This window comes from Lepus europaeus, chromosome 1 (assembly GCF_033115175.1).
Source record: "Lepus europaeus isolate LE1 chromosome 1, mLepTim1.pri, whole genome shotgun sequence".
Taxonomy (NCBI): domain Eukaryota; kingdom Metazoa; phylum Chordata; class Mammalia; order Lagomorpha; family Leporidae; genus Lepus; species Lepus europaeus.
Window position 1 is genome coordinate 49,027,691 of NC_084827.1, and position 72,089 is coordinate 49,099,779.

A 72,089-nucleotide genomic window follows, 5' to 3' on the forward strand; every position below is an offset into this window, starting at 1 on the left:
TCCTTAACATTGGAATAACTCATGTTCCAAAGTAGCAGCAGAAGTAGAATGAGTAAGAATCCAGCATTTGTTGTATCTATTTCTGTAACACATCTCCCACATTGTATGTACAAGTTAAAGTTCCAAGACTGTGGTTAATTGTAAGCTAGTCAAGACGGCAGCACACCCACATTCCCAGGCTTAAAATATCACATCTTTCGTAACTACTTCTTCCCTCCTTACAGAATTCACATGCACTTGCAATCACATCAAAGATCTTTCTCTAGCCAGAGTTTGCTTATATCTGCTCACAAAAGATTTGCTTGTTTTCTATGCACCAGAATTAGTTTTCTGCCATAAATAACTAAATCTGTCACAGGTGATAGACTTAAATGAGAAAGAGCAAGAGAAATGACCAGCTGCCTCCTATAAAAACTAGATTTGTTTCTCCAGGTTAAAACAAAAGTAAAACCAAGGGTAACTCAGATGTACTTCTTTTTTACAGAAACTCTGAAGCTTCAAGCTAGTAAGTTATGAGAACGAATTTTACCTTGCAGATGTTAGAGGCACATATGCACAGCCCAGAAATAAATCTGCACATACACAGTCAACTGACCTCAATAAGGGTGCAAAGAATACACAATCGGGCAAAGGCAGTCTCTTCAACAAATGGTGTTGGAAAATCTCAATATCCATCTACAGAAGGCTGAAATTGGAAAGTTACTTCATACTCGAAAACCAGCTCAAAATTAATTGAACACTTACAGTTAAGATCTAAAGGACACAGAGGGAAAACTGCATGACATTGGTCTTAGTGATGGCTTCATGTATGCCAAAATCCAATGAAACAAAAACAAACAATTGGGACATTAGACTGAAAATCTTCTGCACAGCAAAGAAAATAGTAGAGTTACCAAGCAATCTAAGAAATAGGAGAAAATATTTTCAAACTATATATCTGACATGGGATTAATCTCCAAAAAAATAAGGAACTCCTACAACTCAAAAGCAAAAAAAAAAAAAAAAAAAAGCTAATTATCAGTTGAAAAATGGGTTAACAATTGAGCAGACTTTTCTCCAAAGAAGATACACATGTGGATGATAGGAATATTAAAAAAAAATGCTTAATGTTCCTAGTCATCAGAGAAATGCAAATCAAAAGCACAAGAAAGTGTCTCCTCATACTTGTCAGAATGGTATTACAAAAACAAATGTTGAGGAAGATGTGGAGAAATTGAAACTCTTACACACTGTTGGTGGGAACCCAAATCCTGCAACCATTGTTGACAAAAGAGTGCAGATTCCTGAAAAAAAAACTAAAATAGAACTACCATACGGTCCAGAAACATCACTTCTAGATATTTACCCAGAAGGACCAAAATCAACATTTCAGGGATGGCGCTGTGGCACAGTGCGTTAAGCCAACACCTGTTAACACCACATAGACAAGAGTTCAAGTCCTGGCTGCTCCACTTCCCATCCAGCTCCCTGCTAATGTGCCTGAGACCACAGAAGAGGATGGCCCATGTGCTTGGATACCTGTCACCCATGTGGGAGATCCAGATGAAACTTCTGGTCCCCTGGCTTTAGCATAGCCCAGCCCCAGCTATTGTGGCCATCTGGGGAGTGAACAGATGGAAGATATGTCTCAGTCCCTCTCTCTCTGTAACTCTGCCTCTCCAATAAATAAAACAGAAATCTTTAAAAAAAAAAAATCAGAACCTCAAAGTGACAATAACATCCCTGTGCTTACTGCAGCACTAATTCAAAATGGCCACATTGTGGAAACAACCTCAGTGTCCCATGACAGGTGGAAGGGTAAGGAAAATGTGATGCATAGAGTGGAATATTATTGTGCTTTAAAAAAAAAAAAAGGAAGGAAATAGTGCAATTCAATACTATTTGGACAAACTTGAGGACATTATACTAAATGAAATTAGCCAGGTACGAGAAGAAAAACACTGAAGATTCCAGATAGAAGTGGTATCAACAACAGTCAGATTCATAGAACTGGAGTGGAATGGTGATTTCCAGGGGATGGAGGAAGGGAGAAATGGGAGTTACTGATCAATTGGCATGCACTTTCCATTAAATAAGGTAAGTTCAGGAGATCTGCTGTATGACATGGTCCTACAGTCCACAGGGGTGGGGTCTCAAGTTGGGTGTCCTTAGTTCAACATGATTGTTTTGCATTGTGTTGCACTGTGTTGTGGTTTTGGTTAATGTGAAAAGGCTGTTTTAAGAAGGCAAAAGGACATTAGTGTGAACAGATCCTCTTCTGGGATCCAGATATGTTCCAGGGCCAAGGGCAGCTTACTTTCAATTTCCGACCCAAATCTACCATGAGGAGCAGCTTCCCATGCCCAGCTGAAGGCACTGGGGCCAATGAAATGGAAGGAGACCAAGAAAAATCAGTTGTGGCTGCCAGCACACTAGGGTTATCCCAGCAGATCCTGCATTTGGTAGGGAAAGGAGCCACTGGGAATGCAACAGCCTTCTCCACGGGCAGCAAAGACTGTTCCACATATATAACACAGGGCCAAGATCTATGAACTATAAAGCTGTGGTTATTACTGGGATGTGAGTGGATGGGCCCCATGGGCCTCTGGATGATTGACAGCCTAACTTATCGTGAGGGTGGGATGCTTAATGATGCTACATGGAAAGTACCATGGCAACCACATTTGTCCAAAATAGGGAAAATACATTAAGTTTGAGTTTTATTTTATTTATTTAAAGATTTATTTATTTATTTTAAAGGCAAAGTTAGAGAGAGAGGGAGAATCTTCCATCTGCTGCTTCACTCCCCAAATGGCCACAACAGTCAGGGCTGGGCCAGGCCAAAGCCAGGAGTCTGGAACTCCATCCAGATCTCCCACAGGTGGCAGGTGCCCAAGCACTTGGGCCATTCTCCCCTGCTTTACAAGGAGTATTCACAGGGAGATAGACTGGAAGTGTAGCAGCCGGGACTGTAATTGGCACTCATATGGCATGCCAGTGTCAGAGGTGGTAACCCCACCTGCTGCACCACAATGCTGGCCCCCAGCTCAGATTTTAAAGTAGTAATTCTTTTTGCTGAACATATTAATTTCTTTCTTTAAAAATGTATGTCCCATAACTAAGAGTGCAAAACAGTGATGCCAGCTGAGAGACACAGCCACCAAAGAATTAAGAAGCAATACCCAGACCAGGAGACAACATTGCTGCATACAACTCTTTTCAAGTAAAGCAGGGAGCTGGTATTTGGCCAGCTATATTAAAGAAAAGGAAAATCTCTGACTGACATCACCCAACTCTTACTACTTAAAGTCTATTCTTGAAAAACTGCATGCGTTAAGAATAAGCCAACTCAATGGCTTGTAACAAGGGGTCGGAATCTAGAACGTATCCCAGCAAAACAGGCCACAGTGGAGCAGGTAGGACCCAGAGGAGAGTCTAGGCTGGATGAGACTTAGCCTCATTCACTAAAAGCTATCCCACTCCCTGATGAGGAGCAACTGATAACTGATGAAAGTCTACCATACACACACAGTATTTGTGGCAAATAGTTTGGGACACTATATCATTCCAACGACTGAACTGTCATCCCATAAAACTCCTAGCTTAGTACTGAAAAGTCTCATGTAGTGACAGCTGGAGCAAAAGGAAGATGTCACGTGAATTTTCTAATCAGTGTTCTGTTCCTAGAGTGAACCACAACAGGCATCTGAATCTGGTACATAGCCCCCTCTGAATGAGGCTCCTTTGTATCTCATGTTAAGATGTTAAGCACTCATAGAAAGACAATGAAACAAAACTCTCAAATCACATTTTGATTTAACAGTTATTAAGCTATGTGCAGATGCTGAACACTATGAATAATGAACAAATCTTGTTCCAAATGCAAGGTGAGCCCATAAGCAAAAAGATGCCATGTGATGAGAAAGGGGCCATGAGAGACACTCACAACAAGGTGTGGGTGTGAAGAGTTTGTGATTGGGGCTAGTGCTGTGGTGCAGTGGGTTAGCACTGGTTCGGGTCCTGGCTGCTCAACTTCCAATCCAGCTCCCTTGCTAATATGCCTAGGAAAGCTGCAGAAGATGACCCAAGTCCTTGGACCCCTGCCACTCATATGGGAAACCCAGATGGAGTTACGGTTTCCCGGCTTTGGCCTGGCCCGGCCTAGCCCTAACTATTGTAGCCATCTGGATAGTAAATCAGCAGATGAAAGATCTCTCTAACTCTGCTTTTCAAATAAAAAATAAAATACATCTGCTTTTTTTTTTTAAGTGAGGCTTACCAAAAAAGAAGTTTGTGGTCAACGATTAGGGAAAACTCCAAGCAGGTGTGTGAGGGCTCCAGAAATAATACAAATATTAAATTTTCTGCTCTGCAGTGCTCTCAGGCAGGAGACAGCTTCCCGATGTTTTGTCCCTTACTGATTCTCTGGAATGAAAACTCTGCAGTTTTAGCTATAAGATATTTGTTGAGAGTCAGTGCACGAAGTGGTCTAAATGTCAGGAATTAAATGTACTATCTATAACGGAAAATATCAGAAGTCCAGACTGCCTGTCGTGGTAGGTTTAGCTCATTTTCAGTCCAGACAAACAAGCTCACCAATTCTGACTAAGGAATCCCCGGTCAGCGGCACACACAGCTGCGCACCGCCTCCTGGTTGACCTTGTGCTACGTGAGAATGGCGATGACACTTTCCAACTCAGTGCATGACATAAAAGATGCTCGGTACCTGACTGCTGCATCAATCAATGACCCTGTACCTAGAGCACCACTCTCTGCAAAATCACACAAAGTTTGAAGCCCTTTAAGGGAGGATTCGTCACACAACTTCTATTAATCAAAATGTGAGAGATTTAATTGAAAGACCTAAGGACAATGTTTGCACATTCATCACTGTGCAATCTGTGAGTTAAAACTACTCACCATTTGCTTGAATTAAAGAGTTATAGTTTTGAAGATTCTCACTGTCACCACTTTTCCCTATTCTTTTTTTTTTTTTTTTTTTTTTGACAGGCAGAGTGGACAGTGAGAGAGAGAGAGACAGAGAGAAAGGTCTTCCTTTGCCGTTGGTTCACGCTCCAATGGCCGCCGCGGCTGGCACGCTGCAGCCGGCGCACCGTGTTGATCCGATGGCAGGAGCCAGGTGCTTCTCCTGGTCTCCCATGGGGTGCAGGGCCCAAGCACTTGGGCCATCCTCCATCTGCACTCCCTGGCCACAGCAGAGAGCTGGACTGGAAGAGGGGCAACCGGGACAGAATCCGGTGCCCCGACCGGGACTAGAACCCGGTGTGCCGGCGCCGCAAGGCGGAGGATTAGCCTGTTGAGCCACGGCGCCGGCCCACTTTTCCCTATTCTAACATAAGCACAGGGCCCAGCATTGTGACGTAGTGGGTTAAGCCAATGCCTGTGACTGCTGACTTCACCTATGCCCACCAGTTTGAGTCCTGGCTGCTCCACTCCTAATCCAGCTCCCTGCTAATGTGCCTGTGAAAGCAGCAGAAGACGGCATGAACATTTGGGCCCCTGCTACCCACATAGGAGATTCAAACGGAGTTCCAGGATCCTGACATTTGGCGGGGGGGGGGGGGGGGGGGTATGAACCAGCAAATCTCTCTCTCTCTCTCTCTCTGTCTCTCCCTCTCTGTAACTCTGCCATTCAAACAGACAAACAAATCTTTAGAAAATAACATTTAATATAAACACAGAAAAATTAAGCACAAAAGACAATTGATGGAACAGTTTTAAAACTCTCTTGGGACACATTTTAAACTTACCAAATTATAGCTTATCTTGAGTTCTATGTTGCTCTGATAGACAATCAAAATAAGAATGATGAAATTAGTTAACCCCAGAAATGTCATTATACTTGTTAGATCCGTTATCCCACTGTCCTCCAGACATTATTCCTACTGCATTTGATACATAAAATATGTGACGTTTAAAGAATGTCATCCATCCAATCTCTTGTGAGGAAACAAGGTGAACTGACATGTCTAAAAAGCAAAAGGAATAATAAGAGAAATACACCCAAAAGCTTCAGATAACTTGCTAACAAAATCCAGAAACATTTAGACACGACTTTATGAGAGATGGATGGTCAGATTTTAATGTTAAACTGCCGTTGCCGCAAACACTCCAGGAACTCACAATTAACCAGAGGTTGACATCTGTTGGTGTTTGGTTGCCTCTGAACCATGCCTTGCTCCTGAGCACACCACAGATTCCTTTCCAGGCATTCTGCTCTACTTTGGACATAGTCAAGTGGGGTTCTGACCCCAGTTTCCTGGCCTCTTCCAGACAAGAGGCAGCTTGATTCAGCTTGATCAACCAATCAGCTGCTGGGGATTGCAGTCCTGAGCAGTCCCTGAAACCCTGGCCCCAGAGAACACCTGTTGTCCTGATTCCTGCTCTCTCGAAACAACCTGGCTGAGGTCTGGTCCCATAGTTATCCTGTAAGTTCTGAGCTCACCTGCACATCTTCCAGGAATCTGCTTTTCCTTTATGTTGGTCCAGGCTGAATTTGTCATGCGCAGGGGGGAATGCGGGTTGGTGTTGTCTGAGAGGCGTGTAGGTAGGGTGCTGCTGTTGGAGATAGGGGATGTCTGTTCTCCTGTTCCCTAAAACCTCTGGCAGCCTGAATCTACCAGTGAGCATGCAGAAACCATGCTGCGGAATGCATGCCTGATTCTTTGCTCTTTCCCAGTGAAGGCCAAATTAAAGATGAATGTTAGACAAGACCAATGTTGGGACACTGGTGAGAAGACCATCCTAATTTCTTTCAGTACGTTGTCATAAACAGCAGCTAAAGTCAACAGGTATATAAAAGCGATTCCTTCCAAAGTAGCAAGGCTGGAGAACCACACTAGTGAAAGCTGGCGGACTGTGATGCCAGCACTCTCAGTGGCACTGAAAACAGTGCTAGAATAGGACTGTCAGAAAGTGAATGGAACACACACACTGTAAACGGATCTGCATACTGCGTTCTCTAAACAGAAACTTGAACGTCAGGCTCTTTGTAGTCAGGACAAAACTGAAAGCCACTTAATAAGCAACCCAGATCCCACAAAGCAGCAGCACTTTCACACTCGGGAGCCCAGTTTACAGTCTTGTGGACTGGAAGATGTACGGGAAGAATAATTAAAGGATGTCAGGGATGACCGCCATGGGGACTAACTACAAATATCCTCAATGCCTCAATGGCCAACACTGACTTTCCTTTGGGAAGTTATTATCTCGAGAGTAAAGAAGGCCAGGCAGGAATGGGAAAGATCAAATTCAGAAAATGGAGGTGACGTTTTAGAAAGTAAAGCAAGCCCAGGGTCTCGCAACGTTATTACGGTCTCATCCCTCCTCCCAGAGATGCGGTAAGTTAACAAGGCCCTAGGAGTGTGTTAGAATTCTGCCGCTCTCAGTCCACCCAGAGCAATGTGCCATCCTTCTCCATTATCAAGCTCGCAGCAACAGTGTTATTATATACTTATGTAATAAATACGTAGCCAGACATGTTAAATACAACTCCCAATCTCTAAAGATAACTTCAAATAATCAAAAAGACTTATCTACATAGTGCAAAAGTTACATCTACAGACTTTTCATTTCTTATACTCCTGTTTTAAGGATACATACACCAGTACAACCACTGTGGGAAAGAATTCACCATTCCACTGTTACCCTTGTGCATAGAGACAGGTACGAGAATTTTCACAGCCACCTCTCTCATATCACACAAAATATAAAAACAGCCCAAAGAGATACATAATTATGACATATGCACAAAATGGAATACTGTTAGCATTGAGAAAACCACCCTGAACAGATCCCACAAACATAATACTAAGTAAAAAATTATTATGACTAACGATAAGGTTCAAAAATACATTGAGTTCAAGTATGTTTTAGGAGGAATTACCTATAGGAGGAAGGAAAGGGGTTATGATCAGCAGATAAAACACAGCAAAATAGTACTTCCTTTGCTGGCCATATGTGGCAGTAAAATGTTTATTTATTTTCACTTTGCTTGAAAGGCAGAGAGTCGGAGAGACAGCAGTTGTGGCAGGGCACGTGAAGTCGCCACTTGCCACACCAGTACTCCACATCTACTGCTAGTTCTAGTCCCTGCTGCCATGTTTCTCATCCAGCGCCCTGCTAGTGTACCTGGGAAGTCAGCACATGATAGCCTGAGTGCTTGTGCCCCAGCTACCCATGTGGGAGACCTGGATGGAGTTCCTGGCTCCTGGCTTTGGCCTGGCCCAGCACTGGCTGTTGCAGCCATTTGGGGAACAAACAAGCTGATGGATGGAAATTGTCTGTCCCTCTCTCCCTCTCTCTGTTGTTCTGCCTCACAAATAAATTCTTTTTTGTTGGGGGGGGGGATAGGAAGGGAGAGAAAAAGGAAGGGAGGGAGGAAGAGAGAGAAACTTTCATCTCCTGGTTTACTCCCCAAATGCCTGTAACTGCTAGAGTTGGGCCAGGTTGAAGCCAGGAGCCCAGAACCCAATCCAGGTCTCCCCTAAGAGTGGCAGGGACCCAGGTACTTCAGCCATCACCCACTGCCTCCCAGAACGTGCACTAGCAGGAAGCTGGATTGGAAGCAGAGGAGCTGGGACTCAAACCAGGCACTCTGATACAGAATAAGGGTATCGAAAGTGACATCTTAATTGCTATGCCAAATGCCTGCCCCAGTTTTTTATTCTTTTTACCTTCTATTAATTTTTTTAAGATTTATTTATTTATTTGAAAGGCAGAGTTACAGAGAGGCAGAGCATAGAGAGTGAGAGAGAGAGAGATCTTCCATCCACTGGTTCACTCCCCAGCCAGAGCTGTGCCGATCCAAAGCCAGGAGCCAGGAGCTCCTTCCAGGCCTCCCACATGGGTGCAGGGACCCAAGGACTTGGGCCACCTTCTACTGATATCCCAGGCCACATCAGAGAGCTGGATCAGAAGTGGAGCAGCTGGGACTCAAACCAGTGTCCATATGGGATTCCGGCACTACAGACAGGTGCTTTAACCCACTGAGCCACAGTGTCAGCCCCTCCATTTATATTATACTGTTTATTGTTTTAAAAAAATAGCTAACATTTTGTTGCTTAATTATAACAATAACTATGAGTAATATCCTATTTTATACCCACTCTGTACATGGGGAATTTAGACACAGAAAAATTAAATAACTTGCCCAAAGTTCCAAGCTAGCAAATGGCATGTGTGACCAGGTGCAGGCAATTTGTATCCAGAACAAATGCTCCTGAGAAAGCAGTTATACTCCCTCTGTTGTTGTATGTAAATAATATTTTCCACTTTAAAATTTTCAAAAGCATTTAAAAAGAGAAAAATGTTTAGCATTAATACTTCAAAGGCCATTAAAACTATTTTGCCACTGGATATGTGTGCGCAAGGGATCTTCAATATATTCATAAAAAATGTGTATTATGAAAAAAACTGCATTGCAAAACTTTTTTTTTGCACAAAATCAGCTTATCTTTTCATTCCATCTCATGTGAACTTTTTGAAGTACCTGTGTGTATGTGTCTGTGTAAACATCAAAAGTTAACAATCATTTTGCCTGTGTTATTTTTATTCCCTTTACATTTTTCTTCATTTTCCAAATTGTTTGCAGTGAACATGTATTACCTTTATACTCAGGGGAGAAAATAAGACTATTTAAAAATACTCTTGGGGGCCAGCACTGTGGCACAGTGGGTTAAATCCCCAGCCTGCGGCACTGGCATCCCATATGGGTACTGGTTCAAGTCCCGGCTGCTCCACTTCTGATCCAGCTCTCTTCTAATGCACCTGGGAAAGCAGTGGAAGATGGCCCAAGTGCTTGGGCTCCTGCACCCACGTGGGCTCAGCTCTGGCTGAGCTGGTTGAGGTCATTTGGGGAGTGAATCAGCGGATGGAAGACCTCTCTCTCTCTCTACCTCTCTCTGTAACTCTGTATTTCAAATAAATAAAATAAATCATTAAAAAATAAAAATACTCTTGCCCTTAGCTTTCTTCTTTTAGTAGCATAGCCTACAGCACATTGCAAATTGCATAGGAAGTCTAATTACACCTTGTCTGGAAGATAAAAAGACAACCATGATTGTTACTGCTCTCCAAAAAGGGGCCTTCTTTTGTATCCAAAGGCAAACAGTGTTTCAAGTCCAGGAGGCTGGTAGACTTGCTCAGGCTAACCTTCACAATGACCTTGATGGATTTATGTGGCTTAGGGGAAGCCTCACCCTTGCACAAGGTTGCAAGGTACCTGGGGCTCCCCCGTCTCCAGCCACCATGCCCAATAAGGACAGGCTCAGAGCAGATATGGCACAACTATCAAGAGACCGGACTCACAATGCAAACAGATGAGCTGTGTGACTGACTGGCCAGCTTGGAAAAGCCGTCCTTCAGTGCGAATGTGCGGCTCCAGCTCAGACAGGCTGTGAAGGGGTGCATGGCAACCGCTAACTGCGCACCACAGGGCTCCTTCAGAGCGGCATCTGTTTAGCCTTTCAGGCGAAAAGGAAGGAACACATTTCTGGGGGTGGGGAGACTCTTCAGAGGCAGATAATAGAGTCTGGTAAAGTCCAGAAAAAGGAACTAAAAGGAAAGCCCATAGAGATTCTGGGCCAGTCCTGGCATGCCAGTCCCCCCAGCAGGCAGCCTCAGGTTTAAGCAAAGGCAGGAGAGGCAGACTGCGCTCTGAGCAGCCCAGGTTTGCTGGCATTTTTTTTTTTTTTTTTTGACAGGCAGAGTTAGACAGTGAGAGAGAGACAGAGAGAAAGGTCTTCCTTCCACTGGTTCACCCCCCAAATGGCCGTACAACTGTTTGAACAAACCAGAAGGAAAACCGATTGATTCTATAAAGGTAACTGCCCACTGCTAATTTCTTTTTCTTTAGATTCATTTATTTATTTGAAAGGCAGAGTTACAAAGAGAGAGAGAGACAGACAGAGAGACAGAGAGAAAGGTCTTCCATCCACTGGTTCACTCGGCAAATAGCCACAACAGTTGGAGCTGGGCCAGGCTGAAGCCAGGAGCTTCTTCTGGGTCTCTCGTGTAGGTGAAAGGGTCCAGGCACTTGGCCTGCTTCCCACTGCTTTCCCAGGTGCATCATCAGGGAGCTGGATGGGAAGTGGGCCAGCTGGGACTCAAACTGGCGTCCAAAAAGGATGCCGGTAACTTAGGCAGCAGCTTTACTTGCTATACCACAGCGCTGCCCCCACTCCACACACACACTGCTAATTTCCATGGAACAATCTGAAGACCACGCTGCAACATCCATTTTATAATATTTCCCATCACCTGCTCCCATACCTTCATGTCCTGGCTTACGAACTGGAGCACATAACACTCTCTCCAAGCTTTGGTTCACAATTGTGATGTGCCACTTACCGCACTGTACTCTTGAGAAGTTTGAGTGAGACTGTGGATGTAGCACCTAGCACAGTGTCCCTGCACATGTCCTGGAAATGTTCCTTGCACTCCCATCCCATCCGCTCACCTACTGAGCTGCAAGCCACCACACACACACACACCACTACACACTTAGGCTGTCCCTTTTCAGAAGGTGGGAGCCGAGTAAAACAGCCTTCAAAAGTCACTGTTGGCCGGCTCAGGACTTCCAAAATCAAGATTAAAAATGCAGGGCTGTGTTGCAGCGTTGCTCAAGTCACTGCCAGCAATACAGACACACCATATGGATGCCGGTTCGAGTCCTGACTGCTCCACTTCCAATCCCAGCTCCCTGCTAATGCCCTGGGAAAAGCAGCGGAGGATGGTCCAAGTGTTTGGGCCCCTGCCACCCTCATGGAAGACCCAGATGAAGCTCTGTCTCCTGGCTTCAGCATGGTCCAGCCCTGGCTATTGCAGCTGTTTGGGGAATGAAGATCTCTGTCTCTGTCTCTCTTTCTCCTTCTCTCTCTGTAACTGACTTTCAAATAAATAAATTCTTTAAAAACATTAACACTGAGATATATTAAAAGGAGAATTGAGAGTTGTTTTTCACTTCAGATTTCATTTAAAAATAACGAAGTACCAAAGAGTAGCTAGAAAGGGACCTGCTAGTGAATATTCATGAAGATCACTAGCCAGAAATAAAGACAAAAGCTGCCTCTTCTTGTCACATTAAAGTGAAAACAAACATGATGCAGAGGAGGCAACATGGGAGCTAAAATGAATCCTCATCTCACTGAGGAAACCAAGGCATCAGAAGCTTGCTAGAACACAGAGCAGGGACCGGTGACACAGAACCCCCAGCAATGCAATCAATGAACACGACCCAGGGACAGAGTTCCATCTGGAACATCCAAGGAGGTCATTTGGCTCCTGGTGAATAGTTGTAGCTCTCAGCTTTCTAAGCCAAAGAAGATTGGGAAAGTCAAGTAAAAATTAAGAACAAGAGCTTTAAAAAAATTTTTGTCCCTAATGAAGCCCAGTCTTATGGTTCAGCAGCAGCTGTGGTTTATGTCAGAGACAACCATACATCATCCTTGGGCCAGTAACTTGGTTAAAATATTAAGAAGCTCTGAATTTGTTCATTGTTCTGTGTTGGCTCTGGATGCTTGGGTTTTGCTCAGAATTTCACTGGAGTACAAATGGGACAACTGCATTTCTTATTCTGAAAAGTGAACGTTACTCTGTTATACCACTGAAAATCAGGGCCTGGAAGGCTTGTAATTGAAGTCTAGATTGAAGAACAAGTGAAAAAAAGAAAAAGAAAAAATTGTTGAACAACCAAGCTGGTTTGAGGGGCAGGGAAGCTTTGATTTCCATAGGAGTGTTCAGTTTCAAAAATGGACCAGAGCATGTGTAATCTTTTACAAATCTTCAGATAACTAAAAAAAAAAAAAAATTATCTGATCTGTTAAAGACTCCTTCAAAGGAAAAGAGATTAAACAGAGCAGACTGGAAAGCAGTGATGGGAATAAAAATGGAATACCCTTCTCACGTTTTGTACCTTTGTGACTGAAACTGTCCCTTGGATCACAGCACTTTTCCAAATACGTAGGAATCCCGAGGCTTCTTGTTAAAATACAGGTTCGGACTCAGCAGGTCCAGAACGGGCCCAGAGATCTTGCATTTCTGACCAGTTCCGGGTGATGGCCACACTGCTGGCCTACGGACCACCCTTTTGGTTCCGTGGGTGTAGGACACTAAAACAGCAGCTTGGAGATCTGAGTGTGTGTGTGCAGCGTCAGTTCATCACACTAGGATTCAGAGAAAGGTCCCCTGAGTTCACTTTTCTCACGTGACAGGTACTAACTTGCCCCAGTTATCTCATGGGTCACTGTGAAACTCCAACATGCCAAGGCACTTGGTGAACTGCGAGGAACAAAGATTAGCAGTAGTGTCACCATCATTAAAAAGAACACAAGAAATAAAGTCTTGCTGAAGGACCCAAAGCAAGAGACAGAACTAGACTCAAAACTTACATCATCTGCTTTTAATCAGATGCTTTGCACACCAATGTATGGCTACTCAATGTTAATGTGACAAACAGACCAATTTTATTTCCATTTATGTTGATGAAATTTATTTCCACAAAACATCTCCTTCCTGTCTCAAGGGATTTATTACATCGAACACTTTTATTTGAGGATGAGTCAAGCCCTTGTACTTTCTTATGGGATGCAGGTCTCTGTGACTGTGTTAGTCTTGTCTGATGTCTCAGGGGGTGGTCACAACACTTGGTGCACCCACTACCACCCCCTTGTCAGCCGGGCAAGTGGGATGTAGACTAACACAAATATCCAACCACATGACGAGAATTTCAGTGACAGGGCACAAAAATACAGGCTAGAATTATCATGGAAGGCTTCGTGGAGAACTGTGTGTTTTGAAGGATGCTCAAAAGCAAGAGAATGGTTTAGGCAGCTTAGAAGGGCAAGACCAATGCAGAGCAAAATCTCCTAGTTCAAGGGTAGACATTTAGCATAGGAGCTAAGACATCTCATGGGATGCCTGCATCCCCCACTGGAATGCCTGGGTTCTAGTTTAGGCTCTGCTCCCAATTTCAGCCTCCTGCTGGGAGGTAACATGTGATGACTCAAGTACTTGGTCCCAGGCACCCATGTGGGAGACCTGGATTGTGTTCTGGTTCCTGGCTTGAGCTTGGTCCAGCCTTGGCTGTTGTGAGCATTTAGATGGAAGATCCCTCTATGCCTGTCTCATGCTGTTTGTATCTCCCTCTCTCTCTTTCTTGCTGTTTGTGTGAGTTTGTGTGCCTTTCAAATACATAAAACTAAATAAAGTTTTTTTTTATTTTTTTGACAGGCAGAGTGGATAGTGAGAGAGAGAGACAGAGAGAAAGGTCTTCCTTTTTGCCGTTGGTTCACCCTCCAATGGCCGCTGCGGACGGTGCATCTCGCTGATCCGAAGCCAGGAGCCAGGTGCTTCTCCTGGTCTCCCATGCAGGTGCAGGGCCCAAGCACTTGGACCATCCTCCACTGCCTTCCCGGGCCACAGCAGAGAGCTGGCCTGGAAGAGGGGCAACCGGGATAGAATACGGCGCCCTGACCGGGACTAGAACCCGGTGTGCCGGCGCAGCAAGGCGGAGGATTAGCCTGTTAAGCCACGGCGCCGGCCATAAATAAAGTTTTAAAAGCTCTCATAGTGGGAACTCAAACTAGTGCTCTGTGAACACTGGACAGTGTTGGGCACTGTATGTGCTACTCAGATCAACATGACCGTGTATGTTAGAACACTGAGACCCCGTCACTGGACTGGACACTAGCTCAGTAATTAGGAGGGAGTCCCAGAAAACCAGGGTAAGGTTTTGTAAATTACTCCTCATGAGAGAGGCAGAGCTACCTGAAGAATTTCAGCACGAGATTAATGGAAAGAATCAAAGTAGGTATTTGACTAGAATGCACTGGGGAGAATATTGAAGCAATGGGACTACAATTTTTCTTGAGATTTAGTTATTTATTTGAAAGGCAGAGAGGGAGACAGAGACAGAGAGAATCTTCCATCTGCTGGTTCACTCCCCCAAATGGCTACAACAGTCAAGGCTAGCCCAGGCTGAAGCAGAAACCTGGAACTCCCACACTGAGGGCAGGGAGCCAAGCACTTGCTTTCCCAGGCACACAAGCAGGGAGCTGGATCAGAAGTGGAGTAGCCAGGACTCAAACCAGCACTCCAAAATGAGATACCAGTGTCCCAAGCAGCAGCTTAACCCACTGCATCACAATGCCAGCCCCAGTAAGAACATCTTTAGGGGCCAACACTAAGGTTAGGCCTCCACCTACAGTGCAGGCATCCCATATGGGTGCTAGTTCGAGTCCCAGCTGCTCCACTTCCAATCCAGCTCCCTACCAATGTGCCTGGGATAGCAGTAGAAGATGGTCCAAGTGCTTGGGCCCCTGCAGCTGCATGAGAGACCCAGAAGAAGCTCCCGGCTCCTGGCTTTGGATCGGCGCAGCTCTGGCAGTTGCAGCCATTTGAGAGTGAACCAGAGGATGGCAGATCTGTCTGTAACTCTTGTCTTTCAAATAAATAAATACATATTTAAAAAAAATCTTAAAAACTTGTTTTTCTAGCAGTGGGCACATTTAATCAGTGAAGTCTTAAATAGAAGTTCTCCCTGTCTACTTACACAGAGAAGGGGGTATAGAGACACAGATATAGAGACACAGGGAGAGATGGAGACAGGGGGAGAGGGAGCGAGGAAAAGCAAAGCAGAGCTGCTTTAGGCCAGGGTGTGATGGGCTCCCAGGCTGAACGTCTGCAGGGTGAATCCTCAAGTCTACCGAGTTTCTTTCAGAGAAGGTCACTGTCACAGGATAGGCATCTGTCACAGGATACAGGAAACAGAAATGCAAAGAAAACCTTTACAGACATGCTTTAGGGGGGAAAGAACAGATCACCGGGGGCCCCAACAGGACCAGAGCCAGGCTTCCAGTTCATGCTCTTTCATCCACCTCTCTCTCTCCTTATCTCCTTCTCCCTCTCCCTTCTATTCTTCCCCTCTCCCTCTCCCCTCTGCCTCTCCCTTTCTCCCTATTACTATTTGGCAAGATATGCCAAGGAGAAAAATGCAAAATCCAATACACTTAGTAGTAATTTAAAATCTTCTAAGTGGCTTCCTCTTATCTTCTGACATTGAGCTCTTACAAGAGCATTTAGACTGATACCCTAGTTTCAGATCCGTTCCGTTCTTTAATCTTATCTTTAAGCAATTAGTTGGTTTTAAAAACCAATTTCTCCTCTAAAGTTTCAGACTTCTGCTATTGTTCTAAAGCCTTTCATAGTGATTTAGTACTTATTAGTGTTTTAGCAACATCATCACAAGATCTGAGATACAAAAGAATTTATATTGGGTACGAATAAATTCCTAGGAAGGCAGGTTTTTATGTATTTATATTTTAAATATATTTTAACATATTTATTTGGGGGGTGGGGGGGAGAGAGAGAGAGAGAGAGAATGCATTCCCCTTGGCTCATTCACTCTTCCAAATGCCTGCAGCAGCTGAAGCTGAGCTGGGCAGAAGTCAGGAGCAGGAACTCAATCCAGGTCTCCCACATGGGTCTCAGGGACCCACCTACTTGAGCTATGACTGCTGCCTCCCAGGGTCTGCATTAACAGGAAGCTGGAGTCAGGAACTGGATTCTGATAGTGAACTCAGATACTCCAATGTGTGATGTGGGCATCTTAATTGCTAGGTTTAATGCCACTCATTGTTCTAATATAGAATATAAAGAGATGGCATACAGCAAGGTGGAGAACTCTGATAATATCTAGCAGATTTTTAAATGTACATAAAGACACTTGTTCAATGAAAAAAAGATTTCTTACATTTTCAGCAAAGCACATACACAAGGTGTGTTTGGATACAGAGATACCATAAATTTAGTTACGGAGAAAAGGACTGTGGATAACAGTATTTGTTTTCTACCATTTGTAAGACAAGACGTATGTGTCTGAATTTCTAGGAAGCATCATCTCTGAAATCTCAGAATCACAGAGTTCCTAAATTCTACAGAATCTCATCTCTGTGACACAGATTAAATGTTCTCTCTCTCTCTCTCAAGATTTTCAGAATTGTGTGTTCTATTAGCTCTTTTAAAATAGTCAAGAGCAGAGGAGCGTCTCAGATGCAAACCCAACTATGTTCCTCCTTTAATTTATATCCATTTCTTCTTGTTCCAAACCCCATGAACATGGACAGAAAAAGCTCAACTCCTCCTCATAAAAGACTTAAACTGACTTTAAGTGGGAAGGCAAGATCTATCTCAATTTCCTTACCTTAAACAGTTCCAAGGTGTTTAGCTTTCATGCTCAATAGGACTTCCTTTTCGTCTTTTTTTTTTTTTTGACAGGTAGAGTTACAGAGAGAGAGAGAGAGGTTTGTTTTGGGTTTTTTTTGTTTGTTTGTTTTTTGTTTTTTTTTTGACAGGCAGCGTTAGACAGTGAGAGAGAGGGACACAGAGAGAAAGGTCTTCCTTCCATTGGTTCACTCCCCAAATGGCTTTCTCGGCCAGCGCTGTGCCAATCCGAAGCCAGGAGCCAGGCGCTTCCTCCAGGTCTCCCATGCAGGTGCAGGGTCCCAAGCACTTGGGCCATCCTCCACTGCCCTCTCGGGCCACAGCAGAGAGCTGGACTGGAAGAGGAATAGCCGGGACTAGAACCCGGCTCCCATATGGGATGCCGGTGCCGCAGGCAGAGGATTAACCAAGTGAGCCATGGCGCCGGGCCCCCTTTTCATCTTTTTAATCACTTCCACCCCATTGGGAATCCTGCCCAATTTCCCCATACACTTTATTAAGGGAGACTAACAGTGTTGAAGCACTATGCAAATTTGCAGATAATGCACCTCCATACTCTACTAAATGTTGTATTAAAATATATTCCTTATTGTAACTGACTAGTCAGAACTGGGACACTCCTTAAGGATAATTTATAGGTAACTGCTGGCGAGCACAATAGCTATAATGTAATGAATGCTTCCTATGTGCTAGGCACTGAATACTTTGCTATCTAATCCTGGCAACAACTCTTAACCATCAGGTGTTATCATTCTTTATTACAGCAAGGACCCAGGCTAGACTGTCCTAGATAGAGATTCTGACTTCAGAGCCAGAACCTATCATTCTGATAGGTTCAGAATGCTATACAGATACACAACCGGAAGCAGGTGTTTGGTGCAGTGCCTGGGACATCCCTTGGGACACCTGGCTTCCAGAGGGAAGTACCTGGATTCTAGCCCTGACTCTGGTTCCCAACTCCAGTTACAGTGCAGTTACTACAAAAGCTTCAGCCAACTCTTCTGGTCCTAGAAGCTGTCCTGAATGGGGACAAGGGTCTTTGCACTCCCAAATGGACCAAATCGGTCAGAGCTGCGCAGATCCGAAGCCAGGAGCTTCTTCCAGGTCTCCCGTGGCGGGTGCAGGGACTCAAAGACTTGGGCCATCTTCTGCTGCTTTCCCAGGCCATAGCAGAAAGCTGGATAAGAACTAGAGCAGCCGGACTCGTACTGGAGCCCATATGCGATGCCGGCACGGCAGGCGGCTGTTTTACCCGCTATGCCACAGTGCCAGCCCTGAGGATATGGTTCTGTTCCCTGTTGATATGTTTGCACGTTACAGGCCATGCAGCTTTAACGTCAAATAAATCAAAGAAATAAGATGAAGGGGAGAAAAGAACCTCACGTTCGGCTTTGATTTATGTGTCAGGTAGGATGAGGCTCTGTCTCCCCTGTCAGTTGTGTTTTCCTTTTTTCTGTCTCATACCCTGTGTGTGAGACACACACACCAATGCGCTGAGTAAATAAAACATGAAACCCCTGATGGCAAAGAGAGGGAGCATGCAGAGAGAGAGAGAAGAATTCGAAACAGTGCAAACTGATAATTATCATCCTGGTGGATGCTGCCTTTCTGAACAGTCCCAGCAGTAATAATTTACACATCCTCTAAGATAAAAGGTCTTATACTAGGTGAGTAAACCCTGTGAGTTTTGCATTCTTAACAGATTGTACTTTGTAAACTATATGTGAAGTTGTAATTGCTCAGGATGGGCCTTGCCTTAAAGCAAACAGCACAAACATTTGTATTATTGGTTGTAAAGATGAATTTCTGTTCTCTTTTTCCATTTCCTTTTTTTTTTAAAGATTTATGTATTTACTTGAAAATCAGAGTTACACAGAGAGAGGAGAGGCAGAGAGAGAGAGAGAGAGAGAGAGAGAGAGAGAGAGAGGTCCTCCATCCACTGGTTCACACCCCAGCTGGCCGCAATGGCCAGAGCTGCGCCGATCCAAAGCCAGGTGCCAGGAGCTTCTTCCAGGTCTCCCACGTGGGTGAAGGGGCCCAAGGACTTGGGCCATTTCCACTGCTTTCCAAGGCCATAGCAGAGAGCCGGATCGGAAGTGGAGCAGCTGGGACTCGAACCGGTGCCCATATGGGATGCCTGCACTGCAGGTGGCAGCCTTATCCTTACCCTGCTAAGCCACAGAGCTGCCCCCCCTCCTTTTTCCATTTTCTAAGTGAAAACAACATGCAGTATTTTTAAAGTTTAATATCAAAAAAATTGGGATTTGTTATCTCCTGATCTATTATGTAGAAGCTCTGAAAAAAAAAAAAAAAAACCCAGTCATCAAGTAGCACGAAGGGTAGGTTGGTCATGAATCTGAAATAGATCCCCAGGGGGAAACAAATCCAGATTATATTATGGGAAAATGTGAAGAGTCATTAATTCCTATTAGGCTGCTGGCTATTCTGCTTAACTAACACAACAATGAATTTGCCATTCACCATTCTCATTTTAACAAGTGCAGCAAGACATCTGTGCGGTAGCTGTCCAAAAGTTCGTAGTCAACCTGAATCAAGAATAATTTTGCAAAGTCCCGGAACAACAAAAGGCAGCGCAGAGTGAAAAGCCCAATGCAGCAGGACGCTATCTGATAAGAAGTCCACTGTCATTGTCCCCCACCAAAACGGCTGGCAAATCGCTGAGGCAAAGTCTGTGACCTTGATGCCGGCACTGCATTTGTACCAAAAGTTGGTAGCTCAGCATTTCCTCTCCCCGTTCTTTTCAAAACCCCACACGACAGGAGGGCATAGGGCAACACGTTTTCCTGCTAAATATGATTTGAGCCTGTTGGAAAACTGCCCACTCCGAAGTGTCAGCCTGGCAACTCAGCCATGGAAAGCTCTGCCTTCCAACAGGAGTGCCCCCCACTCACACCCCGAGCTCCCGTGCTGCCTTCTGGGGAGAGGGAGGGTAGTCCTGAAGGACATTTCAAACTCTCAATACTTTGAAGTGGCAGTCCCCAGATGAACACACAATCTGTGCGTTGTTTTGTTTGCGAAATGGCACTTGTCGCACTCGCTTGGAATCTGAGCCGAAAGCAGCCACCCCACTCTGCTGTTACGTTCCGTACTTCACCCACGGGGCGAGATGCTGGAGAAGACACCACCATCAAGACCAGACCAATGGCCCTGGGACAAGCTGACCTCGCTCTTGGCTGTCATCACACCACGTTGTGTTCGCAGTCTGCACCAGGCTCCAGGCCTGTTCATCTTCTGCCCAGTGCAGCCAAGCAATGCAAGAAGGCAGACATTTCAGCACATGCCGAAGTCTCTCCCAGCCCTCCTCCCCGCCTGCCCCGGGCCAGTTCCGCAAACACACACCATCAGAGGGTCTCCCGTGTGCGAGATGTCCGTGTGTGTCTATCACACAGACAATCTGAGTGAGACAGCTAAAGGAGAACACAGGGGAAAAAGAGAGGCAAAGAGAGTGAAACAGGGAGAAGCAGTCCTCGTGACTTGCGCATGAAGGAGTGGAAACTCCTTTCCTTACCGGCAGCTTCTGGGCGGAGTGAATCATGGTTTGGACATGCACTCTGCCGATGGACAGCCCACTGGTTTCCCAGCAAAGACTGACCCTTCTGTGAATTCCAGAGAACAATTCCCGGCCTCAGGACCACCTACAACTTGCATGCATGGGCCGCCATTCTCCGTTACGCCAACTCAGCATTTCCATAAAGTCATTTCCATACAGAAAACTGACGGCACGTTTGCAGTGTGACTGGCCAAAGCAGAAACTTCCTGTGTTTGAAACTGTTGGTCTTACAATCCTTCATGAGTGTCTCCCAGCTGGAGTTTAAACCTGAGTGCTTCCATTCTACTCCAACCCTTCATTTTAATGGTGGACCTCTCTCTGCCTCTCTTTCTCTCTCTGTGTAACTCTTTCAAACAAAACAAATAAATCATTTTTAAAAATCCACATTAAAAATAATTTAAAAATTAAGAGAGACTTGGTCAGAACCTAAAGTATGAAAGACAAATGTGTTCACAGAATCAAGAGTGATGAAACGGGGCCGGCGCCGTGGCTCACTTGGTTAGTCCTCTGCCTGTGGTGCCGGCATCCCATATGGGCGCCAGGTTCTAGTCCCGGTTGCTCCTCTTCCAGTCCAGCTCTCTGCTGTGGCCCGGGAAGGCAGTGGAGGATGGCCCAAGTGTTTGCGCCCTGCACCCACATGGGAGACCAGAAGGAAGCACCTGGCTCCTGGCTTTGGATCGGTGCAGCGCACTGGCTGTAGCAGCCATTTGGAGAGTGAACCAATGGAAGGAAGACCTTTCTCTCTGTCTCTCTCTCTCACTGTCTAACTCTGCCTGTCAAAAAAAAAAAAAAAAAAAAAAAAAAGAGTGATGAACCAAAGCCAGTGTTATCAGTGCAAACTAATGGACTTCGTTCAATTCTCTGTTTTACAGTAACTGCACAGTTCCCTAACAACTTGGAGTGAGAAAACATGCTGAAGTGAAAAGGCAGAGTGAGGATCAAGACATCAGTGGTAGGTAAGTCAGGGTTAAGTAAGTTATTTAATTTTGGTTCAAAATAATTTCCGTGTGCATGATCATGAACGAGAGGGACTAGCTGAACTTTAAAGTGCCTGAAAAGAGGGTTAGCGAAGCAGATTGCAAAGAGTAAAATGGGAGGATTCTGTCATTTCCTAGCAGGTCTTGAGGAAAAATGTCCTTAAGCTCATTAAGACCACAGCAGCCAGATACAAATTCATTCAAACTGTACTACTGTTAAGTATTATTTGACTTTAAAATGTGTGCTCATGACATTCTCTCAAAGGAGGCTCTGAGGAATGAGTCTCAGGCCAAGTCTGGTGGACTCGCTCTCCAACAGTGCAGCCTCTGTTCCTACAGACCCCTCTCCATGTTCTGGGTGGGTGCTGGGAAGATCCACGGGGCGTGGCCCTGCTGCCACCCCCGTGAAGACTGCAAGAAAGATCCTGCTCAGACTTCCAGAAGCAAGGCCCAGCCAACCACAGAGCAGCCAACGTGAGGAGCTGCGCAGGCGCCACCACCAGCTACTGCGAAAGAACTCCCGGTAGGAAAGCAAAGCAGCTTTCCTTACCGATGTTGGCAACTTCTGCAAATTACAATGAAGCACGGCACTGGCTTGTAATCCTCCTAAATCTCGGGAGTGCATGTTTTTTAAAAGATCTATTTATTTATTCGAATGGCAGAATTACAGAGAGAGATCTTCAATCCACGGTTCATTCCCCAAACAGCTGCAATGGCCAGAGCTAGGCCAATTGGAAGCCAGGAGCCAGAAGCTTCTTCTGGGTCTCCCATCTGGGTGCAGGGGCCCAGGGACCTGCACCATCTTCTGCTGCTTTCTCAGGTACATTAGCAGGGAGCTGGATTGGAAATGGAGCAGCCAGGACTCAAACCAGCACCCATATGGGATGCCAACATCACAGGTGGCAGGTTTGCCACAGTGTGGCCTTACATGTTGTTTAAAAAAAAAAAAAAAAAGGAAGACGCCATCATGGCTCAACAGGCTAATCCTCCGCCTATCAAGTACAGATATGTCCAAATAAAGTGGAAACGGAGGACATGGTGTGTTATCTCAAGCATATGAATAAATAATATTGAGGCTTAAATGCCAAATCGAGTTTAATAGTTAAATAAAATATTTTAAAGCCCTGAGTAGAGCTCCCGAGGCAGTGTTTCTAGTCCTGTATCTGACAGCTCACTTCTAGCTGCCTGGTGGACATGGCTACCTAATGTCCCCTGTATGCTTCCGAGTCCTTCCCTCCCCCAGAACAAGCCTGCTTCCCGCTGAAATTTCCCCCAAGGCTTCCGCACGCTCTCAGTCAGCCACAGCAGCAGCCCAGAGCCCCAAGTGCTGACATCGTCCCACTCCCCGTGCCCAGTCACCCCCAAATCCAGCATAGCCTTCATAGCTTTTCCGACTTCCTTCATTCTCTGCTCCTCGCTGCTTCCACCCAGGCTCCAGCTGTCCTGTCTCTTCCCCAGATGGGACACAACCGATCTTCCCATCCTTCAACCTCCTCACCTCTAGTGCACTCTCTGTGCTTTCTCCAGGGTACCACCTCAAACCCCCATGACCTCCAACGTAACGCCCCTGCCCCCTCAGCCACACACACACACACACACACACACACACCGTCTTAGGGTTCAACAATTCTACACAATCTGTTACTCCCATACGTGGGTTTCTCCCCCCTAGCCCACTACTCCTGCCTGCAGTGCCCTCTTCTGCCCAACCCTGCTCTTTACCTGGCTCGCTGCCATTCACCTGTCAAGAGCCATTTGGGGAGCTGCCTCCTCCAGGAAGCCTGCCTTTATTACACACACGGTCCTGCAGCCCCAGGCTGAGTATGATGCCTGTTCCACTCCTTTAAGCACTCTGGATTTACTGTTACCATACAGAAATCGGCCACGTTGATGCATACAAGTACGTCCAAAAAGCTCATGGAGAGTGTGTATTAGGAAAAGTTGTGTGTGGATTTCAAAAACTTTTCAACAGTTGTTAACACTTTGCTATATTTGTTTCATTTGTAAATATTACATATACACATATATACTCCTTTTAAAGCAGAGGTGGATATATTAATATATTCTATGGGATATGTGACACAAATCATAAAATGAGGGCAGAAGGCTATACATTATTACTATATATTATTATGTACAAGGTATAATTTAGACATGTCAATATTTACAATTATCTATACACCAAATAACACAGATAAACTTTTTTTTACTATATGTGTAAATTAACTTCTGCATATAAGAGAGAACATGTGGTTTTTATCTTTCTGTGTCTGGTTTATTTCACTAGCATAATGATCTCCAATTGTATCCATTTTTGCAAATGTCAAGTTTTCATTCATTTTTTGCACCAAAATAAACTTACCTTTTAATTCCATTTTTCCACAAACTGAAGTCAGCTTGTATGTTTGTCTGACATATATTCCTTGAAGGCAAAGATTTAGGATCTTTGCCTCTTGACAGTTTAACAAAGTTTACTGAACTGAACTGAAAATGAACAAAACTATTGGGAAAAACAGGGTAGTGGGTATGAGAGTATCCTGGAGGGTCACAAATGTTTGGGTACGGTGGCAATTGTTTTTCTTAACTGTACAAATAAAACTTCATGGTTTACAAAATACTTTCCTGTAAATTATATCATTTGATCCTTTAAACAGTCCTGGAAGGCAGGGCAAAGCAGGTATCGAGGCAGACAGAGATCCTAAATACATAATAAATTTCTCTAAGAAGAGAAATACTATTAATTTTTAAAGAATGTGTGTCTGTGGGGGGGGTGGGTGTGGGTGTTTGTGGGTTCACGTACATGGGTACTCGATATATCTTCACTGATTAGAGCTCCAACTCCAAATACATTCCTGTTAGACCAAAATTGACTTCTTTTGCAACTACTAAAGAGAGAACCAATTCACTCTCACCTTCAGAAGGTGCACTGGGCCGAGACCCTCCCCAGCGTTTCGGCGACTTCAGAAACTGTCCTGTCCTGGGGTGATGCCAACTGCTGAGGGCAGCTTTGGTCAAAAGTCTCCAGCTGACAGGGCTAGCAGGTGCTGAGGAAGAATACCGCAAAGGTTCCTGAAAAGGCAAAAAGAAAAATACACAGAACATTGTTAATTGTCTTCGGCCAGCTAATTCTATTAAGCTGAGATTTCATTTGACTATCCTATTAAAATTAACAAGAGGAACTTAATACATGCCCCAACACCATGATTAAGTTTAACTAAGCATTTTTATACTTAAGGGCATCAGTGTCTAAGAAACGTTAAGCAATGTAATGGCTACAGGTAATGGAAAAAAAAAAAGGTAACATAATCCCAATTACATTTCAGTGCAGGATAGAAGTCTGAATTACCTCTCACTAGCAGGAGACAACCATGCACACAAATGAAAAAGAAAAAGAAAAAAAGGACTTGACCTTCTTTTTCTCTAATATTTCATGGGAATACACCACGCCTTACGGTCACATCAACACACAGGCCGTGACAGGGGAGAATGTAATACAGACGGCAGAGAACAAACAAAGGACAGAGGAGTTGATGGACGCTGACAACGTCAGCGAGGACCTCAGTAACGCAGTTACATTTCAGAGGTAGCTTTGAAGGCGATTAGGAAGGAAGGCATCTGGGAATAAAGGGGTTGCTGAGGACACCATTGTAAGAAAAACACAAAACACCGCTGCGTCAGGTTAAGGTAGAACTATGCAGAATGAAACCTTAATTAAATGGATGCCGACCAACCCAAGTGCTTGAGTCGTGTGTTTATTTACAACCTCACTGTTCTAAGAATGGGTGCAAGCAGAGAGAGGGCTGTTTAGGAAGCCTCTTTGAAGCCAGAACGTGGAGTCAGGCTGGTGTGAGAACGGCAGACGCCGGGAGCTCTGGCTCGGCCTCCACCACTGACAGTCTCACCTTGCTAAGAGCTTCTCAACCCTGTCTCCCATCAGCACCACTGTGCAGTCTCTATCCACAGCCAGGCCCCATCCCAGCCAAGTAAATGCCTGACCAATTACACCAGCCTCTCGGGTGGGATGAGCCCTTCAAAGGAGAGAACCTGGACAAAGCGTGTGATCCCTCCTGTGGCCTGGAGTTCTCTTTTGTCACACTCAAGGCACCCAGTATCGCCTTTGTCTTTAAAATAGACCCATATTTAAATTAATAGTATCCCCAAATTTAAGACCTTGTAACAACATCCTCCATTTCTCTGGAGGAGGAAACCAGGAACCAACAGGGACAGAGCCATACACGGGGGCCCAAAGAAAGCAGTTACATCAGAAGGATACCAGGCCTCTAGTGGGGATAAATCCAGATCTCGCTATGATGCAGGATGCAACTGTTATAAGCCAAGCTGGGGAGGGTCCCAAGACACGGAGCCCCACTGCTGAGAGGGACTGAAGATACCCCTGGCTCTCTAGGCAGAGGACAGCATACCTTGGAGTCCCTATTGCTGAAGGTACAATACAGAGAGTAAGATTCCTGGATGCTACATTACTGAGCAAGGTGTAGGAACTAAACACTGTGCCAAGAAGCACTTGAATCCTCCCAAGAGCCCTCTTGAATCCTCTCTAGAGCCCTCTGTCCTGGGCACTATTATCATCCGCATTTTATAGATGAGGGAATGCAGGTCCCAGACGGTTAGTCTTGTCCTGCAGGTGCTGGACCCGGAATCCTCACACAGCTAGTCTCTCTGCAGGGACCCCTGCCCGGCCCTGCCACCCACCTGCCTTTTCGACTCGATGCATTCTCACCGTGGAAGGTAGAAACAGAAGCATCCTAGACTCCCCTTGGTGCTGTCCCATGTTCTCAGAGTTGAATAACTTCTGAGAGCATTAACAATTTATGGAATAATATTGTTTGTTCTCCCATTACAAATTAGTAGCGTTCAAATGCTTAAGTGTTTTTTTTTTTTTTAGATTATTTTTATTTGAAAGGCAGACAGACAACAGATACAGACAGAAGATAGAGACCGACAAAGAGACAGGGATAGCGAGATACAGAGCTCCCATTCGCTGGCTCATTCCTCAAACGCCCTCAACCTCTGTGGCTGGGATAGGAAGAAACCAGGAGCTGGGACTCAATCCAGGTCTCCCATGTGAGTGCCAAGGAAGTACTTAAGCGATGCCTTGCTACATCTGAAGGTACAGTACACAGGAAGCCAGAACCAGGATCAGAATCAGGAGTTGAACCCAATCACTCCAATACAGGACCCGGGCATCCCAAATAGGGGTTCAACTGCTGTGCCGAATGCCCACCCTTGAATGCTGAGATTTCATTACACTATTGTGGAGAACCTCAGCCTTGATGACTATCTGAAGAGTCATAACTGAAATCTGCCCTAAGTCACTCAGTCCATCACGATGACTGAGCTTGAAGGCCCAACTGAAATTGCTGGAACATCACAATTTATTAGGAAACAAATTTCCAAATACACTCATCATCAATCATCTTGGAAATATACCCACATTACAGTTAGTGGTTCTGTCTTATTTACGTTGTCTTCTTTCCTTTCTTTTGGATAGCATAGTTATGGACTATAATAAAACCTAATTTACAAAATATTTCACATATGAAATATACTTAAGGGGCTAAGGCAAACATTACTATTTTTGACACATCAGGCATATTCTGATTATAATGTGTCAGAATTATTTTCATGGGGTTGGCGCTGTGGTGCAGTGGGTTAAAGCCACAGCCTGCATCACCAGCACCCCATATGGGCTCCAGTTCAAGTCCCAGCTCCTCCACTTTCCATACAGCTCCCTGCTAATGGCCTGGGAAGGCAGCAAAAGATGGCCCAAGTGTTTGGGTCTCTGTATCCACATGGGAGACCTGGAAGAAGCTGCGGCTCCAGGCTTCGGCCTGGCCTAGGCTCCCTTGTTGAGGCCATTTAGGGAGTGAACCAGTGGATGGGAGATCTCCCTCTGTAACTCTGCTTTTCAAATAAATAAATAATCTTTTTTAAAAATTTCTAAAAAGAATGATATTCTTGGTTCATTTATGGAAGTATGGCTCTCATGAGACTGGGAAGACATAAAATAATGATAAGAAAAATAAAAACATAATTTTGGCAGGTGGAACGAGCCTGGAAAATCACTGAATCCAGCCATCGACTGTGGCCTGGTGCAATTTTTTAGGGAATTCTGAAGGAGAACCTTTATCCTGTGGCTTTCACCCTTGGTTCCAGTCCTGGCCCTTGGAGCCACACCAGGATGCCCATCCTGCTTTCAATGTCCCCAACCACAGCCTGTCATCCAGGAAACCAGAGAGCAGCAAGATCAGGGTGAGCCCCTCAGAGGCTAGGGGTGAGGGGATCCAGGGTGTGGCCGCATGAGACGGTCTCTGCCCTAGAAAGGAGATGGTAAGAAGCCGAGTTCATCAAACCAGCTCTCTCTGGGACTTGATTGAGACGCCGGGAGTGGGAGGAGAATCTACGGAATATGCAGAGATAAGTGGAAAGGCCAGAAGAGAGACCCTGCGAGAAAACAGATAGGCTGGGGCTCCCTCGGACGCTACCAACTTCCTACTCCTTCAACTTGAGCAGGGGGTCCGGGTGAGCCCTCCCCCCTCGGCTGCCCTGAGTGGCCTCTGTTCCCTGTGACACACAGAGCCTAGGACGACAGCATCTCATTCCCTGGCCCTTCTTGTAGCTGTGTATCATTCTGACAATAGCGCCTATGCCTTTTTATGGTCCATCTTGTTAGGACAAAGGGAAGGCTTTTTTTTTTTTACAGGCAGAGTGAACAGTGAGAGAGAGATACAGAGAGAAAGGCCTTCCTTTTCCATTGGTTCACCCCGCAATGGCCACTGCGGCCGGTGCACTGCGCTGATCCGAAGCCAGGAGCCAGGTGCTTCTGGTCTCCCATGCAGGTGCAGGGCCCAAGTACTTGGGCCATCCTCCACTGCACTCCCAGGCCACAGCAGAGAGCTAGACAGGAAGAGGGGCAACCGGGACAGAATCCGGTGCCCAGATCGGGACTAGAACCCAGTGTGCCGGTGCCGCAGGTGGAGGATTAGTCTATTGAGCCACAGTGCTTTATTTTCATGCCATCAGTATTTCACCTTCTTAGATTGGCCACATGACTCTAACCTGCCAAAGCTCTTGACTTTTTAATTCTGCCCTTACCAAAATTCTTGCTAGGCCTTTCTCCTTCACATCATCTCCATACTCCACAAGCATACCATCTAGAATGGCATTCAGGCTACAGTGGCGTTAAATGGTGAAAACCAAAACTGTTCATAAACAAAAATACATTTATCTTAATGGGCAGGTCATTCCTTACTTAAAAGCAATAATTACCATTTCTCCAAACTGATTGCACAGCATCCTGAATGTATAAAATGCTACATAAGCTGATTCAACCAAGCAATTGGTTTGCTGGACAAAAAGGTTCTAATTTTTACTGGTTGGAAATCACAACCCTCTCCCCCATGCACTCAGCAAAAGAGAAAAAAATTAGGTTTTGGCATCAGTAGAGAAAATGAGGCCATAGTTGAGATAATTGGAACATGAACTCTGTAGTTAATTACCTGTGCAGCAGAGCAAGAAGTTATGCTGGAAAAACATATTGCAAAAATAGAGCTATGTTTGGTTTCGCCTTCCCCAAGGCAATCAAGGAAATGAGCAGAAGCTCTTGTTTTCAGTCATCTGGTATACCCGTGCCAAAGCAAAAAATTTTTTCTTTGTCTAATTCAGTCTTCAGTAAGCTTTGTGAGGTTTCTCCTTAGAGCCCCACACTGAAAGGCTTTTTGAGTTTCCCTGTCTGCTGGTCTTGGCTCCTCTCTCCACCATACTCTCAAGGTGCCCAGCTGTTCCTTCTCAGGCAGTCGGCATGCCTGCCTGGAGCAACCCAACCCAGGATCCTCACTGCTCTTCCCAGGGCTGGCTCTAGGGTAAACTTCAGAAGCAGGGCCCGATGGGCCACTCTAGAAAGCAAGCACAGGAGTTTGTGTGTGGATTTCACAGTTTCCTGGTGAGCATGCAGAGCCTTCTTAGCTTCGCCTGGGTTTTCCCAGCTACACCGAATGGCTGAACTGTTCATTCAACAACCACAGCACGAGGAGGAAGGCACTGCCTGGGAGGCACAAGAAACACCAAGATGGCTGGGGCCGGCGCTGTGGCATAGTGGGTGAAACCGCCACTGCCACCTGCAGTGCTGGCATCCCATATGGGCGCCGGTTGGAGTCCCGGCGGCTCCACTTCCAACCCAGCTCTCTGCTATGGCCTGGGAAAGCAGTGGAGGATGGCCCAGTCCTTGGGCCCCTGCACCCGCGTGGGAGACCGGGAGGAAGCACCTGGCTCCTGGCTTAGGATTGGCACAGCTCCAGCTATTGCCAGCCATCTGGGGAGTGAACCAGCGGATGGAAGACCTCTCTCTCCCTCTGCCTCTTTATAACTCTGCCTTTCAAATAAAATAAATCTTTAAAAGAAAGAAAGAAAGAAAGAAAGAAAGAAAGAAAGAAAGAAAGAAAGAAAGAAAGAAAGAAAGAAAGACCAAGATGGCTGAGATGCACTAGCTTCTGACCGGGACAGGGATGAGAACCATAGCATCCTTGTACTCAAGGGCCTTTTCAGCTCTGTTTTGCCCCGGGGTAACCTCAGTGAAGACTGCAAGGGAGTGTTGCTGTGACACTTTTACGGATTAAAACAAAAGTTTCAGGAAGGGTAACTTCTAAATGACTCCACATAGCTGCGAAGTGGGCTTGTGACTCTCAGCACACACTTCTTCCAGAGGCCCCCAGGGCCACCCATTACTCATGCAGGCAAAATGAAGACACAGCAACAAAACGAGCGCTCACTCCGTTCTGGGTACAACTGGCTGGCAGATACCTGATCCTTGTGACCCATTTCTGAACTAGGCAGTTTTATCATCCCCATCGAAAACTGAGCCACAGAAAGTGGGCTCCTGGCCCGACATTTCGTGGCTCCCAAGTGGCAAACACCCCGAGAGCCGTGCCACCCAGAAGCAATGTGCGGAGGAAGCTGCAGGATCTGTTGCTAGGAAGAACGCTAGGCGAGTTCTGGAACGTTTTCTGGCTTTTCCAGAACAGTGAGACTTTTCTTCTCTTGTAAATCCGGTGAGAAGATATTGGCATCAGAGAGGAGGGAAAGCTGGCGATTCCCAGAAAAGAAGGAAATGTGGTTGCCTGCCCTGGCCCGGGGCTACGGCTGTGGATGTGTTAAGTGACTTGAGGCATGGAGAGAGCTTACCGCACGTGAACACCATATGCTGTGCTAATGAGCGCCATGTATATTTTCTGTTGCTTCCAAGTCAGATCACGCTGGTCAAGCAAAGCAGAGAGAATAGATCCTTGGCATGTGCGGTCCTACATTTGAGTTTTGCAGCTTCACAGTGAATGCCCAGGAGGTTCCTAAGGTGTAGTGGTTCGGTACTTTGCTGGAGTATCAGTTTGAATGACACAAACTCTCCAGTTTCCCTATTCTGCGCATGCTTTCAGGTACAGAAGGGGGGAGCCAGGAAGAAAGGAAGAACTGTCCAGCCTTCAGCAATGGAGTTTCACACTCCAGACTCACAGCTGAGGGCTCCCCACGTCATATTACTGTGCATCCTCACAGTAACGCAAAATGCAGGCACTGTTGCAACAATTTCCTATCTCGGTTTGTCAACAGCCCAAAATCTCACAACACATCGTGAAGTCAGAGGGCTGGTCCAGGTCACAGACAACACCGAAACCTGGAACCATAGGACCCTGAGCTGTGACATGGCCTCCTGATGTTTCTCCTTTATAAAAACTGATTTATTTACTTTTGTTTTATTTGAAAGGCAAAGACGCGGACACAGTCAGAAATGTCCTATCAACCAGTTCACTCCCCAAATGCCCACAACAGGCAGGGCCAGGCAAGGCCACAGCCAGGAGCCAGGAGGTTAATCTGTGTCTCCCATGTGGGCGACAGGGACCCAAGTCCTTGAGCCATCACCTGCTGCTTCCCAGGGTGTGCACTAGCGGGAAGCTGGAACTGGAAGCAGCGCTTGGACTTAGACCCAAGCTCTCTGTAAGGGATGTGGACGTGAGGTCTTCACCAGTCCAGCAAGCGCTCGCCTCTGGCCCCTTCCATTCCTCCAGAGCTATCTCAACAACAACACAAACAGAAACACCGCAAAAGGGAAGGAAAGCCGCCGGGTGAGAGAGAAGACACAGTGAGCAGGAAAGCAGTTAACTTCAGATGTGCGGTATATGCAAAAATCCCAGGACACTCAGTGGAAACGTGTTCCAGGAAAAATTCAGGAGCTTCTACAAACTTTTCCAATATCCTTGATGTAAGGGACACCCTAAGGTCTCAGAAATCAGTCCCCACAGGGACTGTTGTGTTTCTCAGAATTCAGAATTGGAGGGAGAAATGTGTCGAAGATCAGAATACACCTATCCTGCCACCCAGGGAAGGCAGGGGAGGGTGTGATTCACACGGATACCACGAAAGAACCACTTGGGCAGTGCACAAGGGGATGGGCAGGGGACACTTCCGGCTAGGATGACCTCCTTGAGACTCTGGCAAAGGAGGAAAGAGAAGAAACAGAACGGTAGCTCTAGGGAGTAGCCGAGACAGCAAGTGCTGTTCGGTCACAGGAGACTTGGGCATGTTTGTAGGCTGAGAAGACAGATCCAACAAGGGCAGAGAATACAGATGCAATTGGCCAAAGTCATGGAGAGAGGCAAGGGCCGGTGCAGAGGGCTGGGAACAGGCCACACACAGGGATTTAGGGAGTTCCTTCTGTGTCGTTGTGCATATCAACCGCTCCAACAGGATAGGGGATACAGAGGTGGACTCGTTCCACGTCTTCTCTCCTGCGGGAGAGAACATCCCCTGCACTGAAGCATTTCTGAAATGAGCAAGAACTAATACAACAACTCCATGCAGAAACCTGCTTATTTGCATACTGCACAGTCTTCTTAGCGAAAAACAGTTGGAATCAGTCAAAATGAAATGGAATGCCAACAAACTTCGACAGTAATACAAATGCCTTGCAACCTCAAACTGGAGTTTAATAGAATAAACAAAACAAATTTGCTTTGATGACTCTGAAAAGCAATTGAACTGGTTCCAACTTGAGCGGGGTTTGTTTATTTTGCTTAGCTCCAGTCCTTCATTAAAATCACTCAAGGAACATTTAGTGAATGGTTACTGGGTAATGCACACTGGTTCGAAGCTAGCATGTTAATGATTTTTATATTCTATCATTTTGACAGGCTTGTTTGAGACAGAGTCTTGTTTTTACTTGAGGGAACTTTTGCAGCTGATTTTTAAAATCACATTTATTCTTTCTGATTAAGGTATTTTCATTTTTAAAAATATGAAAGGTACAGAAAACTTTTTATTAAAATTTTTTTCGCCACCAGAAATAGTAATCATTAATGCTTTGGTGTCTTTTTTCCAATCTTATTTTGCCTGGGTGGTTGTGTCTGCATATTCTTTTTTTCAAAACAGAAGTGGTATCATTCCACACACACTGATTTAGCAACCTGCTTCCATCACTTAACAATGTACAATGAAAGTTTCCCCAACACATTAAACATTTATAAAATCAGACTGTGTAACATTCTACCATATAAACAAAACGTCAATTCAACCAGTGCCCTCACACTGGATTTTAATGCTATTACCAGACTTTTAAAATGTAATTTTCTTTTCAATTCTATTTATTTGAGGAACAGAGAGAGACAGATAGACAGGCTGAGACATCTCTCCCATCCACTGGTTCACTCACCAAATGCCTACAGTGGCTGGGATCAGTCTGAGCTAAAGCCAGGGGCTCGAGTCTAAGTCCCAGCACTGTTTCCAGTCCCAGCTTCCCTTCAGCTGGGGTCTCCCACATGGGTGGCAAGGATCCACTTACTGGACCCATCACCAGTGTCTCCCCAAGGGTCTGCCTTGGCAGCAAGCTGAAGTCCAAGACCCAGAGGCAGGGACTGAACCCAGGCACTCCATTATGGGAGCCAATGTTATAACTGCTGGAACCACGGCCTGCCCCTATGTCATCTCAATCAAGATGTGCTGTTTTACTAGCACGGGCCGGGAAATGGCTAATCAGTTGGAAAGTTCTATCTCTTTCAATTGGATTTGTGACCAGTTGATCTAAGAGGGTATCAGGCTAAGTGCCTGCTTGGCTCAAAGCCCTGGTCAGCTCTCACCTTTTCCCATTGCAGCCCTGCCTTTGCTATTGGCTGTCCACCTGTAGTGTGACATCAAGCAGCAGGTTAATGCCCTGGCCTGAAGAGCCCGCATCCCATATGGGCACCGGTTCTAGTCCCGGCTGCTCTACTTCCAATCCAGCTCTCTGGCCTGGGAAAGCAACAGAAGATGGCCCAAGTCCCTGGGCCCCTGCACCTGCATGGGAGACCTGGAGGAAGATCCTGGTTCCTGCCTTCAGATCAGTGAAGCTCCGGCCATTGCTGCCAATTGGGGAGTGAACCGTCGGATGGAAGATCTCTCTCTCTCTCTCTCTCTCTACCTCTCTCTGCCTCTCCTCTCTCTCTGTAACTCTGACTTTGAAATAAATAAATAAATCTTTAAACAAAAAAAAAAAGAAATTAAGATCCCAGTTGCCCAAAACCCATAACAGAGGCTCTGATATCACTGGCCTAGGGTGGAGCTCCCCTGGTGGTTTTAATGTGAAACCAGGAATGACTGATCTAAAATACAATGAACCTTGACTAATTTAAATTGCCAAACTGATGCAATTGACATGGAATCAGTAAAGGAATATTTTTAAAGCAAAGAAATTTAGTGTCTTGCTCCAATGATGGGTAAAAATTCACTAACCAAACTCTCAGGGCCCATGGAGCACTGGACACTGTGTTAGGCAGCACACACAGCACATGGAGTATGCGGCATCAACATTTTTTAAGATTGTAACATTCTCTTAAATAGATTAAATTTGCCAAGTAGTTGAAGTATTGATTTACGCAGGAAAAAACGAACCACGGAAAATATAAAAATGAACCTGGCCTGGCTCCACCGTGTGATCACAGATTCTCTAGGAGCAGCCGTTCCAATCCATGAGGTTTTGCTCTATTTGCCAAGCTACTGAGCTGGGCACAGGCTATTAGCAAGAATGTGGGAAAAGCTGTCCCACAAAACTGGAAGCTTCTAGCCAGAGGGCACCATCATCCACTCCTGACAGGTGAGGCTCTCTGCCAGTGTCTTCGTGGACACCTCCCATCCATATTAGAACAGCCGAGCCCTCTTCTCAGAGAAAGCAAATAGTCAACGTTAGCTCACATATGCCTTTACCCTGCTTATTAATAAGAAACCTGGAACATAATTAGCATTGGCTTTCAGTGCAGTTGGGAACTGCACCCAGCTGGAAGGCGGCCAGGGAGCCTAGGGTTTCATTCCTCTCCAAGCTGAGACTCTCTGAAAGGGATCAGAAGAAAAAGAAATGGGGCCGACCTCATTCAGAAAGAAACGCTCTCCTTGAGCTCCTGCCACCACGGTGTGTGTGGCTGCTACGAGCATGGCCACCCCCTCACCTCCAGAATGCTGTGCAGAATGAAATCCGAGGAATGGAGAACCTGGGGTTAGGGAATGTGAGAGCAGACACGTGCAGAGAGCTGCTCGTGGAAGACACGGCTGAGCACCTGCCTACAACGACAGGGTGGTGAGCAGCTGCGATTGCCCCAGGGGGACGAGACCCCTTTAGTCGGAGGGTGGAGGCCGGGCAGGAAGCAGAGGTCAGCGTCTCTGCATGCAGAGAAGGGGAGAAATGCAAGTGGCAACACGGTCAGGTTTCTGGACTGCTGACCACTGCCATAGCTCCAGCGAAACAAAGCAACACTGAACTGCCTCTCTGAACGGAAATGGGTGAGATCTTTTATTCCTCTGATTAGGAAAACACTAAGGACCGCTGGCCACTCTCTCACAATAACCAATCAGGGCACAGCTCTCTCTTCCAAACACAGCACCACACACTCAATACTGTAAACTGGACTCCAGCTAAGACTTCCCTGGGCTGGATACTCAGCTCCTGCTCCCGACTCCAGCTTCCTGCTAACACGGTCCCTGGCAGGTATCGGCAATGATTCCAGGACTTGGATTCCTGCCACCCACTGGGAGAGACCTGGATGGAGTTCCTGCCTCCTGGCTTTGGCCTGGTGCAGTACCAGCCACTGGGGGCCCTTGGAGAGCACTTTCTCTTTCTCTCCCTTTCAAATGAATACAAATTTCAGAAAAGAAAAACCAAACCTGGGCTTCTCCTAACACTCCCCTCCCTGACCCCCCAGTCCCCACTGTGCTCTCGCAGTACCTGGCCTCGTGCAGTGCCTCTTTAGATGCACTCCTGGGCCAGTTTTCAGGTCACCCAGTCCCCAGACACAGCACTTGAGGACAAGTTACCCCACCTTCATCCCAATGCCCAGCTTAGAAACCCAGTTTTTCAGCAAAGGGGCACAACAGCATTGCCTGCCCCCTGCCATACACTCACATGGTTCCAATGGTCTGAACAACACCTGAGAGTGACCTGGGACAGCCCCTGATTTCAGTGGTGAGAAATTCAACCTTGGGGCCGACACTGTGGCGTAACAGGTAAAACTGCCACCTGCAGTGCCGGCATCCCATAGGGATACTGGTTTGAGTCCCAGCTGCTCCACTTCCAATCCAGCTCCCTACTATGGCCTGGAAAAGTCCTAGGGCCCCTGCACCCAGGTGGGAGACCTGGAGGAGGCTCTTGGCTCCTGGCTTCAGATGGGTGCAGCTCTGCCCATTGCAGCCATCTGGGGAGGGAACAAGCAGATCGAAGATCTCTCTCTCTCTCTCTCTCTCTCTCTCTCTCTCTCAGCCTCTCTGGAACTCTGCCTTTTCGAATAAATAAATAAACCTTAAAAAAAAGGAAATTTGACCTTAAGAAAATTTCCCCAGGCAAAACAAAACAAAAGTGCTTCACACCCCATAGGAGCTGTGAACCTAAGGCTATGCTTACCTTAACTTGCCAGATAACACAAAATGCACAGGCTTTTGGAGGGAACTTAAATTCAAACACAATCCACATCATAATTTCTAGTTCTCACTTCTAACCTTAAACAGTAATGGTATTTTGCATGTTATATCTTTCTTCTAAAGAAAAAGATTTATTCATTAATCTGAAAGGCAATTACAAAGAGGGAAGGAGAGACAGAGAAACAGAATCTTTCATCCTCTGGTTCACTCCCCAAGTGGTTGCAATGGCCAGGGCTGGGCCAGACCAAATCCAGGAGGAGCCTGGAACTCCATCCAGGTCTCCCATGTGGGCGGCAGGGGACCCGGTACTTGGGTCATCTTCTGCTGCTTCCCCAGGTGCATAAACAGGGAGCTGGACTAGAAGCAGAGCAGCCGGGGTTCAAACCAGCACCCACATGAGTTGCAAGCAGCGACTTAACCCAAAGCCAGTCCTTATAGCTTTCTTTTAAAAGGCTGTATTCAGATGACTGGTTTCCCACCAAACAGAGCCAGGGACGTGTTCCACCTTGGGCTTATTTCTGCCACTGCCTTGGATCTAACTGAAAATCATGACACAGAGCAGAACCCTGAGCCACTGAGAAACAGAGGCAGAGCTGAAGGAACCCGTTCCATCGGTAGGCTCCTGTCTCAAGCAACTCTCAAAGCCATATTCCTGGGTCGCTTTGTTGTGCAATGGCTGCAACCATGCCCACCTTCAGTTTTCAAGTGAACAAACATCATTTAAAGTACAGATAGAAAAACAGACACCCACACTGCACAGTCCTGTCCTAAACTTTGCTCTGTTTCCTTTTTTTTAAAAAAAAAAAAAGATTCATTTATTTATTTGAAAGTCAGAGTTACACAGAGAGAGAAGGAGAGGCAGAGAGAGAGAGAAAGAAAGAAGTCTTCCATCCGCTGGTTCACTCCCCAATTGGCTGCAGCAGCCGGAGCTGCGCCGATCCAAAGCCAGAAGCCAGGAGCTTCTTCCTGGTCTCCCACGTGAGTGCAGGGGCCCAAGCACTTGGGCCTTTTTCTGCTGCTTCCCCAGGCCACAGTAGAGAGCTGGATCAGAAGTGGAACAGCCGGGACTTGAACCAGCGCCCACATGGGATGCCGGCACTGCAGGCGACGCCTTTACCTGCTACCCCACAGCGCTAGCCCTGCTCTGTTTCCTTGTCATACAGTTTTAGGAGCTCCAAATCTGTTTCGGCCAAGCTCTTATTCAGAGAAGGCTTTGTAAGGTGGTTTTTAGGATGAACTGGCACTCAGCATACAGACCTTTAAAACATTCCAGGTCGCTTTCTGTGATGAACAGGGATAACTTTCATGGAGAAGGGATGAAGGAGACATAGGAGCACTGTTTTCAAAGGTGATGCACTGCCGGTACAGTGGTTGGAAAATCCTCCACGTACATTTAAAGTACAGATACTCTGGGGCTCTTACAGAATTAGGCTGGTGCCTGGGCCCCATTCCTGGGGGCTTTAATTGGTTGTGGTGGGGACTGGTCCCTGATCAATTTTTAAAGCTCAGTCTAATGTATGTTAGAGGGAAACCTTCTCTGGAGGTAGATTTTATTTCAACAGACTACTCAGAACTGTGTAACAAGCAGAAGCATCCAAGGACAGCACAGGGAGCCTGTAAGGGGCTGAGGTCCCTGTCACAGCAAGTGTGGAAGGAGGGGCCCCGCACAGGGTTCTCAGATCCTTGGAATGTTTTCCTATGCTAGTTCCATGCAGGGTCAGAGTTTAAGGTAAAGCAAGCATAGAAAAAGGCCTTGTTTGCAATGTCATCCTTGGAACATAACAGTTTGCCTAAAACCTTCCATACTGTCCACATGAAACCCATTAATTTGTACATAAAATCAAAATTTTGTTTCATTGAGCATGACTACTGTATTTTAAAGATTTGTTATCTGAAAGACAGAGTCATGGGAGTGGGGGAGGGAGAGGGAGACACAGAGAGAGAGAGAGACACACACACACAGAGAGAGAGAGAGAGAGGGGGGGGGGGGGAGGGAGGGAGGGAGGGGGAGAATCTTTCATGTGCTGGCTCACTCTTCCTAGATGGCCACAACGGCCAGGGCTGGGTCAGGCCAAGCCAGGAGCCTAGAGCTCCATCCGGGTCTCCCATGTGGGTGGCAGGGGCTTTCTGCTGCTTTCCCAGGCACATCAGCAGGGAGCTGGACCAGAAGTGGAGCAGCTGGGACTCGAACTAGCACTCATATAGGAGGTGAGCATTGCAGGTGGTGGTTTAACCTACAGGGCCATCTCCCCAGTCTGTAACTCTACTTTTTTAAAAAAGCTTTCCTTGGTGCCAGCGCTGTGGTGTAGCAGGTAAAGCCACCACCTGTGATGTTGGCATCCTCTAGGGGCACTGGTTTGAGTCCCGCTGCTCCACTTCCAATCCAACTCCCTACTGATGTGCCTGGGAAAGCAGAGGAAGATGGCCCAAGTGCTTGAGCTCCTGCACCCAAGTGGGAGACCCAGAAGAAGCTCCTGGCTCCTGGCTCCTGGCTCCAGATCAGCCCAGCTCCAGCTGTTGCAGCCATTTGGGGAGTGAACCAGCAGATGGAAGATCTTTCTCTCTGTCTCTGCCTCTCTCTATATAGAATTCTGCCTTTCAAATAAATAAATAAATCTTAAAAGAAGAAAGCTTTCCTTCCACAATTCATTGAATTATTACATTACAATCTGCTGCTTTTCCCAGCTTTCCACTATTTCAGCCTAGAAAAGTCCTTTTCCAAGGCACTGACATTTAGTTTTTCTTCAACTCCTAATAAAAATTCTTCATCCTAAACATTCTGTGAAATATCATTCGTACAGAACCACCTCTGGCTTCCTTCCCAAGTCTCTTTCCTGTTCTTTCTGCTTAAAGACTAACATGAAAATGTCCTCTGACCCTGTCTGTCTTGGAAATGAATTTTGGTTCTTCTTTAAAGGATGATACATTGGAAGTTTTCCACTTAACTTTAAAAAGTGAACAAATGCAGAAGCAAACAGAATGGAAAAGAAGATATGCCTTCCCAGCCCCAGCCCCAGGTTGGGACTTTTAAGTTTTTCCCTTTGCTGTTTCTTGAACACCTGGGAAAATATTATATGCTGCCTTACTATCTGCTTTTGCATTGCCACAGCGTGTCTTGAGACAGCTCTGTATCCGTAGCTATGGGCATGTTTTAATGATCCAAAGCACAGGTGTACCTTAGTAAATGATCCATTCAACTGGTTACAGACAGGTAAGTTGGGCCCATTATCAGAAACAAAACAGCAATGAAAATCTGTGAATACATTTACAGATTGCCCCACAAACAGGTTTTCTGAGGTTAATAACTTATTTGTCCTCCAAAGAGTCTGTGATGGTTTACATGTTCTCAAGAATGTGTAAGAAAACTATTTCGCCACCTAATTGCCAGTACCAAACACCAACAATTTGAAGCTTTCCAATTGCCACAGCATAAACAGCAATTTTCTAGATTCTATTTACATTTTACAAAAAAAAAAAAAAACAAGCAAACAAAAATGATGAGGCTAAACTAACACAGCAGACTGTCTAAAATCTACCCCCACATGTGGTATTTTGCTGACATTCTAGAAATCCATGAGACCTCTGCAGAGCGTTGCTTGCTCTTTATAAACCTTATTCCATCCTTCAATTGGCAACTCAAAACTCCCCTCCTCCAGGCAGCTTTCCCTGACTAATCACCTCCATCTCACACATTTCTTTACTTTGACCCCTCAATAACTGTGCATAAGTCAATCTTTTAAATCTCTTTTACTACTTCCCAATTACACCAAGAAGGCAGGAACCAACTGAAGTGAATACTTACCAAACAATTACTATTGTTAGATTACCAGCCAATATTAATTTATTGAGTTCTGTATTGGACCTGAGTCATAAGGTTTCATGCCAGACTCATCTATAGTTCCTCGGGTTCCTTGTTCGATGCCAAGCCCCTGCCGCTGCCCCCTCTGCCAGCACCTCCGCTGTCTCAGCATCCCTGAGAGCGAGGGCTCTGGCTCAGCTTCTGCCTCATCCACGGTAGCCTGCAGGAGCTGCCACAGCTCGGGGCCCTTGTGCAATGGCTCTCACGGAGATGCCTCTTCCTCGGACCGCTTCAGAGACCTGCCACCGTGGGACCTAGGACCCGGCTTCCCCAGAGGCTGACCACAACCTGGAAACAGGGATTCCAACCCAATGGGCTAACTCTGACCAGTGAGATACAAGGAGTTGGGAGTTCCTCCCGGTGACAGACTGTTAGAAGATGCAGCAGTTCCAACAAGACAGCGTGCGTCACCGAGCAACCGCTGCATGAAGCTGTGGACAGCTCCAGAACACGCTGCCTGCTGCTGGCTCGCTCCCCCGACCCTCACCAGCACAGGGCTGGAACCGCTCCAGCTCAGAAAGCCTTCTCATGTGAGCTTTACCTGGGCTCCGTCTGCCTGGGAACCCAGGCTAAGATCCCCACCCTACTCCGGTCTGCATCCACCCTGCACCACACACACGAGGCCAGGGCAGGGAGAGGGCTAATTTACTGCTGTGGTTGCCCCACATCCTAATTTCCGCCCAGAAAGGGGAGTTGACTGGGTTTTGTGACTTCTGTGCGGTTCTTCCTGGCTGCTGCTTTTTACACTGGCATGTTCTTAATCACGACCCCCTCTGGCTGTATTTTCACCCTGGCGTCTCCTTTTCCTCCAAGAGAAGCCATAGACATTGCAGGAACATTTCACTTGCCTTCTGTCCTGCCTAGAGCGACTCCCACAACAGGATGGCCAGCAGCTCCTGTGAGCCCTCTGCACCGGTTAGACTGGGATGCGCACGAATAACCACAGGAGGCAGAACGCCACATGTACTTTCAACACAGCCAATGCAATTCCGGGAGCAGAAGTGACGGCAGAAAAACGCGTTTATTTTATAGTACCACGGCACCTACTCTAATCAGCATCTTACACGTGTTTTCAGACATCACTCTCATAAAATTGACCTGCCTGCCAATGCTAGACAGAATGGCCCCGCAGGGAGAGAGAAGGAAACATTAAATCACAGGCGAGGAGCAAGGGAGCCTGCTTTATCACGCCCCTGCTTCGTCATCACTTCTGAGATCACAGAGCTGTTTCTATGACAGCAGACCTGGCCGGAAGGTAATCGCGCAGGGATTTATTTTTCTTTTATCTTATGTCTAATTGCCTGCGACTTTAGGAAAGAGACAAATAATAATACAAAAGCCTTTCTCAACTGGACAGATTCATACCCCGAGGGAGGAAGAGCTGGGGTTTTTATAACACGATTGTCCGGATCTGAATCTCAATTCCATGCATGTCATTGAAGGTGTGGGGCTGCCTCCAACAAAGCCAAATGAGAGCAGCGGAAAGGAAGAGGAGCCTTGACTGCACTCTCAGCCACCACAGAGCGGCTCACACACGCCGTTAATTACCGCTGCCACTCATAATTAAGGGAGGTTCCCCACGGACCGGCTGGCTGTGCTGTCAAACAGCACCGACTTCCAGGAACCATGGAAAGGGGCTGTGCTTCCCCTGAGCAAGGCACCGGCAATGTCTCACGCAGTGTCCGAGAAAAGTCCTCTTTTCACAACATCGCTCCTCAGATGCTGCTACGGCTGCCGTGGACCGTCTGCTTCACCTCCCCCAACGACTGGATGCATCATGATTCCCTGCTTTTGCAACACCCCATGCTTCCCACAACCTGAGCACTAACACTGGCGTCTCCAAGAATCCTCGAAGCTCACAGCCAAAATGGCCTACGATGAGTGCCATGGATGAAAGAAACAATTTTCTAGTTTTTTAAAAAGATTTATTTATTTATTTACTTGTAGGCAGAGTTACAGAGAGGCAGAAAGAGCGAGAGCAAGAGAGCGAGCGAGCGAGCGAGAGAGAGTCTTCCATCCGCTAGTTCATTCTCCAGATGGCCACAATGGTCAAAGCTGAGCCAATCAGAAGCCAGGAACCAGGAGCTTCTTCCATGTCTCCCACAGAGGTGCAGGGGCCCCAAGCACTTGGGCCATCTTCTACTGCTTTCCCAGGCCACAGCAGAAAGCTGGATCAGAAGTGGAGCAGCCTGGACTCGAACCAGAGCCCATATGGGATCCCGGCACTGCAGGCAGCAGCCCCACCTGCTACGCCACAGCGCCAGCCCCGAAAGAAACAGTTTTCTACTAAGAGGTAATTATTAGCTATTCAATCTAGAGCTCATGTCACAATTACCTATGGAATTTTTTTTTTTTAATTCAGATGTTTAGAACTCAACCCCCAAATCTCTGTCCACTGAGTGGAGGGTTCTTTTCTTCCTATTACAAGTTACAGAGCAAACTCTGCTGTGCACACCTGGTGGAGCACCGCTGGCTGAGTGGCTTGTCGCCCATCTTTCTGAGACCGTGACAGCCCTTAAGCGACGGTGTCTGTCCAATGTGGACATAGAGTGCGCTGCAATTCTCAGTGTCACCCACCAAAGCACAAGATTTATCAGCCTTTCAGCTCTCAACATTGCTATCACCAACCCTGAGCCAAGGAGACCCACCCTGATTTCAGCAAAGGAATGAACGCCTGGCCCTCGGGAAGCCCCAGGGCTCCGCGTCACATCCACAGCAGCTACACCCGTCACACTCACAACCAGAAACCACCTCCAGGTGACGGGGAGAGGGGCAGTCACCCAAGTCCTCCAGAGCTGTGGCCTCCACAGATCTGCGCTTCCGTGGGCTTCTCCAGAGTTCAAGGCCAGAGCAAAGGGACGCGCTGCCTTCTGTTTCTGAGGCAGAGATTCCCTCCCAAACAAAAGATCTCTGTGCTTCCATGAGCTCACACCATCAAAGCATATTTGGAGAAGAAAGACAAGCCCACTCACAGAATCCAGCACTGCTGGGCTCTTGGGTCAAATGTTTTCTAAGCACAGTTACAATCAAGCGATGGCATTCCATCCTAAAGCAGTGAGTGCCACACAGCCTGATCCATGAAAGCTGCGGAGGCCCGACCACACGCTGGCTGGGAGGGGAGGTTTTTATCTAGTATATATCTAGGACATATCTAGTAAATATGAATATTGTATGTCACTCACACGCAAACACCGAGCACCTAAGCACTTAGAAAACACACCACCAGGAGCTGGTGCTGTCACGTAGCAGGGTTTTAAAACCACCACCTGCTATATGGGATCCCATATGGGCACGGATTTATGTCCTGGGTGTCCAAATTTTTCATTTTTTTAACAAAGATTGATTTATTTATTTGAAAGGCAAAGTTACAGAGAGAGAGGGATATACATAGAGAAAGGGAGAGATCTTCCACCCACTGGTTCACTCCCCAAATGGCCACAATGACTGTGGCTGGGCCAGGCCAAAGCAAGGAGCCAGGAGCTTCATCCGGATCTCTTATGTGGGTGGCAGGGACCTAAACACTTGAGCCATCTTCCACTGCTTTCCCAGGCCATTAACAAGGAGCCTGATTGGAAGTGGAGCAGCCAGGACATGAATCAATGCTTATATGGGATGCATTTGTAGCAGGTGGCAACTTAACATGTCGCTTCACAATGCTGGCACCTGCCCCACTCCGATCCAGCTCCCTGCTAATGGCCCGGGAAAAGCAGCATAAGATGGCCCAAGTGCTTGGGCCTCTGCCACTCACATGGGAGTTCTAGAAGAAGCTCCTGGCTCCTGACTTCTGCCTGGCCCAGACCCTGCTGCTGCAGCCATCTGGTAACTGAACTAGTGAATGGGAAGATCTCTCTCTGTCTCCACCTCTCTCACTTTGATTTTCAAATAAATAAAACACACACACACACACACACGTCACCATTCTCAAGTTATGACAAAGGCTATTACTTTAACTTGAGTGATTAAATATGTTTAATACAGAGGTAGGCATTTGGCACAGCAGTTAAGATGCCATATGGGGGGCCAGCATTTGTGGCACAGAGGGTTAAAGCCCCAGCCTGCAGTGCCGGCATCCCATAGGGCACCAGTTCAAGTCCCAGGTACTCCACTTCTGATCTAGCTCCCTGCTAATGCACCTGGGAAAGCAGCAGAGCTTGGCCCAAGTCCTTGGGCCCCTGAATCCACATGAGAGACCCAGAAGAGTCTCCTGGCTCCTGGCTTTGGATTGGCCCAGCTCCAGCCATTGTGGCCATTTGGGGAGTGAACCAGCAGATGGAAGACCTCTTTCTCTGTCTCTACCTCTTTAACTCTTTCAAATAAATAAAATAAATCGTAAAAAAAAAAAAAAGATGCCATATGGGATGCCCATATCCCGTATGAAGTGCCTGTTTGAGTTCCAGCTCTGCTCCTGATTCCAGCTTCCTGCTAATGAGCACCCCAGGAGGCAGCAGTGATGGCTAACTCGATAGACCTCTGCCACCCACATGGAAGACATGGACTGAGCTCCAGGCTCCTGACTTCAGCCTGCCTCAGCCCTGGCTGCTGTGGGAAGCATGTGTGTACCCTGTTACCCTGTCTCTCTGTCTCTTTCTGTCTCTCTCTCTCTGCCTCTCAAATAAATTAAATGTAAAAATGTTTTAATATTTTATATAATTTCATCATTTAACAAAACCTTATAGGTTTTCCCAGGCTTCTTTTCCAGTATGGAAACTAACCTGGCCGGCGCCGTGGCTTAACAGGCTAATCCTCTGCCTTGCGGCGCCGGCACACCGGGTTCTAGTCCCGGTTGGGGCACCAGATTCTATCCTGGTTCCCCCTCTTCCAGGCCAGCTCTCTGCTATGGCCCGGGAAGGCAGTAGAGGATGGCCCAAGTAGAGGATGGCACCTGCATGGGAGACCAGGAGAAGCGCCTGGCTCCTGGCTTCGGATCAGCGAGATGCGCTGGCCGCAGCGGCCATTGGAGGGTGAACCAGCGGCAAAAAGGAAGACCTTTTTCTCTGTCTCTCTCTCTCACTGTCCACTCTGCCTGTCAAAAAAAAAAAAAAAAAAAAAGAAAAAAGAAACTAACCTGACCATCCATATAAGAGATAACAGAATATGTGGTAAGAGAAAATCATGCAAAAACATTCTGCTCTGAATTGAAAAATTACTTTGAGACTTTCTTAGGAATGATTGTTGGTTACCCATCACATCAAAGACTATCTCCCAGTACTTCTCGTAGTGGGGCAGACTAATAAGAGAGAGAGATAAATAATACATATAATTATATACATAAACATTATATATATATATATATATATATATAAAATTTCATTACAACAATGAAAACTCCTGCCACGTGCTGACTCTGGTTAGTGCTTGTCACATGCATTTCCTTTCTTCCTTCTCTGATTCACTGCTCCATCGTTGCTTTAGGTGAAAGGCCTTCCCCTGCGTCCATGACTGGGTCCCTAACTGTTCTTACGAGATAGTGAGACAGCTCAGTCTTTGTGTTCCCATAATATGCTTCTTACCTGGCAGCTGATCTCCCCAGAGGGCACTGCAGCTGTTTCATTTTCAGATAATCTCTAATTAGCTTCTCCTCTTTGTTATCCTGCCCAGCCCACTTTCGTAATTTTCTGCGGAACCACCTCTCTCTCCTCTTGACCTATGTCTTACATGTCAGGGAAGGTATATGATTTACGTTGTTTTTCATCCTGCCTTGCTATTTTCTTGCTAGAGATTTGAGCATTTGCTGTCTGAAATGCAAAGTAAAATATTCCATCAAATGTTGCGCTTCCTGTCTGAGCTCACTTAGCACTTGATCTTTTATTTTTAATGAGTTTCACAGGGTATTTCCAACACAGATTACAGAGGATCCTGATAAACAAGACAGGCCTGAGACACAGAGGGTGGGATCTCCCCTAGGAGCTCGCATATCAAAGACATACCTTCTTCTCAGCAAAACTACACATCTGTCAACCCCCAAAGTTCCTCAGGCTAGGAAACCACCTTTTTAATGTCGACTAGAGATGGAGCTTAAAACACAGCAGTTAACTATGATTTAAATTTTTGCTAATGGGCTACAGTTGCATTCTTTCTTGAGCTTGGGTTTGGACAACAAGGCAAGGGCAGCCAGTGCACCAACAGCACCTCAGGGGAGAGGAAAAACAGTAGGCACAAAGGGGAAATGGAGGCCCTGAATATGCTTTCTTATTTAAAAAAGAAAGAGAGAAAAATTATTTGAGAGACAGAGAAAGAAAGCAATCAAGACAGAGAGAGAGAGAGAGAGCTCCTCTCAGCTGGTTTACTCCCCAAAAGTCTACAACAGCTCGTAGTAGGCTGGGCTGAAGCCAAGAGCCCGGAATTCAACCGGAGTCTCCCAGCTCCTTGAGCTATCACCACTGCCTCCCAGGGTCTGCGTTGGCAGGAAGCTGGAGTAAGGAGCTGTAGCCAGGGACTGAACCCAGGCACTCTGAAGTGGGTGTCTTAACAGGCATCTTCACCACCAGGTCAAGTTCATGCCCACCTGTTTTCCATTTTTATGTACGACAGAAACATCTTCTAGCCATTCAGCAGCAAACTGAGACTGGCACTGAAGAATCTATACAATACTTAAACTTCTTCATTTCTGTGCATGCATTTTTAATTTGCAGGTACTTGAATCTACAAAAGTATATATATATATATATATATATATATATATATATATATATATATTTTAAGAACATCATGCCAGATTGAGAAATCTTGGAAAGAGAATAAGTGGACTGAAATGTATTGGCCTTAACCTTTGTCTGGCCTTGGTCAATATCCACCTTCTCCATCAATCAATAGAAACATCTGTTAGCATCTCCTACTGCAGAAATCTTGCTCTCTGGGAACACACGCAACAACTCTTTGCAGATGCCTGAGGACAGCATTTCTACTTCTCAGAAGAGTCTATCCCCAAATAGTGCGCAATACTTTGCTTAACACAGGAAACAATCTGTGTCCTCTTATCCAAGTATGAATTGATTCTTAAAGTATATACGTAGACAAATAGGTCTGACTCACATTCTCTGGCCACATATTTTACGGGAATTCTGAAGTCTTATATATGAGGGTACTTCCAAAGGTTCTTGGGAAAATAGAATTAAAAGATGTTTATTGTAGGGCAAACAAAACAGAAATCTGGGTGCTGGGACCATGGGTGCAGTGGGATAAGCTGCCACTTACAACACCGGCATCCCATATTGGAGGCTAGTTTCTGTCCCAGCTGCTCTGCTTTTGATCTAGTTCCCTATTAATGGGCCTGAGAAGGCAACAGAAGATGGCCCAAGGGGCCAGCACTGTGGCGTAGTAGGTTAAGCCACCAATTGCAGCGCTGGCATCCCTTATGAGCACTGGTTCAAATCCCAGCTGCTCCTCTTCCAATCCAGCTCCCTGCTAACGTGCTTGGGAAAGCAGTGGAAGATGGCAAAGAGCTCGGGTACCTTCACTCACATGGGAGACCCGGAGGAAGCTCCTGGCTTTGGATCGGCCCAGCTCCAGAGACTGCGGTCATTCGGGGAATGAACCAGAGCATAGAAGACCTCTCTCTCTGTCTCTCCCTCTGTCTGTGATTCTGCCTCTTGAATAAATAAATACATTTTTTGTTGTTGTTGTTGACAGGCAGAGTGGACAGTGAGAGAGAGAGAGACAGAGAGAAAGGTCTTCCTTTGCCGTTGGTTCACCCTCCAATGGCCGCTGTGGCTGGTGCATCGTGCTGATCCGAAGCCAGGAGCCAGGTGCTTCTCCTGGTCTTCCATGCGGGTGCAGGGCCCAAGGACTTGGGCCATCTTCCACTGCACTCCCGGGCCACAGCAGAGAGCTGGCCTGGAAGAGGGGCAACCGGGACAGAATCCGGTGCCCCAACCAGGACTAGAACCTGGTGTGCCAGCGCCACAGGCAGAGGATTAGCCTAGTGAGCCGCGGTGCCGGCCATAAATAGATCTTAAAAAAAAAAAAAAAAAAGATGGCCCAAGTACTAGGACCCCTGCTATCTATGTGGTAGATCTGGATGGAGTTCTAGGCTCCTAGCCATGGCCTGACCCAGCCCAGGCCACCATGATCACTTGAGGAGTGAGCCATGTGTCTCTCTCTCTCCTTCTCTGTCACTTTGCCTTTCAACTATAAAATCAACCTTTAAAATGGTGGAATTCCATTCATAGTTTCTTCATAATATGCACTTCCTGTGAACTTTGAGAAGACCCCTCATAGAGTCTTCTTTCTTTACAAAGACCCCTCATCAAAGAGTTTCTCAGTTATCTAGAAAGAAATGGGGCTAATTCCCCAGTTGACAAAAGATTTCTCATCTGCAGCAGTACCCACTGCCCAAAGACCCATCTGACACTTGGGGTGAACTCACGTTGTCACCTGACTTTGGCAATCATGGTTTGTTTTGTTTCATTGGTTTTCTTTATTCAGTTTTGCTGAATCCCCCATGGCCCAGAGCAGAACCCCAGGGAATGCCTGGTTAACCTGGCTGTCTCCAGGCTCTCATTCTTACATTCTTTCCAGCACATGACCCCATCTCAGAGCCCTCTAAGGAAGTACATTTCAGAATCCTGTGTGCATGTTTATAGACTGGCATGGCAGGGGGAGTGTATCCATGGTAAATATCTGTCTACTATAGTAACAACATGTTGTAGAAAAAAAAGTGCCTGTTGGGGCCAGTGTTGTGGTACAGCTGGTTAAGCTGCCAACTGGTATGCCCACATCCCACTTCAGAATGCTGGTTCTAGTCCTGGTTACTCTGCTTCCAATCCAGCTCCCTGCTAATGTGCCTGGAGAGCGGCACATGACAGCTCAACTACTTGAATTCCTGCCTCCCCTGTGGGAGAGACCTGGGTGGAATTCAGGGCTCCTGGCTACAGCCTGACCCAGCCCCACCTGCTGGGGCCATGCAGGGAAGGAACCAGCATTAAGGACATCCTCTCTGTCTCTCTCTCTGTAATTTTTAAGTGTTTGTAAACCAAAGGTTCATGAAAAGCAGTCTGCAAACAGAGGCCTAACTCTGTTACCTCAAAGCCTCCAAAAATAGCATAGATAGAAAGGTGACTGTACCGTCAGGCAAGAAGGCTGTCTGTGACTGTACTGAGAGTTCAACGTTATGGGAGATGTTTGATAAAGCAAGATTCTGTATGTGTGCCTGTGTGTGTGTCTGTGCATAAGGTGTGTGCTAAACAGCATCTGGCACTGGGGCACAGTGGGTTAAGCCACAGTTTGGGATGCCCACATTTCATATCAGAGTGCTGATTTGAGATCTGGCTACTCCACTTCTAATCCAGCTTCCTGCTAATGCATCCTGGGAAGGAAGCAGATGATGGTCCATGGGAGACACAGATGGAGTTCCTGGCTCCTGACTTCAGCCTGGCTCAGCCCTGGCTGTTGGGAGCATTTGGGAACGTTAATCAGTAAATGGAAGATCTTTCTCTCTTTCTATCTCTCCCTCTCTCTTTTTCTCCATCCCTCCTTCCTTCTCCCTGTCACTCTGCCTTTCAAATAAGTAAAATAATAATAATCACATTTTAGGTGAAGTGGGATGGGCTGAAAGAATTGTAAGAGAAATCAGTGTGAACTAGGTATCAGCATATTCTCATTTAACTTGCAAAAACTAACTGGCTTGTCATACTAACATGTTTCCTATGAGATACATGATTTAACAATGTTTATGTGTTCCACACTCATATATTCAATCATTTGTAATTATTTTGTAATATGGGCAATTGCAATTTTATTTAGAACACACAAAGGTTAATTTTTAAAGAGTTTAAAATAAATATTATAAACTATGTGACAGAATTTCCAAAGGAGTGAGCAAATACTTAGTAACTGATGGTTTTTTTAAAAAAAGTTCATTTATTTATTTATTTGAAAGGCAGAATGACACAGAGAGGAAAGAGAGAGAGGGACAGAGATCCTCCATCACTGGTTCATTCCCCAAATGACTGCAACAACCAGGTCATGGGCAAAGCCAAGAGCCAGGAACCCCAACCTTGTCTCTCATGTGGTGGCAGGGAAGTCACCTTCCACTGCTTGCCAGGCACATTAGCAGGAGGCTTGATGAGAAGCGGAGTAGCCTGAACTTGAACTAGAATTCTGACATGGGATGTCGGCATCGCAGGCAGCAACTTAACTCATTATGCCACAATGCTGGCCCCTAACAACTTCTAAAAATATATCAGCACATTCCAGTAAGAATGTTTGCATCAGTGCATGAAGAAGCAAGAAACTATATTTTTAAAAAGTTTACCATGATCTGTCCAGTGAATTTTAAATTCTTTACAGATAAGTATTAAAAGAAAGAACATGTTTATTAGAAAAACCAAGTTTCCTTTAATAAGAAATATAATTAAACCTTGTAAACAGATTTTCTGGAGATGAACTAAGATAAAGAATGTGAAAGCATCTGTAGAAGGAAAGTCATTATGGAGGAAATGGGCGTTACCTTCATCAATAACACTGACATCTTAGTAATAAAATACTTGAAGAGTAGAACACCAAAGCCGGATACTGGTCTACCTCAATTCTGTTTTGCTTTGTTTTTCGGTAAAGGAGGGAAGCATCGTTTCTCCTGTATTCTGTACAGAGAACTGAAGCTCTCAACGCACAACTCAAGGGAAAAAAATCAATGGGTAGTAACCGGCGACAGAGGCAATCATCCTGCTCTTCAATCATCTTGGCTTTCTGACCAATCTACACAGCTTATTTCAAGAGTTCTGTGGTTTTAGCTACTCTTAGGGCCTGGAGAGTTTACAGTCTTCTGACCTGCCTGGAGGAAATGAATGACATATTCGATCCCAATGTGTCTCAGGGCAGGCAAGGGAATGACCATCAGCATGGCACAGCCCCTTCGGGTGAAATGGAGGGTGTGTGTGGGTGTGTGTGTGTGTGTGTGAGAGAGAGAGAGAGAGAGAGAGAGAGACAGGCCATGTGGAGTGGACCAGGAGGGGCAGGTCTACAGGGGGCTCCCATCATCCTCTGCAGCTCCGTGACACTGCATGGACCACACGTCCTCAAGAGCGGCCTCCCAAGGACACAGAGCTCAGAGCCCTCTCTCCCTTCCATGCCTCTTCTGTGAGCTGCAGCGGTAGTCACACAGCCTCCAAACCCCACGTTCCACCCAAAACTAAAGGCTTCCAAGAAACTGCATTGTGACTTCATGTTCTAAACTCAAAATGCCATGTTCCAATAGCTAACATTTATTTAGTGCTGTGTGCCAGACACTGCAGTGAGCATTTTACACGATTTCATCTCATTTGATAAACAGCTCTGGGAGATGGTACTCTGATTACCTCTGCTTTCATATATTAAAAGAAAAAAAAAAAGCAAGGCTTGGAAAAATTAAGTAAACTGCTTAAGGTCACCCAGCCAGGGAATGTCTGAACCGAGGTCTGGCCAAGGTCTGTGTCCTTCCGGCCTAAACTCTCTTGTGCACGTCACATCTTCCAAAGACACCGAGAAACACAGACCACAAAACACATCACCTAGCTCTGACACAAAAACACTGAACTGGGAAGACAGACAGCATTCTTGACATAAAAATGCCTCTTGAAAGTAAGAAAAACCCCTTTCTTTCAGATTTATTTTAATCCAAAAAGAAAAGGGCAATACTGAGAAGAAGATAGAAGTGAATTTGCATCCCCATGAAGAAAGTCCTATTAAGCAGAGTGCAGACACAGAGAAAGTTCACTGGACACAGAACAGTATTGTCCTCTGCAAATACGCAAAAGAGGCCAGGGAAGACGACCTGAATGAAAACACGGCTCCCAAATGAAGAGCAATGCAGCCGCGTTCCCAGCTGCTCTGCCTCCTGGCTGCAGGAGTGGGAAGGCCTCAAGTTTCTGTGCCCTCGCACCTCACCGTGCCCCACCCCTTGTTGTAGCCTCGGCAGACAAGACAAGACACCGCTGTGCAGGCTGAATGCAGGGAACAGCATCCCTGGGCCAGTGGAACAGCATGAGTCTTAGACCACAGGGTTTCTCTCTGGGGAGAAGCAGGGGAGGGGGAAGGAGTGGAGGGTAGGATGTCGGTTAGGTGTGATGTCTGGAGCAGAGAGGACAGTGAGCTCGTTAAGTCCTTCTTGATCTTTCTGACTGTGGGAAACAGTTCAAAAGCTACACCGCATGAAAGAACAGAGGGAGCTGAGGGGAGGAAGGAAGGTCTAAGGAGAGAAGCAAGCAAATGAAAGCCTGCGGAAGACGAAGGTAAGAAGGACAGGGAAGTGAAGGTGGAACGAGGCAGTGCTGGGTACAGAGAGAAGCCGAGGCACAGAGAGAGGCCGAGGCCAGAACATAGCCTTCAGAAGTGACCTCTTCCCAAAAGAGGGGGGATTCCAAGTCAGAACAAAAGGAAACATGAAATTACAGGAGCCGGTGTGTGGCACAGTGGGTTAAGAAGACACCTGCGATGCTGGCATCCCACACGAGCACAGTTGGAGTCTCGGCTGCTCCACTTCTGATCCAGCTCCCTGCTAATGGCCTGGAAAATCAGCAGAAGATGACTCAAGTGCTTGGCCTCTGCACCCATGTGGGAGACCTAGATGGAGCTCCAGGCTCCTGGCTTTGGCCTGATCCAACCCTGGCCTTATGGTCATTTGGGGAGTTAGCCAGCAGATGAAAGATCTCTCTTTCTCTCCTTCTCTCTGTAACTCTGCTTTCAAATAAATAAATAGATAAATTTTTTTTAAAAAATAAAATTATGGAGTTAGGCATTGGCCTAATGGTTAACACAGCCACATCCCATATCGGAGTACCTGGGTTCAATTCCTGGCTCCAGTTCCCATTTCCTGTTTCCTATCCATGTAGACCCTGGGAAGCAGCAGGTATGGCTCAAATACGTGGATCCTGCCACGCATGTGAGAGACCTGGCCTGAATTCCCAGCTCCTGGTTCACGGCCCTGGCCTAGTCCTAGAAATTGAGGGCATTTGGGGAAGAGAACCAGCAGATGGGAGCTCTGTCTGTTCCCATTTCGCAAATAGAGTTTTTCCTTTTTAAATAAAATTCTGAGCAAAAGTTCAAATATGCCTATATGCTTTGAACCTGCTTCGAAAGAGAATCCAGCAGCACAGTCTGATTAAGCAGGCTCCAAGACAAAAGCAAGCTGCACCTGAGCCGTTGAGTGAGCGTCCATACGCTAGGTGACAGAGTTGGCCCTTCGGCTCAGATGAGATTTTGGTGGCAATCCTGCTAAGTCACGCTACACCTCATGGCCGTGAAGAGAAGCTGAGCTTTTCACTAGCACTCACGCTCACCCCAAGAACATGGGCGGCACACTCAGCAGCTCCTGCTGGGGGACGGCTGGAACCCTTCTCTCAGCGCTACTGAGTGGGAAGATCACAGAATGAAACCCTTAGCTACGGAGAAGCCAGATGACTGACCCACGGTGACATCAGAGGGTCAAAATGCACTTTCTTTTTTTTTAAGATTTATTTTATTTATTTGAAAGACAGAGTTACAGAAAGCGGTAGAGACAGAGAGAGAGGTCTTCCATCCGCGGATTCACTCCCCAGATGGCCGCAATGGCAGGAGCTGCGCCGATCCGAAGCCAGGAGCCAGGAGCTTCTTCTGAGTTTCCCAGGTGGGTGCAGGGGCCCAAGGACTTGGGCCATCTTCTGCTGCTTCCCCAGGCCATAGCAGAGAGCTGGATCAGAAGTGGAGCAGCCAGAACTAGAACTGGTGCCCATACGCGATGCCGGCACTACAGGCCAGGGCTTTAAACTGTTGCGCGACAGCGCTGACCTCCAAAACACATTTTCTATAAATTCATATTAGAAGTCTGCCTGACTGAACCTACTGACAAGTCTTAAATCTACTGCTGTCACTTCTTCGGCATGAGCACTGCGATCAATGCACAACCCCAAAAGTGCCCAGGGCAATTGTTCTGATCATCCATCTTTTAGCCCATCGACCATTCTGATGAAACAAACAAAAATCATCGCTTCATAGGCACAAGTCCTAGGGCCTGGATTTAGTAGTTTTAGGAGCCTAGATCTCAATCTGGGTCTCCCATGTGGGTGACAGGGACTCATGTGTTTGAGCCATCACCTGCTGCCTCCCACAGCGCACATTAGTGGGAAGCTGCAATCAGAAGTGGAGCCAGGACTCCAACCCAGGCACTCTGCTATGGGATATGGCTGTATCAACCATGCCCTAACTGCTGCACCAAATGCTTGCCCTTAAACACACACAATGATTAGACCTCAAATTTGTATATTACTTTTGAGCAGCAATGACTTTAAACTTAGCATACATACCCCATTCATATACATTATGAATCTATATTAAGTATGCACTAGCAAGTGTATATGAATTACTTATTCATACAAATAATATATATGCATTATACACCATACATACATTTACATTGTGAGTAGCATATATACTATATTCATATACATATACAGCCTTTTCCCACCAAGATTTCACTTAAGGCTGAAAGAGTTCAGCTGCAGGGGCCAGCACTGTGGTGCAGCAGCTTAAGTCTATGCCTGCGACACTGGCATCCCACATGGGTGGCGGTTTGAGACCCGGATGCTCCACTTCCCACCCAGCTTCCAGCTAATGTGCCTGGGAAAGCAGCAAAAGATGGCTCAAGTGCTTGGGCCCCTGCACCAACATGGGAGACCCCGAGGAAGTTCCTGGCTCCTGGCTTCAGCATGGCCCAGCCCCTGTCGTTGTGGCCATCTGGGGAGTGAACCAGTGGATGGAAGCTTTCTCTCTCTCTCTTTCTCCCTCTCCTCCTCCTCCTCTAACTCTTTCAAATAAATAAATCTTTAAAAAATAAATAAAAGATTAAAAAAGCATTAAGCTGCAGAGAAAAATAATTTCCATGACTACTTTTTCAGTTATCTCAAAGGTGGCACATAGCCAGTGTATATATGCTAAGTTAGTTCATTACATTTAATGAATGCTTAGGATATTAGGGTTTGGCAAAGTTCATAAACCATCCCACACCTTCCACCATATGTCACAAAAATTTTGCAAATATGTGCACTCAAGAAATTGTCTGGGGTGAGGCACTGTAGCTTTTATAATACCCTATAAACACTCATCCAAAAGGTTAAAAACCACTATGCCAGAATATTAAAATGACAAGGCAATATGAAGTTTATGAAAAAGAATAATAGAAATGAAATATTAAAATATAAAGTTTGGGCTGGGCATGGTAGTGCAGCAGGTTAGGCCACAGCTTAGGATGCTCATCCTCTATCGGACGACCTGGGTTCGAGTCCTGCCTCCTTTTGTGATCCAGCTTCCTGCTAATGTACACCATGGGAGGCAGCAGATAGCGGCTCAAATGCTTGGTCCCTGCCACCCACACAGGAGACTCAGAAGGAGTTGCTGGATTCCAGCTTCCGTCTGGCCCAGCCCAAGTTGTTGCAGGCATCTGGGGAGTGAACCAGTGGATGAAAGATCTGTCTCTGTCTCTCCGTCCCTCTCTCTCCAACTGTTGCTACCTTTCAAAAAAAAATTGCTTTAAGTCTTATTTTCCCAATGTTTATTTTGTATATATTTCCAAACGCTTGATTGTTTTCTCTCTCTACACATGGAGATTTAAGGGCCCTATGCAATTCTACCCCTCAAATTCCTCCTCCACAGCTATGATCTCTGGGAATCTGACCCCCAAAGAGGTGACACACCAATCAGTGAGTTTTACTTGTGGTGGTTCAGGTGGGCTTCCTAATTTAAATCTATGGTATGCCCATTATCTTCACAATGTATGGCATCAGGCTGTTAAGATCCAGACAGACATCCAAACAACTCTGCTGTTTGGATTGACTGTCCCGATACTACAGTTCTTACATATACTCAAGACATACACTCTCCCCCTAACGGATCCAAATTCAAGATTACCCAGTAAGATACAAAATGGCAGTTACACAAGGACACACAATCGTCCCATTGGCCTGTCTGGTCCACCGACCACACTGAGAAATCGTGAGTGGTTCTCCTTACTGAGACAGTTCAGTAAACTGTGGATGGCGTGCATGATCTGCAAGCACTGTGAATGGAAATGAGCGGAGAGAAGCTGAGATGTCAGGGAGAAATGCAACATCCCCTTCCCAGAGCCTGGGAGAGCAAAGCACAGTGCTCGCGTTCTCTCTCTCTCTCTCTCTCTCTCTCTCTCTTCCTTGATCGTGCACCCCTGGTTTGCTTCAGGACCGACGGCAGCTGACCTGAACTGCTATTGTCTTTATTTTTGAGGAAGGCATTTTTCAATTGTCTTCTATACAAGGATGACGCTAATGCAATTAACATTTTAAAACCTGAATTCAAATTTTCAAGGGGGTACAGTGGCTAAGAAGACAGGTACGTCCAGAAGAAAACAGCAAGCAGCACGTAGCTAACATTGTGATCACTGAACACTCACAGCACATAACTCCTTTCCATCTTTTTCTCTTTTTTAAAATTTATTTGAAAGTCAGAGTTACACAGAGAGGAGAGAGAGAGAGAGAGAGAGAGGTCCTCCATCCAATGATTCACTCCCCTCCAATGATTCACTCCCCAGAGGGCCACAACAGCTGGAGCTGGGCCAATCCAAAGCCAGGAGCCAGGAGCCAGGAGCTTCCTCTGGGTCTCCCACGTGCGTGCAGGGTCCCAAGGACTTGGGCCATCTTCTACTGCTTTCCCAGGCCACAGCAGAGAGCTGGATTGGAAGTGGAGCAGCTGGGACTTGAACCAGCGCCCATTTGGGATGCTGACACTGCAGGCGGCAGCTTTACCCAGCCCCTCCTTTCCATCTTATATGCTCTTATGATTGCTGCTGCATTTCTCGCTGTTAAAATTCTAGATGTTACCTGGGCACAGGGAAACTTTGCCTTCATTATTACCATGCCCTGGGCACAGGCTTAAAAAGAGTGAGCCCTTCATATTTTTTTCCCCTTTGATCATCTACAATAACTACTTAACCGAATGCCTTCACAAAGCGTTCTACTTCATGGTGCCCCTGTGGGAAAGCTGTTTGACCAAATGAAGCCTACGCCATTTTTCTTTCTCCGAGCTGAAGCCTCATTTGGGTAGGGCTTAAGGCCAACACTTACAAAGCCAGAAGGACCGGCATGGGGCGGAAAGCCAGCTACGTCGGTCAAGGGAGACCCTGACTTTTCTCCCCATCAGCAGATGAAGACCACGGGTCATCTGGTCTGCACAAAGGGCACACAGGCTCATTAAAAAAAAATGATTGATTTATTTTATTTGAAAGGCACAGTTACAGAGAGACATACAGAGAGAGATTTTCCATCTGCTGGTTCATTCCACAAATGGCCACAATGATTGGGGCTGCGCCAGATTAAAGTCCAGGAGCTAAAAGGGTTTCTCACGTGGGTGCAGGGCCTAGCACTTGGGCCATCTTCCTCTGTTTTCCCAGGCCCATCAGCAGGGAGCTGGGTGGGAAGTGGAGCAGCCAGGTCGCAAACCAGCGCCCACATGGGATGTCAGCATCATAGATGGCAGCCCAACCAGCTACACCACAGCGCCGGCCCCCACACTCATTTTCTTTTCTTTTCTTTTTAAAGATTTATTTACGTATTTGAAAGGCAGAGTTACAGAGGCAGAGAGAGAGAGAGAGAGAAAGAGAGAGAGAGAGAGAGTGTCTTTCCCAGATGGCCACAATGGCCAGAGCTGTGCCGATCCAAAGCAAGCAGCCAGGAGCTTCTTCTGGGTCTCCCACATGGGTGCAGGGGCCCAAGGACTTGGGCCATCTTCTACTGCTTTCCCAGGCCACAGCAGAGAGCTGGATTGGAGTGGAGCAGCTGGGACTAGAACCGGTGCCCATATGGGATGCAGGCACTGCAGGTGGCGGCTTTACCCACTACACCACAGCACTGCCCCCCTCCCCCCAACACACTCATTTTATTCAGCAAACAATACATGTAATCAGAGCCATAACCAGGGGTGGGGAGCCTTTTTTCTGCCAAAGACCATTTGGATATTTATAACATCATTCGCAGGTCATACAAAATTACCAATTTAAAAATTCGCCTGCTACAGATTTGCTGAACGTTGAGTCCTGCCTGCAGTTGCCAAATGATGTTGAAGGCATTACACAGCCCAAGGGCCAGACATTCTCCATCCCTGTCATAACCCAAAATAAACACTTGCTTTATTTGTTGTTTTAAAGTATCTACAAAACCAGACTTTACTTCAAAGTTCATAAATATTTATAGAGGAGGCAACACTGTGAAAAGCACTGTGTGACGTGCAGATTACATAGGGACCCAGCTTTTATTCTGCAGTTAGAAACCCCGTCAACAGTGCGGTCATTGTCTTGATGATTTAATCAAAGCCCATTATGGTTCCCCATTGTCCAGTGATGTCCCAACGGTTGGCTAAAGCAGTTCATCACAATTTGGTGCACTTTACTCATCCAACCCGCTTCTCTCTGTTCCTAGCACAAACACTCTACACGTCAGTACTCCTTACTGTTCCCTTAACCTGGTGTTCTGGTGACACTCCCTCCCTCTAGCTTCCTCACTCCAACTCCTGGGGTCCCTGAAGACCCATGGCTGTTCTTCCAGGAAGTCTTTGCCAACCACCGTCACCTCCAGGGAACACTCTCTGCCCTGAAGACCCACAGCAGGCACAGACTCGTCTCCAGGACCTGCCATTAATTAGTGAGCAATCCAGGCAGCATCGTTTCAGGTGTGCTAATCCTCGCTCCTCCATGAGATGAGTTCCTAGAAGGCAAACCTCCCACAAGGCAGCTCTAATTGGATAGAGAATGGGTAAATTGCCTCACTGTGTTTCCACGGAAAAGAAATGCCCTCTTTTTTTTTTTTTTTTTTTAAGATCTATTTATTTATTTGAAAGGCAGAGCTACAGAAAGAGAGAGAAGAGGGGAGGGGATCTTCCGCCCTTTGGTTCACTCCCTAAATGGCTGAATTACCAGGGCGATGTCAGACCAAAGCCAGGAGCTTCTTCCAGGTCTCCCACATGGGTGCAGGGTCACAAGCATGCATTAGCAGGGAGCTGGATTGGAAGTGGTGCAGCCGGGACCCGAACCGGCACCCACATGGGATGCTGGTGTAGCAGGCGGCGGCTTAACCTGCTGCACCACAGCGCTGGCCCAAGAAATGTATTCTTGAGTTTAGTAGTTCTCAAACTTGAACTTACATCAGAACCACCCGGAAAGTTCCTTTCGGACGAACTGCTGAGCCCACGTCCAAGAGTTTCCCATGCAGTCAGTTTGGGACGAGGGTCATGAATTTGCATGTCTCACAGGTCCCAGGTGCTGCTGGGGTACTGAGTTGGGGAGCATACTTGAGTAGCAGCTCTACTCAGCAGGCGAAACCTGGGGAGGGCACAATACTGGGACCCAGAAGAAAAGGGCTCCTTCCCTTGTCCTCTCAGCTGCTTCCTGGCCTTGGCAAGTCGTGGTGTGCTCAACGCCTTCCACCTGTAAAGCCGGGGTAACACTGTCCAATCCTTTGCTTAAGACTGTTGTGAGAGGGGCTTGTGTTGTGGCTGCAGTGGGTTAAGTCACCATCTGCACCACTGGCATCCCAAATGGGCACCAGTTTGAGTCCCGGCTGCTCCACTTCCAACCCTGCTCTCATCTGCTGCTGGCCTGGGAAAAGCAGCGGAAGAATGGCCCCTGCACCTCCATGGGAGACCCAGAAGAAGCTCCTGGCTCCTGGCTACAGCCTGGCCCAAGCCCGGCTGTTGCAGCCATTTGGGGAATGAGCCACTGGAGAGAAGATCTTTTCCTTTGTCTTTCCCTCTCTGTAACTCTGCTTATCAAATGAACAGGTAAATCTAAAAAGAAAACCTGTTTTGAGAATCAATGTGATGGAATGATAACACTAAGGAACAATTCTATATAAAAGCAACAGGTGAAGTAAGTTACTTCACAATGTGCCTGGCACCTGGAACTCAGTAAACATTTAATACGTTGTATTATTATTTGCCCCAATATTTCAATTCTAACTCTAGCTTCTTGACACACGGACTAATTTTGTTCTTTAGTATAATTTCACTGGCTGCAGGAAAAAATGTTATGAGGATTACCTATTACACATACCACCAATTTTACCTTTGCAATAAAGAAATTTATTTGATTACCATGTTCATTTCACTCAAAATAGCTGAACTCTATACCATATTTTCTGCTTATATATAAGAATTTCAAAACAAACAAACAAAAGACAAGGACCTTGAAATCTTTCAATGGCAAGAGACAACCACTAATACAAAAATCTTGCCAATTCTTTGTCTAGAAAGAAACTGCTGGCTGGCAGCAGAAGTGCTTGTTTTAAAAATAAACAACAAATGTGACAAACTCTACCAAACAGGGTTAATCCCATGTTGTTCTGGATTTTACCATTTTTAACCATTTTACTGCCAACTCTCATTTCATTTGAGTGATTAATCATCAATCAAGTGGTCAGATTCCCTTGTGGTCTCACAATCTGTAAATTAGGAAAATGAAATGTCTCCTTTACCACAGAGTTGAGATCCATGACCTTCTTAAGTACGGATAATAAAAAGGGGTCATGGGTCATTAATGACAAATGGGCTTTGTGATGGATGGCTGAAACCAGAGAAAAGACAAGATAAAACACAAAGAGAAACCTGTAATACTTCACAGAACCAGAAAGAAAGGGCATAAAATCCATAGGTATCTGCTGACACTGATCATAGCACCTTGCAATTATACATATAAAAACACATTCATGGTGGTACACGCATAGTTGCAGTCTTGCCCTCATCGTGTAGTCACGATGCATATTTTAACAATCTAATGAAGAGGAAAAAGCATGTGGCCCAATCTGCTGCCCTAAGGGACAGAGAGCTGGGATACTGCACATGTGACCTCTTGGCTTGTGAAAAGCCTACATGCTCTTGCAAATAAACTCACAGAGGCTGCAAATCAAAATGATGCCGAGATCTTTGGACAAAAGGAAGGCAGAGGAGGAGGAGAGGGGGCAAGTGAAATTGAAAATGAAACAGAACTGAGCAGTGTAATCATTACACACCACGACAGACTCAACAGAGCTAATGTGTAGTACACCAAAAGATACAGCTTACACAAAATGCCCTTGATCTCAACACAAGTAATCTCATATGGTTCAGTAAGCAGGTTCCCAATAGCTCACGTCTCTTTCCTTCCAGATTTTGAAATCTGTCATCTGCTTTTTCATCCACCTCCCATAGTTTGCACCTATTTTTCAGCTCCTGTTTGGCTGGCTGAAGTGGAGAGTAGAGACATTTCTTGACTGGCAGGTGGAAGCCACAATATTTGGCAAGGACAAGAATAAGAAATACTCATGTCATTTTGACCTAAAATTTTCTTTCCCTTTTTTGAAAAAGGGCCCCAAATTGGTCCAGTGGCCCTATTCTCTAGATTGTAAAGAGAAAACTCAGTGGCCCCATGCAAGCTTTGATTTGTTCGCAGGGCCTAGAGAAATACACATTAAGTTCTGAGAGCTTAATTACTAAGATTTAATCTTCAAAAATTTGAACTGCAAAGTCAAGGTGTCAGGATGAAGGAAATTCCTCTTTCACCCAGATGTGTCCTCTTAAAGTATATACAAAAGAAAGACTCTGGTTCATTTTTATTTCCCCATTTTGTAGATCGTTTGTGAGTCTCCTCATTGAAGACAGCACAATTCTCAAATTGCAAGCATAATTGTTTCAGGAGTGCCCATGTCTCCTCACAGAGCTTCGTTCCTCAATGTCATGTCCAGTGACTGCTTCTGTTATTCATTCAACAAGTATTTGGTAGAACGGAAATGTGTATGGAGCATAATTCTATGTGCTTGGGATACAAAGATCTCTGGCCTGTGAGGCCTAATTTCTTCTCAAAGACTTATTTTATTTATTTGAAAGGCAACATGAAAGAAAGACAGAGAGGGACAGACAGAGAAAGAGCTTCCTCCCATCCTCCAGTTCACTCCCCAAATGGCCACAACAGCAGGGCCTGGGCCAGGCTGAAGCCAGGAGCCAGGAACTCCATCCAGGTCTCTCACATAGGTGCAGAGGCCCAAGCACTTGAGTCATCTTCTGCTGTTTCCCAAGTGCATCAAGCAGAGAGCTGGATCAGGAGCCCAACACCCAAGACTCCAACTTAACTGATATGGGATGCGGGCATTGCAAGTGGCAGCTTAACCCATTGTGCCACAGTGCGGGCCCCAGAAGCCTAAATTCCTGTTAGTGGAAGACAGTTGAAAAGTGGTCAGTAGGGTGGGGGTAGTGGGGGGGACTACAATAAGCTAAAGAGAATCAAGAGTAGGAAGTGGGAAGCTGCAATTTAAATCGGGTGAGCTGGATAGGTGACATTAAGAGGAAAGACATGGAAGAGTTGACAGAAGGCACGAGTAGATCTAGGAAAATGAGGTCACAGGCCTAAGACTGAGCCAAAGCAAAGACGATGCCAGAGAGCTGAGCGAGATGAGTGATGAAAGACGAGGCTTGAGAGCTACAGGGCCCATAGAGTGGAGTGTCTCGTGGCATTTTCTTTTTTTTTTTTTCTGATGAAAAATCCTGCTTTTACTCTGAAAGGAACACAGGTTACTGAGAGTGATGAGAACTGATTTAATTTCAAGGGATCTTCTGTTCCCCGGGATGAGAATAAGACGTATCAGCAAGGCTAGAAGTGGAGCAATAGCTGGCAATAGAGGATGGTGGCCTGACCCAGGAGAGAACCGTCAGTTGTGGGGGTTAGAAGCAGTCAGACCCTGGATATGACGCGAAGGCAGGCACCAGGGATTTCCTGACAGACTAAACATGGAAGAACAGAGTCAAGTGTCACTTCAAGGACCTTGTTCGAAACAACTGGAAGGTCGGGATTTCCATCAACTGAGACGAGGCAAGTCTGGGGCCGGGAGAAAAGCAGATCAGTTTTGGACAAAAGCAGATCAGTTTTGGACAAGTCAGATTCAGATTACTTCTTCCAATCTATCTAGCGCTTAGAACACAAGGGCTACAGACAACAGCTCTGTCATCCAAAATAACCTCACGCACACCCACACCACCGTGCATTTGAACATGCTGGTCCCTATGCCTGGGTCGCCCCTCCCTTCCCTTCCAGTGGAGCAACCTGCTACGCATTTTCCAAGGGCCAGGTCAGAATCTCCTGTATGTGTGACGACTTTAACGACCCCTCCTGCAGAGCTGGTCACGGCCACTTCTGTTCACGACTAGCATTTTGTTGATGTTGAAACTCCAGACCTACCCACACTTCACTGTAAGGACCTGCCTGTGAGTTCTCTAGAAGCCACGAGACCTGTGTCATGGGTCATGGAGACACCTCCTGGTGTACTGATGACATGCCTGGGGCATACTTGTTTGCTCAATGACTACAGACACAATACCAGTATCTGCCACACTGTTTTCCTTATTGAAGGCACTCTCGCTTATTATCTCATTTTATCTCAATAATAATCCTGAGAAGAAAGGGCAGTATTGTTCAGACCAAGATGGGAGAATGAGGTTCAGAGAGTCTGACTTGCCCAAGGTCATGTTATTTCACGGTAGACTGAACTTTGGCCAAAGCCGCCTGACTCTTTACCGAGTGTTCTGACAGCTTGGGGAACTTCCACTGTCACCAGGTCTGCTTGGGTGGCCAACATCAGCACCTCCTTATGATATGCACACTCCCCAGCAAGCGCCTACAGTCTTTCCTTCTGATCTTGACTCATAGCTCCTGCAAAGACAGCAGAGAGCACAAGTAGCAGCACATCTTCAGGATCTCAGGAGGTAGAGGCCGGGGTATAGCTAAAAACAGGACAAGGCCCAGATATGCCAAAGGTTAGTTTTAAAAGATCTATTCAAGGCTACGTTAGCTAAACTAGGAGGTGGAGGCACAGGTAAGTTGGCTTTCGTGAGTGCAGCTGCATTAGGTATTGGGCAATTCTTCAGCTACATTGAGAAAGTTCTGGAGTTGGCAGCTGGGACCAGTGTTGGCAGAAGGTTAGCAGGCAAGGGAAGGACACAGGCAAGAGGAAGTACTGAGGATTTTAGAAAACAGCCCCAGTGTCCGTTGCTCTGTTTGTTGGGATTACTGTTTTGCGTGGGTTGTCCTTACAGAAGGTTGACCATCTCAGCCACTGCTCTCTGTCCTATGTCTACTATGTCAGCCTTCCTGGAGGCTTTGACGGAAGAAAAGGGAAGAAAGGAAAGTTTCATGGCACTGATCCTCAAGAGGGGTCATTTTAAAATGGAATAGCAAGTACTGGTTATTTCCATTGAATCCTCAGAGACAACACTAGTTTCTTTTTTTTGCTTCCAAAGATTTATTTATTTACTTGAAAATCAGAGTTACACAGAGAGAGGAGAGGCAGAGAGAGAGAGGGAGAGAGAGAGAGAGAGAGGGAGAGAGAGAGGTCTTTCATCTGCTGGTTCACTCCCCAACTGCCGCAACAGCTGGAGCTGCGCCGATCTGAAGCCAGGAGTCAGGAGCTTCCTCTGGGTCTTCCACGTGGGTGCAGGGGCCCAAGCACTTGGGCCATCTTCCACTGCTTTCTCAGGCCACAGCAGAGAGCTGGATACGAAGAGGAGCAGCCGGGACTTGAACTGGCGCCCATATGGGTTGCCGGCGCCTCAGGCCAGGGCTTTAATCCACTGCACTACAGTGTCAGCCCCTTAGTTTCTTTTTAAGATTTATTTTATTTGAAAGGTAGAGTTACCGAGAGAGAGACAGACCGAGATCTTCCATCCATTGGTTCACTCCCTAAATGGCCACCTCAGTCAAAGCTGAGCTGATCCAAAGCCTGGAGCCAGGAGCTTCTCCCAGGTCTCCCATTCGAGCGCAGGGGCCCAAGCACTTGGCATCTTCCACTGCTTTCTCAGGCCATAGCAGAGAGCTGGAATGGAAGTGGAGCAGCCAGGACTAGAACTGGCACCCATATGGGATGCTGGCACTGCAGGCTGTAGTTTTACCTGCTATGCCCAACAACACTAGTTATAACATATGATCTCTTCTTCCTCTTGTTCACATAATTGATAAAGCAAGGCTATCAATTTCCATCAAGCAGTAAGCATGCAACAAGATACATCTTTGCTACAGCACGAAGTACTTCTCTAGAAAAATGGAGAATTGCAAAAGTTATCAAAAACACAATGAAAGTGCATGGGTATTGCGGCACAGTGGGTTAGCAACTGCTTTCCACACTAGCATCACTTATTAGAGTCCCAGCTGCTCCTTTTCTGATCCAGCTTCCTGCAAATGTTCCTGGGAATGGCAAATGACAGCCCAGGTGCTTGGGCCCCTGCTGCCCACGTGGAGACCAAGATGGAGTTCCTAGCTTCTGGCTTCCGCCTAGCCCAACCCAAGCACCTACGGGCATTTGCAGGGTCAAAGAGCAGATGGAAGATTCTCTCTCTCTCTCACTCTCGCTCTCTCTCTCTCTGACGTCCAAATAAATAAACAGATAAATCTTAAAAAAAAAAAATGAAAATACAATAAATGCAATGAAGAATTCTGTTGAAAATCTGTTGCTACACTTCAAGGATTTACTAAGCAAACTGAAGGGAAAATTCAAAGTATTCTCTCAGGCTACAGTAGAGGTACAGAAAAGAAAAAGAAACAGAAGATCTGGAGTCGGTCCAATTTGTTCTCAGGCCCACAGACAGTGAGGTTAACCAAACTGTTCCTGAGATACCTACAAAGAGGCCTACTCCTATCTCGCAGCAAGAATGTCCCAATCTCAGCTCTGCGCCATGAGATGCCCTGTGCTTCGGTGAGTAGAAGCCCACGTTTTCCAGGCTTTTTCTTCCATATCACACTTCCTCATTTCCCTGACTCCCTGCACTCCCCCTTCATCCCATCATCTCCTGGCTTCCGCTCCAGGCTGTGGGTGTGCATTCCTGCATCAGCCAGAACTCACAGACCCAGTCAGGTCCTGGATGTCACCTCCAGCTCTTCCCACAGGGACTCTGGGGTCGCCAGGAACCAGAGCAAGGTCTACAACCTTGCTGCACACAAAATGTTGTGTGGGAACCAGAATTGCTACCTTATTAGAAATACGGAATCTCAGGTCCCACCCTAGACAAACTGAATCGGAATCCGCAGGATTTTCATAAGATGTCCAGGTAATTCAGGTGCACAGTGAAGTTTGAGGAGCACACCAGACACCTACTTGGTCTTTGGAATCCTCTTGCAGAACACCAGGTCCAAGGAGAAACACGGTAGTCATCTAACCATGGGCTCAGGGCAGGAGTGCTGGCTGTCAAGCCCAAGATCCTTAATGCTCATGAAGGATTTTCCTGAGATATACACTATTAATCTAGAAATGTGGGCCGGCACTGTGGCACGGCAGGTTAATGCCCTGGCCTGAAGCGCCGGCATCCCATACGGGCGCCAGTTCGAGTCCCAGTTGCTCCTCTTCCAATCCAGCTCTCTGCTATGGCCTGGGAAAGCAGTAGAAGATGGCCCAAGTCCTTGGGCCCCTGCACCCATGTGGGAGACCCAGAGGGAGCTCCTGGCTCTTGGCTTTGGATCGGCACAGCTCCAGCCATTGCAGCCACCTGGGGAGTGAACCAGTGGATGGAGGACCTCTCTCTGTCTCTACCTCTCTCTGTAACTCTGTCTTTCAAATAAATAAAATATTTTTTAAAAATCTAGAAATGCTGTTTGTTAGGCTTACTAAATTTAAGACTTCTCAGAAAAATGAGATACCTGGTAAGTTCAATGCTACCTGAGGGGGGTTGATGGGGAGCTGTTTGTTTTCACTTGAGAATTATAATCTGCAGTAGTTTACTACTCTACTGGAAAAAAACAACCATTTTGGTGCTGTGCTCAGAAACTGACCGAAGGCATTCAGCAAGCTGAGAAGTATTTGTGACAACTATAAAAGTCAGAGTGAGACCAGAGAGTCTGCTTCCATCTAACATCTCCTCCCCAGGCCTTCCCTCAGATGCTGCCATTATTATGGTAATTCTGTCGACAAGGACTGGACAGACTGAAAACCAACTTCTCTGCATCTGACAGAGAGGTCTCACTTGATTAAGGCATTCGGAGATGAAGTGGAAGTAACTGGAAAGCAAAGAGAAACACCAGCAGCTTGGATAGTCCAAGGCTATAGTCGTGTTTGGGACAAACAAAAAAATCTAGCAGACTAATCAAAGATTTAACAGCAAGTTCCAGTAGGCGAACCAGTCATAGAGGGCACTAGAAGAAAGTTTCATATACTGGCTTGACAAGGGCTATAAAATACATAGCAGAAACAGGACGGGCCACCTAATACCCAAGCCACCCAACACTGATGGACAACGGAGCTTGCACACACACAGAAAAGATGCAAGAGTCCAACGCTGCAAGAAGACTTAAAAATGGCACTAACTTTGAATGCATTCCCCAACCACACATAAATCCTAAAGCAGACAGAAGTCTTATTAGCTGGAGGTGTTTGAGTCTCATCAATCATGGACCAACTATTTAGTTATGAAGCAACAGGAGTGACCTGTATGAGGCCAAGTGGTTTGTTTTCTTCTGGAAAAAAAAAAAAAAAGAAATTCATAGAAGACATCAGCAGTCATGCACTGTAGAGAAGACTTGCAATAAATTTAGTACAAACAAGTTATCAAATAAACGACAACCTCCATCCCTCAGGGGAGAAAAGGCTAAGACATATCTAAAATGTCAGCATTCAACAACAAAAAAATAATGAGACAAGCAAAGATAAGGGAAGAGTGCCTCATACACAGGGGGTAAAAGCTGTCAACAGAAAACGTCCCTGCACAGTCCTCAATGTTGGGTAGCATCAGCAGACAAAAATTTTTTTATTTAAAGATTTATTTATTTATTTGAAAGTCAGAGTTACAGAATCAGAAGGAGAGACACAGAGACAGAGACAGAGACACAGAGAGAGAGATCTTCCACCTGCTGGTTCACTCCTCAAATGGCCACAACAGCCAGGGTTGGACCAGGCCAAAGCCAGGAGCCAGGAGCTTCTTCCGGGTCTCCCATGTGAGTGGCAGGGGACCAAGCACTTGGGCCATCAGCAGGGAGCTGGATCAGAAGTGGAGCATCCAGACATATGGGATTCCGGCATCATAGCTGGCGGCTTTACCTACTATGCTACAATGCTGGCCCAAGCAGACAAAAACTTTAAGAAGCTATTATAAAATATGTTAACAAATTAAAGGAAAACATGATGATAATTACTTAACTAAGACAGAATCCCAATAAAATGTCAAAATTATTTTAAAAACTCAAATAAGAAATTTCAGAATTCAAAAGTCTAACACCTGTAATAATAGAGGCAAAATTTGACCAGAAATTTGAAAATAAAATAGCAAATTTGAGAGGAAGAAGGCAATCAGTGAACTAGAAAACAAATCAATAGAAATTATCCAATATGAAAAACAGGGAAGAAAGGAAGGTAAATAAGATCTTGAAAGAGCAAGAGGAAAATGACTCATCACCTACAGTAAAAAAAAAAAAAAAATACAATGTATGACTTCTCATCAGAAACAATGGAGACCTGAAGGCAGGGGAACAAAATTACCAAAGTACTGAAAGAAAGCTTTGCCCATCAAGATTGCATCACACGAGGTGGGTGTTGTGGCACAGCGAATTAAGCAGCTGCTTAGGACACTGCATCCCATGTCAGAGTGCATGGATTGGGGTCCTGCTTCCAAATCTGACCCAGCTCCCTGCTTATGTGCCTGCGAAAGCAGCAGAAGATGGCCTGGGTGCTTGGACCCTGCCACTCACAAGAGAGACCACGATGGAATCCTGGTTCCTGACTTCAATCTGGCCCAGCCGTGGCTGCTGTGACTGTTTGGGAAGTGAACCAATGGCCTGAAGATCTCTCTCTCTCTCTCCCCTCTCTCCCTCCCATCACTCTGCCCTTCAATAAAGCTCTTTTTAAAAGATTTACTTATTTATTTGAAAGTCAGAGAAACAGAGAAAGAGAGAGGAGACACAGAGAGATTTTTCCATCTGCTGGTTCACTCCCCAGATGGCTGCAATAGCTGGGTCTGGGCCAGGCTGAAGCCAGGAGCCCAGAGTTTTTTCCAGGTCTTCCAAGTAGATGCAGGGGCCCAAGCACTTGGGCTATCTTCTACTGCTTCACGAGGTACATTAGCTGAATTGGAAGCAGAGCAGCCGGGACTCAAACCTGTGTCCAGGTGGGATGCCGGCACTGCAGGCAGAGGCTTAACCCACTGTGCCACAGCACAGCCCCAATAAATAAATGAAGCCGCAGTCTGCAGCACCTGCCTCCCATATGGGCGCCAATTCAAGTCCAGCTGCTCCACTCCTGATCCAGCTCTCTGCTATGGCCTGGGAAAGCAGCAGAAGATGGCCAAAGTCCTTGGGCCCCTGCACATGTGTTGGAGACCCAGAAGAAGCTCCTGGCTCAGGATCCGTGTAGCTCTGGCCATTGCAGCCATCTGGGGAATGAACCAGCGAATGGAAGACCTCTCTTTCTCTTTCTGTCTCTGCCTCTCTGTAACTCTGCCTTTCAAATAAATAAATAAATCTTAAAAAAAAAAATAAAACTGGCAAACCATCAGTCTAGACTAACCAAGAACATGGGAGAAAAAGCCAAAAACAAAACAACAACAAAAAAAGAGAGAGATGAAAGTGGGGACATCCATGTTAACTATAAGCCAACAAATTAAACAACTTAAATTAAATAGAAAGAGTTCTAGAAATACATAAATTGCCAAATCCAACTCAAGAAGAAACAGAAAATCTGAATTGGTTTATGACAAGCAAAGAAATTGAGTTACCAATTAATGTTTTATTTTGTTTTTTTTTTTTTAATTTTTGACAGGCAGAGTGGACAGTGAGAGAGAGAGACAGAAAGGTCTTCCTTTGCCGTTGGTTCACCCTCCAATGGCCGCCGCGGTTGGCGTGCTGCGGCCGGCGCACTGCGCTGATCCGATGGCAGGAGCCAGGTGCTTCTCCTGGTCTCCCATGGGGTGCAGGGCCCAAGGACTTGGGCCATCCTCCACTGCACTCCCTGGCCACAGCAGAGAGCTGGCCTGGAAGAGGGGCAACCGGGACAGAATCCAGTGCCCCGACTGGGACTAGAACCCGGTGTGCCGGCGCCACAAGGCGGAGGATTAGCCTATTGAGCCGCGGCGCCGGCCTAGTTACCAATTAAAAATACTCCAAAAGGGGCCAGCATTGTGACGTAGTGTGCAAAAGCTGCCGCCTGCAGTACCGACATCCCATATGGGCAGTGGTTCGAGTCTCAGCTGCTGCACTTATTAACTTCAATGGCAAATTTTATTAAATATTTACAGAAGAAATAGCACCAATCCTCCACAATTTTTTTTTTTTTTTTTTCAGAAAATGGAGGAGGGAACACTTTTCAATGTAAGCAACATGGTCAGTATTATTCTGGTCAGTATTATCTACATTAAATCAAGACAGTACAAGAACACAAAACTACATGTCAACATCTCCTAAGAACCTAGAAGCAAATATGCTTAACAAAATACAAGCAATCTGAATTCAGTAACACATAAAAAGGATTATACAACATGACCCATTGGGATGTATTACAGAAATCTGAGTTAGTTTCAACATCCAAAAAACAATTAATGTTAACATATAGTGTTAATAGATTAAATGATGAAACTATATTATAATTTTGTATAATTGCAAAAAAATGCATTTGACAAAATCCCACACCCATTCAACAAACTAGGAATAAAGTAACCCTCTGAAACAAATAAAGGGTTTCAATGAGAACTCTACAGTTACATACTTAATGTGAGAGGGAGGGCTGGTGCTGTAGTGTGGCAGGTACAGTCACCACCTGTAATGCCACCATCACATATGGGTGCTGCTCCGCTCCTGGATGCTCTACTTCCAACCCAGCTCCCTGCTAATGCTCTTGGATAAAGCAGCAGAAGATGGTCCAGGTGCTTGGACCCCTGTCACTCATGTGGGAATAAAGTTCCTGACTCCTGGCTTCAACCTGGCTCCACCCTGACTGTTGCAGCCACTTGGGGAGTGAACCAGCACATGGAAGATTTCTCTGTCTCTCCCTCTCTCTGTAACTACGACTTTCAAATAAATAAATAAACAAAATAATAATAATGATGTGAGAGGGAATACATCCCCCTAATATTGGGAACAAGGTAAGGTTATCTACTCTCACCACTTCTATTCAATAGTGTGTTGTAGCTTCTAGTTCTTGCAATAATATAAAAAGTGATGACATTCTGGGGCCAGTATCATGGTACAGAGGGTTAAGCCCTTATAGAAAACATTTTGGCAGTATTTTGAAAAGCTAAACATAAATATCCCATACAACCCAACAATTCCATTGCCAAGTGTGTGCCCAAGAGAAATGAAAACACTGCTACACACAAAGACTTCCATGCTAATTAATGTTCATAGCGGCCCCATTCATAATGTCCCAGACTGGACACAATCCAAGTGTGTATCCTGGTAAATAGAGAAAACACAGTGTGGTATCTGCATATGATGGAGCACCACTGACACGTGTGAGAACATGGAGGAATCCCAAAAACATGCTCGGACACAAAAACTCCATACCACATGACTGCATTAATGTGAAATGTCCAGAAAAGGCAACACTGGAGACAAAACATGCAG